The 60,948-nt window shown below is 40.0% G+C and overlaps 3 protein-coding genes across 5 annotated transcripts; 1 reads left to right on the forward strand and 2 right to left on the reverse strand.

Annotated features, from left to right (window-relative positions):
- Positions 1–13,069: 13,069 nt before the first annotated feature.
- On the reverse strand, positions 13,070–35,072 carry impg2b (interphotoreceptor matrix proteoglycan 2b). Its single transcript, XM_053229271.1, has 18 exons — positions 34,831–35,072; positions 33,457–33,705; positions 31,792–31,958; positions 31,623–31,648; positions 30,899–30,954; positions 27,716–30,234; positions 27,480–27,641; positions 26,784–26,842; positions 26,640–26,660; positions 24,867–25,126; positions 24,046–24,104; positions 21,872–22,148; positions 19,673–21,456; positions 19,220–19,439; positions 17,121–17,331; positions 16,737–16,925; positions 15,683–15,839; positions 13,070–14,823 (listed from the first exon to the last, which is right to left on the reverse strand). Exons 1-18 carry the CDS (start codon positions 34,907–34,909, stop codon positions 14,740–14,742), a joined length of 6,579 nt encoding a protein of 2,192 aa, XP_053085246.1. The 5' UTR covers positions 34,910–35,072; the 3' UTR covers positions 13,070–14,739.
- A 3,854-nt stretch (positions 35,073–38,926) lies between these two features.
- Positions 38,927–55,142, reverse strand: senp7b (SUMO specific peptidase 7b). The gene is made up of 21 exons (XM_026948059.3): positions 54,647–55,142; positions 54,349–54,453; positions 53,199–53,299; positions 52,507–52,586; positions 51,543–51,667; positions 50,402–50,630; positions 48,886–48,962; positions 48,502–48,615; positions 47,754–47,787; positions 47,143–47,355; positions 46,841–47,055; positions 46,550–46,647; positions 45,286–45,402; positions 45,073–45,192; positions 44,802–44,894; positions 44,339–44,418; positions 43,284–43,345; positions 42,606–42,649; positions 41,953–42,021; positions 39,663–39,813; positions 38,927–39,457 (listed from the first exon to the last, which is right to left on the reverse strand). The coding sequence occupies exons 2-21, from the start codon at positions 54,451–54,453 to the stop codon at positions 39,293–39,295; spliced, it is 2,292 nt and encodes a 763-aa protein (XP_026803860.3). The 5' UTR covers positions 54,647–55,142; the 3' UTR covers positions 38,927–39,292.
- A 1,059-nt stretch (positions 55,143–56,201) lies between these two features.
- LOC113547571 (myelin-oligodendrocyte glycoprotein) lies at positions 56,202–60,523 on the forward strand. 3 transcript variants are annotated; one of them, XM_026947971.3, is made up of 5 exons: positions 56,202–56,371; positions 57,303–57,489; positions 58,715–58,755; positions 59,668–59,991; positions 60,210–60,523. In XM_026947971.3, exons 2-5 carry the CDS (start codon positions 57,479–57,481, stop codon positions 60,452–60,454), a joined length of 621 nt encoding a protein of 206 aa, XP_026803772.1. In that variant the 5' UTR covers positions 56,202–56,371; positions 57,303–57,478; the 3' UTR covers positions 60,455–60,523. The 3 variants fall into 3 exon arrangements, with proteins under 3 accessions (XP_026803772.1, XP_053085567.1, XP_034155566.1); XM_053229592.1 differs by having other exon boundaries at positions 57,338–57,489; XM_034299675.2 differs by having other exon boundaries at positions 56,202–57,489.
- The last annotated feature ends 425 nt before the right edge of the window (positions 60,524–60,948 follow it).

Below are 60,948 nucleotides of genomic sequence, written 5' to 3' on the forward strand. Positions count from 1 at the left end.
CAATAGCAGGAATAGTATGAAAGACATTGGCCAGACCCCTTTTTAGGCCTTCTGTTTGGGTGCACAGGTTTTGGTTTTGGACTTCATACTTCATACATAAGACTTTTAACATTGTGTAAGATAAATGAACAAAGTCTGGAGAACATGTGGTGAGACTCCAGTTGGAGGCACTGTGTGCCAAATGGCGAACAACCAACATCAGATTTCTCATAACACGATCATTCCGTGATCCTGTTTTGGCTTGGACAGAGCAGATATTTGGATCGTACATAAAATATACAATTGTAAAAAGAATGCCAATGATTAACGAGTTTCCTGTACCTGAAATCGTCTTTGTTATTTGATTTACATTTGCACAATCATGGCCGAGTATTTGGACAGGGCTGTAGCGATGTTGATGTGCCAACAGGGTCAATATGGTGTCATGACTGCAAATTCATAAGAACCCAAGTTGTTCAAAAGCAGAAGCAAGTTTGACAAAAAGAGGACTAGACAAAAAGAGAGCATAACATCCAATAGATTTGAGAGCTCAACATCATCATGGTATAAAACATGGAAAGAAGTAGCATCATGATTATTATAATTTTATCAGAAACATTCAGATTTGTGTGTTTTTTTTTTTTTTTAATTAACCCTGTGTATTTCACCATATTTAATTTGCAGGATTTTTTTCAAACACACAGGTCCAAACCCAAATGGATATTTATTTATTTAGATATGTTCACTCTAAAGGGTAAAATATAGTCAAATGTAATGAACTGAGGTTTTGTGTCTTTGCAAATTTTGGTGAATGAAAGCAAACTTCTTTTACAAGTACAAATGATTAAAAAAAGTTATGATGTCTATGTAACAGAGTCAATGTAGTTAGTTTGAACTTTTTTTTTTTTAACATGAGATTCAGCATGACAGCAGCCGTCATGTTCTAACTCGCAGTCCTGGGATTAGAGCCAGTGACCTTTTCAGGTTCTGTTACTGATCCTCAACTGCCTGAGCCATAATCCAAAAACTTGAGTGAAGTCCAAACCAAACACTCCTGTATTGTATCTGATTTAATCCTTAGGTTTATTCCACAGGATGGAACCTCTTCAATGATCATCCTTAAAAAGCAGCAGCAGAAGTACAGCATACATGCAAAACTAGCTCTCTCAATGACCACCAAAGACATGCCGTGGCTTGCATAAGTATTCACCCCCTTGAACCTTTGCACATTTCTGTACTGTTACAACCTGGTTGACTGGTAGTCAGAGAAGTAATCACGGGAACGGGTAAAGGTTGAATCTGAAGGGGCTCAGACAGGAGAAGCTGTTCACAGGACAACCGTAGCTAGACACTCTATAAACAAGTGGCGAGCCATACAAAATCCTGTTTAGAGATTGCCAAAAAAACAAAAGCATATTATAGGCTCAGCAAACATGTGGAAAATGGTTCTCTGAATTGAACTTTTTGGCCTTTTTAACACTAGAGTTTGGCAGAAACCCAACACTGCTGATCAACCCTGAGGACACCATCTCCACTGTGAAGCATGGTGGTGGTAGCATCATATTCAGCATTACCCTTGAAATTGTTTTCCAATATAAACTGACACTGTTCTCTAACAAACTCTGGGTTCTTCCAGGAACAGGTGTATTTATGCTGAGCTCATGTAACACTTTAATTGCACACAGGTTCTATATTGACATATCATGTTTTGATTTTTATTATATTTGGGGGGGGGGGGGGGGGGGGGGGGGTAGGGTTGCATTGGGCGTGTGAATACTTAAGCAAGCCAGCCACTGTAAAGGAGGAGAGTTAGATCAAAAACAGAAAGAACAGTCAAAAGTAAATACCTCACTTTTTTTTTTTTTTTTTTTTTTTTTTTTTTTTTTTAAGAAAAAAGACTCCTGAAGGCAAAGAATGCTGCAGGTTTGTATTGCTTTTCAGATATTTAGAAGAAAGACAAAGGAAAAGACAACCTCTTGCTTCTTTCAGGCTTCTAGTTAGACATCTGTTCTTTGACACTAATCCTGAATCCATGCTCGATGAGGTTTCCTGTCAGCGCTGGGATATCCTTCACATTACTCATCATAGATCTGCAGGGATACATCTCCTCTGGGGAAACGGCAAGAATCCATAAGCTCTTGGGAGATGATCACCCCACACGCATTCATACTGAATGTCTCCTTTAATGAACAGATGCCTCATTTCTTTCTGCGAGGAAGTTTCCAGTTAATTAAACACAAAACAGTACAGTCGTTGTTGGAGATAAGTGTATGAGCCAATATCTGCTTCAGCTATTCATCCACCTGTGGTTTTTTTTTTTTTTTTTTTTTTTGTCTTATCGTCAAGAGAGAAAAAAGTAAGGCTGACTGTTTGTTTATATAGGTGCTATAATGTAAGTGAGAACAGGAACTAAATTTTTTTTGTGGCATTTAACTATAAATGGATAAAAGTCTGATGTACCTTAATTAAAAAAAAATTGTGATCATTGGCAAAAATGTGGTGTAAGAGGAATGAAATATTTTGGAACATGCTTTTATATGAAAATAGCAGCTTTGTTTTATCATTGATTAGTTTCCTATAAGAGCAAACTGTCATGTTATTAACTTGTTTAAGTGAGCTGAATGGATTTAATCCAAACCCTCAATAACTCAAAAACAAGTGGATGTATAAATAATGTCAGTGGACCAAATGTGTTCTGTAGGAGGACAGTTCAGGACTTTTTTTAAAAAAGAAAGAAAAAACCCCTTCATTTTCAGTAGATTTTGAGAGAATTCTGAAGGACGTCACCTTTCGCAGAGATGTTGAGGTTTCAAATTGGAGAATATACAGTAGTATAGTATATATATGAGCAAAAAAGCATGTCTTTAATTGATCACATCTTAAACCTGTGCTGACACACATCAAGACTAGCCTGTTCAAGTCTTCTTAGCTTTAATGGTTAGAAATAAACCATTTCTGAATTATGCACTGAATTTTCAGTGCATTTTTAAGACACAGTTTATGGCTTTTGATTGGTGCTATTGGTGTTTCCCGTTCTATAGAAGTGGTTTGTAAGGTTTACGCAAGGTAAACCAGTACGATATTAACACGACCCCATGGCAACACAGCTAGCCGCAAGCCGCTAACCGCCATCATAAAATGCGAACGCCAACAAAAACACCTTGCTCTTGAGGCAATGACGCAGTGTCCAAAGGAGGAATTTAGTATTTTCTCAGCTGTTGTTCTCTGAACCTGTGAGATTTTTGGTTTTCTCTTAAGTGTTATTAGAAGGTGATTTATCTTTGTTACTACATTACCTGTGCAATTGAGCTGAAACCAGTTCGTAAAAATGCATTGAGCATGAGCATGTGTCTTTTTGTCTTTTAATGGGTTCCAGATACAGTATTTAGGCATGCTCTGCTGCCATGTGACATCTTGGATTCATCAGAAAAACACTGCAGGTTTGTTAATTGGGACGCCTTTTTTTCCCCTTAATTCTGGGTTTTTAGCTTTATAACAATTGTTAAACTTTGTGCTCTGTTCACTACTTACTAATGGTATGAATTTCTTGCTCTATATATATATATGTATGTATGTAATATGGGGTAAGGCCAAAAATATGAGGCAATCATTTAAAATTTGTTATGAATTACAATTTTAACATTTTAAATAATAATAAATAATATGGACTCTTTAATGACTGGGCTTTCCCAAACATTACTCAACGTCTCTTCCCTTTGCTTCCTCTTCCATTTCTGCCCTTTAATAAATAAAGTAGTACATTGGTTAACATTTATGGAAGAAGTCTCCAGTGTCAGCGCTTTTCGTAACAGTCAGGGGTAAAGTTGTAACTTTCATTTCTCTGACATCTTCAGGATGGTTGTTCTTATGCTGTCTGTTTTCTTAGTATCATGACGAGCTGCATTTTTTTCCCCCTGCTATTAACTTTGAGAGAAAAACAGAGGCTGGTGAGGGAAAGACTGTTTACAGCTGTTATAATGTACTGTAAGTGAGAACTTGGACGCACATCACACTCTCATTGATTTTCCTATGACAGCAAGTGTCGTTGTATTTTATTCCTTACGTGTTATTCTTAGGTCAAAAACTCAACATATCTCTGTAACAGAAATTTTTTTTTTTTAAAGAAATGTTATCCATGATCAGTGAAATAGGGAAAGAAGAAACATCAGTCCACTCTGTATTTATGGAAGTCTGATCTATACACATCTGTCTCCAAAGTGGATACACAAACAGTCTAGTATTTGGCAGCAATCGGTATACTCCGCTGCGCATAATGAACCTAGCAGAAAATCTCAACACCATCATCCATCTCTCTTTCTCTCTGCCTTTTCCTCTCTCTTTCCTTCTTTCTCACTCATCTTTCATTCCTCCCTGACAGTCCAGGGTGCAGGCAGTGCAGGCCAGTTTTTACAACCGGTTGAGCCTGTGCCGTTTATAGAGCCGTCTGTAGGAACCATTACGGGCACAATGGCGCTTTTCGCTCCTTTATACAAAAATATGGATTTTTTTTCTTGGTCCTACTGTTCAATTTCTTACAACCTTAATTACTGCACATTAAAGATCCTGCTTCCAAAGTTACATAAAGGGACACTTGAGCCCTGGAAGAAAAACAAAAAAAGAAAACACAGAGACCTTGACAGCCGTCACTGGAGCTGCTTGGGCCTACAGTGAGATCACAGCTGAGGCATGCAGGGACACCGCAAAGAATCCCAGCCGTCCACACACACACACACGGAGTTTCACATATGATCCCATTCCTGCTGTCCCACCGGGGAAAAAGAGTGAGAGTGAGAGCGAAAGCGAGAGAGAGACAGTGAGCAAAGAGCTTTATTCACTTTGGTTCCACCATGAGGTTTACATTGAATCAGAGCCCGATAATAATCCAGCGCGTTAACTCTGAACAGCCGCAGGAAGAAAAAAAAAACGCACAAGGTCTTCGTTTCAATGGTAACGCTTCTCCAAACAATAGTGTCTCATTTCATCCCTGCTGGAAAAGACAGGGAGGACATTTCATGATCCACTTATCACTCAGCTGGTCTCACTGTTCTACATATTCTCTAAGAGATGTATATGTTTTATACCGGGAGGACAGAAGAGTCCAGTTGTCTGTCACTCGCTTTCTGATTGACTGCAGGGCCATGGGGCGGCACGATCAGAAAGATTGATCCCAGGTGCATTTTTCCAAGCAAAGAAATCCAGAAATATATATTGTCTCTCTCTATTACATGTTTTAGATTTTCTAGAAGAGAACCAGATTCAAGATTAGCAGCTTGAAAAAGACGTCATCGTCATCTGAAGAGTATGAAACGGAGAATTACGGTGGGTCAAGGAGTGGGATATATTAGACAGCAAGTGAACAGTCAGTTCTCAAAGTTGATGCGTTGGAAGCAGGAAAAATGGGCAAGTGTAAGGATCTGAGCGACTTTGACAAGGGCCAGATGGTGATGACTAGACGACTGAGTCAGAGCATCTCCAAAACAGCAGGTCTTGTGGGGTTTTCCCGGTGTGCAGTGGTTAAAACCTACCAAAAGTGGTCCAAGGAAGGACAACCGGTGAACCGGCGGCAGGATGCACAATAGGAAGAAGGCAAGCCGGCAGAGGCAGTGTGATGCTCTGGGCAATGTTCTGCTGGGAAACCTTGGGTCCTGGCATTCATGTTATTTTGACACGTATCATCTACCTAAACATTGTTGCAGACCAAGTACACTCCTTCATGGCAACAGTATTCCCTAATAGAGAGCGAGAGCGAGAGAGATACACATTAGAAAGTTGCACTTGGCATGTTATAGCTGACACTATAGGGGTGCCATTTCTTTTGAACACATGCCTTTTTCTCCAGGTTTTGGTAGGGTGAATGCAAAGATACTGTATCTTTTCACCTCGATGCTAATGCTGCATATATAACGGCATTTCTGATTAATGCCACAACATTTGTTTCACGCTGGCACATCACATATGATTTGTAACTTGTTTTTAGAGAGATACAGGACCAGGATTTTCCTTTTATTATGAGTTCATGATGTGTGGGTTTCATTACAGGCTACAGAGCTGCGGAAACTGCTCAAGGGTGGAGATGAAGCAATGGAGATATTGGGTGGGAAAAAGAGAATGCGTGTGTGTATTTGTGTGTCTGTGTGCCATGTCCAAGTTTCCCAGTTTTTTCCCCAGCAGAAGCTTCATAGCGATAGCTGGCAAAACTCTAAGTTGGAAAATATGATTGTTGAAATGATGAGGTGGGAAGTAACGATGTACAATGATGTTACTGTACATGAGTCAGGTTTTTATCTATCTGTACTTGTACCTGAGTGTACACTTTCTCTCACCAGATGTGTCATGTGAGCAAAACTGTCATGAAGAGGAAGAAGCTTACAGTCTTAAATACTGAGCCTATTTTGTCAGGACAATTCTGTCAGCTGTAATTACAAAACCAGCTAATAATGTGACCTAGGACAGTGGGAGAGTGAATAACTGGTGCATTTGTGATTATTTTGTTTTCCGTGTTGGTGTAAAATGACGTATGAATGTATTATAGCGTACAAACACTTTGCTGTACAGCTACAGGTTGCACAATGCTGACGTCTTTAGAGATTGTGATTTGAAAGAAAGTACACAGAGTATCGAAAATGTGGTTCTGAAATTTCATTGTGTTTCTGTTGAGTTTCTGCTTCAGTTACAAAAAAACAAGTAAAAACAATAGACGTGAAATGTGAACCAAATGCAGTACGGTGCTAAACTCTAGTTTGACGCAACCAGCATGAACTTGAAACTCATTAAAATGGAAATGAATGCGGTCTTGATGCGGCATGTGACGTGGAACTACACTATGCTTGACGCTGTGCAGTGTGAATTGGTCTTAAGTGGTAACGAATGTTTTTCCGTGTTCCTTCGTTGCTTGATAAATGTTGCATTAATTTAACATCTGGACCTAAAATCATTGTGATTTTGAAATTGCATCATTTTCTTTCCTGAATTCTGAATCTTTCTTGGGTAAATTAAAGAGTTTTTACTTTTCTGCTTTGACTTGAGTGAAGAATTCAATGCTGTACTTAAACCTTTACCAGAGGATTTATTTGGAGTAGAGAATTTGGGAAACTTTTTGCATCTCTGTTTGAGACAAACTGATTTTAGATTGAACAGGGTAATTGTGAGTCTGGTTTAGAGCTTTCAAACGTCTATTACACATGGATGTGTTTGCTTCTCCAAACTTGGCAGCACAGCGTGCAGTTATGGTCCTGATCCCAGAAACTCCGTTTGTTAACACAAACACTGTTCCAATAATCTCTCTGTCATTATTTGCATTCACAGGAGGCCAAGAATGAATGATCTTTCAGCGAATCAACAAGAGCAGCCAAAAATGGAAGTTGCAGTCGATGAGTGAGAGAAAAGTGTTAATCTTGTGTTCAGGCTGGAAGATTTCAACGACACCCCGGCCACTGCTGGAAAGTGGAGCAGAAATAGACTAACGGACTAAAATCACCGGACTCATGCCGGAAAACTAACATGCATTGCTGGATGAAGTTTTTTCACACATTTTGAAACAAACCAGCCAAGCAGCGAAAGGTCCAAAAACTTTCCACCAGCGCACGGAAATGTAACTGCCGTGGAAATAAACATTAGCTCCGTGCAGCAGAAATGGTGGCCAAGCTGCTGCCATGTAACAAGATTGGCACTGCCAGCTGCCTGGAGCCTCCATCCGTCCACTTGAAATGTGCTTCTGATTAGCTCTGTGTTTATGTACAGGCAGGCCTAGTGTCACGAGCAAAGTGCAGTGGGATGGAGGTTTAGATTTCAAATGTCAAACACTGATGATGGCCCTCTCGAGAGCTCAGCAGAGCAAAATCCCACCTGCAAGGGAGAACCACACATGGAGATAAAGCACTAGGGCCTCCAATACTCCAACAGGATCTTATGATTAGATTGCAAAGATTAGCAAGAACAGCTCTGCTAGGAAGGCCAAAGATTTATGAGGAAACTATTGAAATAATAATACAATTTTAAAAACCTTACGAAATACTTACTTTCAGATCCTAACACAAATTGAATGGAAATGTATTATATATAGTCTATGTAAGTCCTTATTGTCCTCCAGTGAGGGATGGTGGTGGGTTAAAAAACATTTTTCTCTGAATTATTTTTATTCACTGCATCTCACTAATGAACTTCTTGCAGAATTTCAAAACAAAGCAGCCTTTACACTTGTTTCACAAAGAAGAAGCTGAGAAACCTGACTTTTCCATGCTCAATTTCTCGGTCTTTCTTTCCTCAGCACTTTCTTTCTCAGTTCCACTCGAAGCCTCAGGCGCAGGTTAATTTATGCTTTCTTTCGACAGTAACTCTCTCTCGCCTTCCTTTCCTAGGCTGGTTTGTCTTCCTCAGGTCGTCACCCTAGCAACTTCATTTTCCCATAATTCAGCTCAGGCCTGCAGAGGAAAATTCCAGCCGTCACAATCGCTTCATGTCACATCCACCTGCTCAACATTTGGTTTTGAGAAGTGTGTGAATATTCTCAAGATGGAGCAAAATTCACGTTGAAGGGTTAATATGAGTGGACACGGTATCATGCTAGCTGCCCTTGCTACCTATCTGATGCAGAATTTGTAGATGTTTTAATTGGATTTCATACAAAGCTTCAGTGTGTGGCTCAGTCCCGTGGCCTACCATTGATGGTCATTTTCTAGGATTTCATATGAATGGCCGGTAACCCCATTTCCTTGACACAAAAACCAGTAACCATTTGTAAAACTTTTATCAAACAGCTACAGATTCTCAGAATTTTGCATTTGTGAGGCCTTGTTAACTGTCCTGCCTCTATATTGTATTTAAAATATGAGGGAAGACACCAAAAAACCTGCTTTCATTGAGCACTTGTCAGAGATATGTGCCATATTTAGGAAAAGTGGTGCTCGAATTTGTCCCCTGGTCTGCTGTCTCCTCTGTGTACTAGTGTTTGTGTGCACTATATCAACACTCCCTCTGAAATGCTTGAGGCCCATACATGCTTCCTTCGAGATTTTAACTGATGGGAACCAGAGAGAGAGCAAAGCTTCCTGTTTGGATGCCAGTTGCTGTCACTGTCCTTTTTTCATCTTTAATTCCAGCTCATTTTTCCTGGATCCAAGTTTCATAATGTCCACAAATGTATGTTAAAAATGATAGTGACTACACACCAGGCCTACAAATAGCGATTGTTTTAGTTTTAGAATAGTGTGCCTGAATATCGGAATTAGTGATGGTAGGACTTGAGTCTGGTTTCAATACGTTTTCGGTACTGACTTGTCCTGGTTTTGGGTATTGGTCTTGGTCTCGAATGCGGGTTTGTTAAAATAATGCTTGTGTTGTCATTTCTTTTCACATGCAAAAAGTTTGACAAGAAGTATTTCCTTCTTCTAGTAAACAGCCTAATCATTGGCACGGTGCACAAATGAAAACAACTAGTTGAAGCAAAGCCTTGGCCTTGATAAGGATTTGATGGTTTTTGGTCTTGATCTTGACACTCACTTTCATTTGGACTCAATCTTGGCTTGGCCTCGACCCCATTCAGACTTGGTCCTGACTCGATCTAGGCTAGTCCTGGTCTTGGACTTGACAATGGCAGTCTTGACAACAGCCATAATTTCAATATTCTATAAGAATAAGAGAAGTTCAAGAAGCTGGAATAGAGTGTAGCTATACTTCCATGTTCTCATTGTCCCAGAACATACAGTAGGTGCTACTTGGGGTTCACCTTCCTGGTGCAGGCATACCAGTTCAAATTTTGATCTCTAGACTCTATGGGTGTTTTTTGAGTTGCATGCAAGCTGTCTTGTCACCTCTGATGGCCAGAGATGTGAAGGTCCTCCTGTATGTGGACACCAGTGTGCCTCCACCAGACAGCAAGTCATTCAGGACAATCTCCTCATGCATCATCTCAGGGGGAACTCACAGAAGAACTCCCAAACACCAACACAAATTCTGTGAGCTTGAGAGACATCAAAAACACTCGCCAACAAGATGTGAGCGGACCTACTGAGGATGCTGGAATTGTTGACTGCAGTTATGTGTTCTAATCTCACAAAAGGGGCATGGACCCTCACCCAATGTAGACTTGAAGCCTTTCTCATGAAAGTGGTGCAGTTCCTTATCAGAGAGAGACTGTGACCATGGACATCTCCCTCACCAGATGGAGTGCAGAGGCACAGGAGGCATTTGGAAATCAGAACACCTACTAGAATTTTTCCTATATTTCTACCTATGTGTCCTTATATCCTGATCCACCAAGAAGCATCTTTGTAAGCTTGGAATGTCCTCAAGTGGGCTCACTGATGACTAGCCTCACTGAGAGCAACTGAGAGCATTGGAGGGAATGGTGGCTTAGTGGTTGAGGTTTTGGGCTACTGATTGGTTGTGAGTTCAAATCCTGTCACTGCCAAGCTAACAATGTTAGGTCCTTGAGTAAGACCATCAAAAGCATTTTTGAAGGGAGATATTCACCTCCATCCACCAAGCTCCCCCAAGTTGGAGTCCCTTAATTCCTCGCTGTACAAATCCATACAGGATGCTAATCTGAAATAGGTATCATTTAAGACAGCTTTTTTTTTTTTTGCTGGCAATCACCTCAGCAAGAATAGTGGGACAAGTCCATGCCTTTGGCAATAAGCTCACCCTGCATGAGTCCAGAGTGGCCTTGTGGCCACAGTTACATGCATAACTAGCAATTTCCAGTGAACACACCCACACACTTTTTTGCTAGGGTCTCCATAAATCACCAGCATTCAAGTGAGACCAGTGCCCCTTATCAAAAAACACAACACACCGGCCTCAGAGTTTTGCACAGCTCTGTAATAACTGCAGAGCATGGATCCTGTGTGAACATGTGTTTTTGTTTTTTAAGGTCTTTTCTCTGAGTGGGTCTTGTTTGGCATGCAAAACTCCCAAAGGGTTTTGGGAGATCAGAGTCTGTATTTCTGAAAGATACTTTCAAAATTTTTACAGCTTCCCTCAGCTGGAGGCAACCGAGGAAGTCCATCTACACATGGCCTCTTGTGCAATCTCCTCAAAGATACATGCCTCTTTCTCTGTCTCGCTCTCTCTATCTCTCTCTTGCTCTCTCTCACATGATGGAGTAAACTGCTAGTGAAGCCCTGTTAACAGATAAAGAGATGCTCAGTCAGCGATACAGAAAGAAAGAAGACTTCGACCACATCATACGTTTGCACAAATCCACACCCAAACACACACACACTGACTTAATAACCTCATACAGCTTAAACTTAATGCAGATGTAAATTCTTCCAAAACAAGATATAAACATACTTCAATGCTTTATACGCACACATGCACGCACACACACACGCACAGGCCACACCAGGTGTTGTAGGTTGAGTTGGAGTTATTTAGCTCATTGTGTCTCTTCTTCAGAGGCATGTGAGAAGAAATAGAACCCAGTCAAGTGTTACACTCTCTCTATCTATCTCCTTCAAGTCATTATGACAGAACGCTCCACACTCCCTTTACTTCAGGGTACTGGAACCTTCTGGAACCATCCTGAAAAAGAACTACACAGCTGTTGCAGAGTTTCAGAACCTTTTAAGGAACTTAACTGCTCCAGAACTATTCCGGAGAAGAATTGCACAGTTCCTGGACACATTCAAAACCTTTTGAGGAAAAAAAAAAACATTCTGGAAAGATCTCGAACAAGAATTGCACAGCTCTGGTACAGTTTCAGATCCTGTTAAAGAACTAACGAGTTCCAGAACTATCCGGAACAAGAATTACACAGAACTTTTTGAGGAACTAAACCATTCTGAAACTATAGTGAACAAGCTTTATACAGTAACTGTACTCTTTAAGAAGCTAAGGGTTTCTGAAAATATCACGAACAAGATATTTCTATCCTATAGAAACCACTAAGAAACTAATGAGTTCTGTAAGTATCCCGAACAAGAATTACACATTTTTTGGGTAGTTTCAGAACCTTCTGAGGAACCTAACCATTGAGGAACTATCCTAAACAAGAATTATACAGTTCCTGGACAGTTTCAGAAACTTTTGAGAAACTGATGAGTTCCAGAATGATCAAGAACAAAAATCGCACAGTTGCTATACAGTTTCAGAACCTTCTAAATAACAAGAGTTCCAGAACTATTCTGAACAAGAATTACACAGTTCCTGGACAGTTTCAGAAACTTTTAAGAAAATTAACCATTATGGAACTATCCTGAACAAGAAACCCCTATCCTATCCTGAAGTATCCTGGAAGCATCTCGTCAGCACTCGCTAAGGTAAACCAGGGAAGATAGAAGAAGGCAGTGATAAGGATCCAGCTGACCTCCAGATAACCTGATCTGGCAATATCCTTACAATTACTGCCAGTTGCTCCAATCACAGCATTGCTGCCTCACAGCTCCAGGATCTGGAGTTTGACACTGAGCTCGGGTTACTCTACGTGTGGTTCCCTCCAGGTTCTAACCACTATCTATATTGTGTAAGCTTGGCTGAGGGGCCTGAGGGAATTATTGTCCACTGCTGCCAGCAGCTGGAAAGGGACAAAGCCATGTGCTAGAACTACTGTAGAGTGACTGAAATTGAAAAAAATATATATATTTTTTCCAGCTAAAAGATCGTTTTCTACTGCCCGAGGAGGAGAATTAGTCATTCGTAATCTGCTTTTGTCATTTGCTTCCTTGTGGTCAGAAGTATGTTCCTGGACACGTTAGTGTGTGTGTGTGTGTGTGTGGGCAGCCTAATGCCTGAAAAAGTTATATATTTTCTTTAATAATTGGAATGAGTATGAATTACATAAAGCATCATTTTTTTTTTAGTGATTGCCAGATGAACTCACTAACTTGTTACTGTACAATGCAGTTTCCTGATCCTGGTCCTTAATACAAGTCGCATAAGCTAGAAAACTTATATTTACTAGTCACCTCTGTGCAATGTTGACTAGTCCAGGTGGTGCAAAAAACATCAAGGCAGAAGGTAAAGAAAGCAGATTTATTTGTAGTTTGTTAGTCTGAAAAGATTTCAGACTAGGTGAAGCCAAGTCTACAGTCAAATGTGCAAGACTACGCTGGGAAAATGTGTTTTTTTTGTTGTTGTTGTTGTTGGTTGTTTGTTTGTTTGTAACTGTAAGGTGTACGTGAGACACGGCACGATTCATCTATCTACTTGTATTCTCTGTTCACTCTGTGTAATCACCTGACATGACTGTCACTAAAAGGCTGCGTGAATCTACAGTCTGGGCTAGAAAGAAATCAGCCTCAGACTGGCATCTCGTTCCTTCACACCATTCTGTGCGTTTTTCTTAATGACTGTTGGGCGGCGATGTTGCGCTCGCTTGCAAAATCGTCCAAAATAATACAGATGTAGAAATCCATGGAGCGCAACGTTCCTAAAAAAAATTGGTCTCACCCAAAAGGTGCATACGATCCAGAGAACAGGTTACCATTAATGCTGTTAGGCAGTGTGTTTCCTAATAGAAACAAGTGTGTGGTTTTATACCAGGCACTCGAGCATGACCCAACCAAACCAGCATGGAAAATATTTGACCTGAGAGGAATTGCATGTTTTAAAGCAGTGTCAAAACCAGTAAACAACAACATAACCAAACAGCACAGAAATCACGGCAAAAATACAGATGCTATTAAACCTGGCTTTATTAGACCATAAAACCTGCATGTTACCACATTACACTGCGATCTACACTTAAATAAGGAATAAATCAAGCCTGATACTTGACAGATAAACATCTTTAGTTGTTAAATGAAAACACATCACAGGCCAGAAGTGTGGAAGCGAGCAGCCATTTTTATAGTTTCAAAAATATTTCACAATTTGCCAACGACCAACCCAACACACTTTTACTGACATGTGGTTTAAGTGTTTTTCCCCCAGAAATATTCCTTTGGTTTGCAGTTATGTACTTTTCATTTTCAATTTCAAAGATTGTTTTGCTTCCAAACCTTTGGCTTACATTGTGTATGTTCTTATATATCTGTTCAAAAGCACATTCTACAGTAAACTCTAACCAAACTCAACAACAAAATCTAAATTAGTTTTATGCATTACAGTAAATATGAGCTACAATAAAAAGTATTTCTTTCTCATGTACATGCATCAGATCAAACACAAACCTTGCTCAAATCTTGCTCGTTCATTGTTACACCACTTCACAAAAGCAGCCTTTTAGCTAAAGTCCTGTATGAAAAATGTGCGATCCAGATCCATAATTGTTTCCATAACCTAGTCTAAATTTGTCTACACATGTCACTGTTCAGTATCTCATACTACGATGATAACAAACAATGACAAAAAAAGGAAGGCACCAACAACCCCAAAAAAAAAAAAAAACAGTCTACCTGGCCCTGAAAAAGTGTCTATAATAATAAATAAATACAGAATTAAACAAGCAAACAGCCAAATAAATAAGTAGAACCAAATGAGGTACACCAGTGTAGCATTCGCCGTACACTTCCCTGTGATCGAGCCGTTACTATAGAAACAATAACATATTAGAATGGGCGCATTAATATAAACCTGCCCTATTGTCAGAGCTGCTCTTATAGAAATGTAATCAACATCTTCTGACCAATCAGAATCCACATTTCAGTAGCGCTGTGGTTTAAATTCATTTAAACGCAAAATGTAAACCCAGGATGTCGGATAATGTGTGATTACAGTCTGGATTTTGACTCTCCTGGTGTCTACAGAGGAAATGAACGATAATCATGGTCTGGAAATAAATATTGCTAGAAAAGAAAACTCCAGTAATCCTGGGAAATCTCAAACTCGAAGCTGCTGTGCAAAATCAGCAAACTGGTGGTCTTTGGCGGAGAGCTCGAGGATCAGAACACGATCCGGGATTTCCTGCAGGAAGAGAAAGTGGGCGAGAGAGAAAGGGGAAAAGGTGAGGACGTTCTATAACCTCAGGCCTGTTTTTAGCCTTGAGTCGATTTTCTCTGTCTCTAAATAAAGCTCAAACAAGGCTTACATTGGAGCACACACACTGCATATGGGACTGTGAATTATTGTACAGCTAAAAGGCAGTGGCATTGCGGCTGTGGCGGCAGGTAAGACGGAGCGCCACCATATATATCTATCGTTCAACAAACATTGATCTTCGTAACTCTTTGAAACTCCCTACATTTTAAATTACATCAAAATACTAATCACGCCTTTCTATATGTTGCACAATCAAAATGGGAACTGCAACAAACACTAATAGAGGCTATTTATTTCAATAATTGAGCTAGTTTAAAAATACTCTGCAAAGAATTTTATAGCAAACGATCAGAATTAAATATAATAGATTTCCACAAACAAAGGCAAAGTCTAAGTTAGCCAGTGTGTCTATGATGTACAGAACCATTTCTGTTGTAGAACATATTGCAAAGATCGGGAGAGGGAAAGGAGGTTAATGGAGTGGATAATGTCCTTATATTAGAAATGCGTGCGCACCATGGTGACCTTGTTTCCCGTGCAAAAAGCTGAGAAAATGATTAAAATTGTGTCTTCCTTTCTACAATGCCCAAATGTTTAGGGATAGTTTCAGGTCTTTTGTTTGATTTTTGAGATGTAGTCACTTTTTAAAGACGTTTACACGTTTAATTTTCAAATTTTTAAAAGTGTTTTTCAACCTAAGTCTTTCTCCTTTTCAAATCAGACTGTGTCATGGTTTCTGACCATAAATGCTAGCTTCACACACCCCTATACACACACTGCACACCTCTGGAGTGAGCTGAGTGTTCTCGTAGACGTGCCGCATCTCATCGCCGGTGTCGAAATACGTCTGCCGATATTGGCCACAGCGTGAGGTTGCATCACTCTTAAACATGGTGTTGAACCTGTTTCCTCTTTCCAAAGATGGAACGGCTTCTTCATGGCTAAGAAAGAGAACGATTAGTGAGAAATAAAACATCGGGACATGATGGTATAGGAAAATAATCAACCGGTTACTGATATCACTAAAAAGTTCATTGTTTAATTCCTCTTACACCACAGCAATGGTTAAATATGTTTTGAATTATTTATTAAAGAACAACACATTGTACTTTTCAACTATTTATAGTAAAAAAAAAAAAAAAAAAGCACTGAGACTAAAAGTCTGAGAAACCTGGCACAGTAACAAACTCTCTCAAAGTGGAAAGTAGCGTAATTAAAACCAGTCAAGCAGAACGGGTAAATAAGCAAGCTCAGCGAGAAACAATTTATGCAAAAAAAAAATAGAAATGCTGTAGACTGAGGTTACAAATGAGTTTCTTATTGATGGTATAACCCCAAAACCTCGCCAACATCACCAGGGCTGAAATAATTAGCAAAGAAATCGATTGACTAAATGACTAGGGAAAATTATCAATAAGGTCACGCCATGTCTGAAACTTTGGACCCACAACCTCGGTCTGCTAGCTACTGTAGTTCATGCCACATGCCCTCACTAAGAAAAATCTCAGCTATTTCAAACACAATCAGGACTGTTGATCATTTCTAATAAACATCTCCATTTATTAATCAGGTGCAGCGTAGCAGCCAAGCACGTACTGGGCATTTTGGCTCTAAAAGATTGAGGAAGAAATGTGAATGCTAAACATTTCTCGATGCTCATTTACATCTCATTCGTGAGGGTTTACACCAAGGCCCTTATCCAAATAGTGGGCGTGGTGCAGGTGATAAAGTGTAAATTGCGTTTATACGTGCAAAGTATGGAAGTGGTGCTTTTACTCAATTTGTTCATACTGAAGATTTCGTCACACTGCTCCTGCACAGCGTGTTGTGTTATTTACCGCAGAGGATCCTCAGAGTCGTCTTTGTCGTACTGCTCTCGCAGCATTCTCGTCAGGAAGAAGATGACTCCCGAGGCAACGAGCAGGAAGACAGCGACGGAGCTGATGGCGATGCCGACCACGAGAGGCTCGGAGACGTATTCCTCACAGTGTTCACCACGATACCACCAATTCTCCCCAACACGACACCTGCACACAAACACACACACACACACACACACACACACACACACATGGGTAAAGCAAAACACCCACACACTTCTACACCACCATCAGTGTGGGAGGAAAAGCTTTACAACAAATACACACTCACAATTACGCACACATTATCAAACACACAATGTTCACCTAGCAGTCAAACACACACATTCTGCACATTCTCACCTGCATATGGCACCTTTGCCAGGTATGATGTCACACTTGCCGTCATTGAGGCAGAAGTCTTCCTGTATGTCGCAGATGCTCCGACACGGCAGGCCGTCCATGCTGAAGTAGCCGGCGTGGCACACACACTCCGCCTCGCCTGTCCACTGGTTCACCGTACACTTCGAGAACTCGTTACACGCCTGGAACTTACACGGGTCTGCCCTGTCACCTAGGAGACAGGAGTCTCAGTGTCACTGCTCATCATCTTTCCAGAATTTATTTAAAACATTTAAATTACATAAAGGGGATAAATGTCCCCAGTCTCAATTATTGCATTTTCATTTCACAAACTTGCTTTATGTTCAGGTTTATAACTAAAACATACACATTTGTTATATTTAGGTTACAAGTTTAGCAAGAAAAATGGAGCTTCCTCATGGAAGACATCACCATATTAACGAGTACACACGTTCTTTAATCCGTTTCTGAGGAGCGTCCGCCAAGTCCCTGTGAATGAGCTGTTGCTATAGAAACGACATGTTAAAATGAGTGCATTAATATACACCTTCAACACCTTCTGACCAATCAGAATCGAGAATTCAAAAGCTCTGTGGTATGCTGTTGAAATCGCCAAAAATAGCTAGTAAACGTTTCAGCGGTGACACAATAGGTCTTAAAGGGTTCAAATATACTGCATCATTCATTCTTTCATGCTCAGTAAGCTCTTTATCCAGAGTTTAATACAGGAACGCTGGGCATGAGTCGAATACACGCTCGATAGGCTTTAAGGCCACTGTAATTAAAATGTATACAGATACTGATTGATGTATATCGGTTTACTCAAAGATCTATACTGTAGAAAGTTTTGAGCACTATAAGCAAAGTGCTCAGAATAAAGAGTCATTATTCCGCTAAAGGGAAATGACTCATTGTTTGGTCATTCAGGTGAAGTGTGTGTTAAGCACAAAGGGCTCAGACAGATTATACATGGTCCTAGCTCAGCAAGAACACACAAACAACACACACACTCAGACAGCGATCAGTGCTGCACGTCTAAGCTGAGAGGATGGTGTCTAAGGCGGCATTCACAACTGCCAAACAATTCCTTGCTTACAGATCAGTTATTGCTGCGTACATATAAACAGCTCAGGTCTGATTTATTTTTAACATATCCGATATATGGGCAATTGACTCAAATCTAAACGCTCGTGTCGGATTTGTTAGTTGTTCCGGTTATTTGGCGATTTTGTTTGTAGCACAATTCATTATTTGGCACTCAAACAACACATGAAATGTTGAGAGTGGTCAGTGGCATCCAGATTAAATAAACAGTCTTATCAATCTGTCAGGGGAAGCAATCATTCAAAGGATACAGTCAGTCCAGGCTCCAGTGCCAGCATACAATTAAAGGACTTAAGGCAAAATACAAACAGCCTAAATTGCAAGGGAAACAACAAAATTACTTTCTACAACCACCATGATGCTATTGGTAATGTTGCTGTTTTCAGCCGAGTGCATTTTGGTCAGGGAATGATGTAAACATGGGAATCGGATATATATATATAGACAGGAGGGACCAAAAATCAGATCTGTGTCAAAATATCTGAATCGTGAATGGTTTGTATCATATAATCACTCAGTCCAAGCCTATTTCCCTCAACCATCTAATTTACAATACCAAATTAGACATCTACTTATTATACTAAACAGAAATGCTAGTGTTTTAATATTAAGGCTCAGTCTGATAACAAATGCATCTGCTACCAATTACATTGTGACTGCTGCAGAGCGTAAAAACAACTCAGCCTTGCCATGATTTATGTTGAGCAATTACACTACACAAGATTTTCCAGAATACTCCTTTTACACTCACCGGTGGGTGCAAATTGGGACAAATGTGTTGTTTTCTTTAAGAGATGATCATTTATACCCAGTGGGATGACCTCCCAGTCAGTCATGGAGACTCTGTAGCACTTGAGCAGGACCAATCATAACAGCAGGTGCCTAAAGACATTTTTTACCTTGTCTAACTTGTGAAAATGTGTCTGCTTGAAAAATGCTTTCCTAATTCTCCTCATACTTGCTTTGCTTTTTAAAATGCTCCTGTTGCAACTCACCTGATTCAACATCTAGAGAGTACTTGTCTATAGCGAGGTTCATCGTCTGGTAAGCTGTGTTGCAGAAATTCTCTAGAATAAGGTAGACCGCAGAGGTCACTTCATGGGGAACCGGCTTCGCAAATTTCATCCTGCTGTTCACTACAATGCTACCATTCCTGAAGTTTAGGATCTCCAGGCGCTGGAAGTTGCTAAGATTGGACTGTAGATATGGGACCAGCTGGAGGGACGAACAAACATGACAGAGATTACTCATTCAAAATTTGCACCAACTTATGCCAAATGTCTCTCAATTGCTCTTGCCAAAAAACGTACCAATGTACAGATCGATCAAGTGTATACACATTATAGCACTGATATTTCATAATTATTGTAGTTATTAGGAGAGCCTAGATGGTGAAAAAAACACATACATAATGGAAATCATTTACCAGATCCTTGGTGATATCTTACCAAGTCCAAAAATTGTCGTTCCAGAATTTTGTATTCAGAGGAGCTCTTGTTGAACAGATCCTGTGAAAACATCATGTTGGTGACTCGAAGACTGAAAAATACCATCAGGGCCCGACCAGGACTTACCGGCATGGCGATACTAGCCATGTCATTACCGTGAATGAATCCGCTGCCATTCTCATCATCATACTGGATAATGTCAAAGGACACATCAAGTTCGGTTATACTGGGGTTTTCTGGAATGTGAGACTGTGCTGTGCTGCTATCATTGTCTTTGTTTTCGTGGAAGAAAATGAGATCAGAAACGCTAGGGGTTGATATAAGTTCGTTTTTGGTTAGATGATCATCGCTGGAGACTCCAGTATCGATTATCCTGTCAGTAGGTCGGAAGGTCGGTTGAAAGATTGGGAGTACGGTTGTAGATGGGAGGTCTCTCTCAGAGATATCTGTGCCATTGGGAGTGTCTGAAGTTGTGGGAGGGTAAGATGCTGTGGATAGTCTGACATTATTGGTGCTGGTTTCTTTTGGTCCAGTAGCATCATTTTGAGTGACTGTGTCTACAGTTGAGTGACTTGGAACCTGTGAAGTCATCTCTTCAGGAATAATTGGGTCAGATGTATGACTGGGTAAAGGCTTCACAGTTGAGCTTAATAGAGATGCGTCCTTTGCCAGGGTATAGTCAAATAAAGGTATTCTGGTGAATGGAGACTCCTTCTCGGTTGAGCGTTTAGTTGACACGTCTACATTTGGTGCTTCAGTGACCAATCCTGCAGGTTCTGTGCTGACCACAATGATTTCATCTTTGGCGAGATCTTCGTCTGAGAATTCCAAAACCGTAGCTTGAGTCACGTTGAATGTAATGTCCTCGATAATCTCTACCCCAGCATTTGATGTCTCAAACTCAAAGATTGCTGGCAATCGTGTGACATCTTCAACTAAATGTTTCTCATTAGAACCAGGGACAATGTCAGATTCTTCTACAGTATCAATCTTAATATCGACAACAGCAGGAGGTTCTGTGGCCTGTTGTAGTGTTTCTGTTGTAGTGTCCTCTGATTTAACGTTGGTAGATGTGGTAGATGCTTTTGTTACCAACATAGCTGTTGGTGTAGTGGGACTAGTGGTACCCAGGGAATTTTCATTTTTAGGATTAATTTCTGGGCTCTGGACTGTTGAGCCTTCTATGGCAGGACTCTTGGTAGTAGGATAGACCTGCCCTGGCAGTTCAGTTACAGCAGCAACGGAAGTGGAGAGTTCACCTGGGTAGTTATCAGAAATCCCAGGAGCTTCTTTGGTCTGCATTGAAAGCTCTACCATAGGGGTCTTCATAGTAAAGAACACTGGGGCCTGTTCTGTGGTTGTGTCTTGAGGGTGAATGTGAATGTCTTGAGTCATAAGGACATTGTCTAACAATGGCACTTCAGATGTTGTTTGCTGGACAGGAATATCTGATTTGACCTCTTCTGCTTTATCCTTTTCATGGTCTTCCCGGTCTCCTTCAGCTTTCGAAACATCCTTCTCTAAGCTTACTGAAGGCTGTTCTGTTATCCATGGCCATGTCTCAGGGATTTGGTCATTGCTGGAGAAGCCAGATCCAGATCCAATGTCTGTATGCTCATCTTCTACTGACTCTTCTACTCCTGGAGGTTCCACAGGAGGTATTTGTGCTGCAGTGCTCTTAGCCTCAAACTGGGTAGGATGGGCCTCCTCAACCACAGTAACAGGAATAGGGTTAGCAGGAGTTGTGGTTTCTAGGAAGCCCTCTTTTTCAATGGTAATATCATCTAAAATGGAGGAAAATAATATTAAGAACAGGAATAAACATGTGCAGCAGTAATCAGTGCTGTCAGTAAACAGTGACAAACCAGGGTAGTCTGGAGTATGAAAGTAAACCAGGGTAGTCTGGAGTATGAACCCTATTTGCATTTTGCTAAACTTTATAACTTACAAACAGTGGGCCATATTTAGAGTTGCATTAAGTGCACATAGTGAGGATTTCAGAAATTGCACTCAAGTAAAGTCTGCCAACCTTGTAGGCACGAACTATGTGCAGGTGATTTAAATAATCTGAATGGGGAGCCCATTAACTCAACTTAAGCACCTGCATAAACCAACTCTGAATACGCAAAACTTTTCCTGCATATCTATTGATGTAATATTTGAACACAATATAGTGAAAAAACTATGAAAAAAGCTTACTCTCTGTGATGAGTGTGGGATCTCTGCTGGTCTCTCCAGTTGTGGAGATAATTTCGATGTCCATTGTCTTAAGTGGGATCTCCGTAAGTGGTGTAGCTGGATTGTCCTCAAGAATGATGATGTCATTTTCACTAGCCACCTCAGTCTGAGTGCCAGTCCAGGGGTGATATGGGTGCATGGTGTCAAACAGAAAATCCTCGTTTTTGATGAAGACATCATTACTGCTGAATTCCAGGCCAGGAATATCGGGTGGCTTTTCTGCAGCAAGCACGTTGTCCTAAAGTGAGGAGGCAAAAATGATAGAGCTTTTGCAATCATTCTGGTGTAAATTCAAACCAAAAATTCTGATCTTCATGGTTTATGTAAACATGTAAACTACAGTTATTCATTTGGACATGGGTTTATGCAAAATTACAAAAAAAAATTGTTAGAAGTAATTATGTAGTGTTATGTCTAAGTGAGACAAATAACACCTTTAAGGCATGGCCCATGTTTCTGCTTACTGTCTTTCGATTAACACAGGCACTTGCCGACATATAATCAGCAGAAAATGTGACAAATACTTCATTGAAGGTTCTGAATATATCTTTGCACATAATCACAGGTCACAAATCCCAGCACGCACAGAGGAAAAACAGTGCTCTTAAGGTCTAAGTGGAAGAAATTTTCCTTAATCTCCTTAGTGAACTGTGGTGGAAAGATATCTTTCCTGGAGCAACTGTGGAAAATACACATTTAACCATAAAGGATTTCAAATCCGCAGCCAACAAGAAACCTGAATCGCCATTAACTATATCAACAGCAATTCCTCTCGGCCAGAGATGCCAAACAGGACATAAGTTAAATCATACTGTAATGCTTTACTTCTTCCATTACTCAACATACTGTCAAGTGTGTTAGAAAGGTGTCGGGCCACCATGAGCTGCCAGAACAGCTTCAGTGCTCATTGAAATTCATTCTGCATCTCTGTGGAACTGTACTGGGGTGCTGAACACCATTCCTCTGAAAGATTTTCCCCTCAGCTGGTGTTCTGTTGATGATGATGATGATGGTGGTGATGGAGTGATGGAAAGCACTCTCGATTAAATCCAAAAAAAATCTCCCCATAGATGTTCGACTGAGTTGAGATGTGCTGAGAGTGAAGGCCATAGCACATGATTTAGATTAACCATTGGGATGGGGGGTGGGGTCATCCTGGAAGAGATTACACCCATCATAGGATAAATGTGATCAGTGTGATTGACTTGCAGAGGCAGACAAGTGAATCTAAACCATGCTAGCAAAAATAAATAAATAAATGTCCCCTACAGCACAACAGAGCCACATTTTTTTTCCCCTTTAATTTGTCACCCATCTGTAGTTCTTCTGGCAACCACAGGATGTTTGAATTTATTTATGAGCTGCAAGAACAACGAGGCAATAAATGGAGTGTCACTGCAGCAAGTGGGCTACGGGTGACACAGAGCAGCCGTTAAAAAGCAAGAAAAATATCTTTACTGTCTGTGAGCCAGCATTCCTTGATTCCTTGTTTCAAGAGTTCTCCATCCTGTATCTCAACAGATAATTAACAACATGCCCAAAGGAAAATGCAATGAAACTACTTAATGTTTTACCAGCGTGTGACCATATGTCCATATAAGCAAGCATATATGTAAGAAAGAGAGAAGCCGAGACCGAAATGCATTTTCCGACTTTCGACTGTAAATCCGTTTAATGTGTGTTGTGGAAAAAAAATGCCACTTTTTACAAAGAAGAGAGGAAAAACAGACTGAGTCAGATCTGTCATCTCTGCTGTTTGGTTCTCAGATGTGACTTTCCAATTAAACTGGGCTCAATGTCATAGTGAGAGTAAAAACACACACAAACAATTTTCACAATATGGCAGATGGAAAATACGGAAACGAGACTTTCTGTAATGAGTGTTAGAGTGGGGTAATCGCTTAATGTGCACCACTAAAATGATTCGTGCTAATGATTGCCATTACAGGGTATCATTTGGCATTTAACACAGTTTCCAAGCTGCCAAAAAAAAAATTTTTTTTTTCCTTGGGAACTATTTGCACATGAAAATGTGGCCAGGAATACGGCAGAACAGAGAAAGCAGAGGAGATCTAGAGAGAGAGAGGCATGGTTTTCTAATATCTAGGTGGTCTTACCAATGACCCCGAACTCACCATCATGTTATTGGAGTCGAGCGGTCTGCTGGTCGGTTTGGAAAGCGGCAATGTCTCCACTGAGAAAGTAAAAACAGAGACAAATAAGATCGGATTATGTACCGGGAAAGCAGAGTGTAATTTATAATGACCATGGCATCATTTTGAGTCTGGGGACTTTGAGATTCTCCAGCTGGAGATAAGAAACTCTGCAGATGCAACAAGGGTGGAAAATAATAAAGTATCTTTGAGTTTCAACTTGTTAAACTATACAGTTTAACAATTATGACAGACAAAACCACCCAAGACAAACATCTGCACTGTGTACCGCAATGCCACTATCTGTATCTGTTCCAAATATTGAGATCTCAATTTGTATTCACAATTAAATGTATTCTGAGGTGGGTGTGGCCAGAAGAAATTGTTGTTGGTTTTTTTATTTTTTTAAATCAGTTCAAATGTATTCCTATTCAGTTGCATCTCTAAGAAGTACAAATCAACATTACTCAAGTTTATAATTAGTCTATATCTCTAAATCCTTAGTCTGCCCTTTCTGGCAAGCTTTCTTAACAGTGCACCACATACTCTGTTTAGACCAATTTATCTGTTCAATCTGAATAATGTATTCATATTTGGTTACATCCCTAGTGCATTGAAATAATTATAAGAAAGATTAGAAGTCGGAAATGGCTTGGTTTATATTTCTGGGTCTATTTCAAATCAAGATGGAGTGTCCTTGTGTGTATAATGGGCATAACGCTCTCAGCTATCATCAGACCCATAATTCCTTGGCTCACAGCCATAGACATGAGTACTGGAACACTTTTTGGAGTGCTTCATACCATTTTCCAGCTGCAGAGAGTCAGGGTCCACATCCAAACTGGTGTTTCCATTGTTCCCAAGGCTCTCTTTGTGCAGTGCCTGAGTGATGTAATGGCGTAAGTCTGTGACAGTGTAGACCACGGTGGGCAGTTCCTCCAGATCCGTGTAGGATTTCTCCACCTGGTTGGACTGGAGGGTGATGTCGGTCATGGTCTCGTTGTTAATGCCTGCTACATCTCCTTCCAGCACAATGGCGTAATGTACCACCACTGCAAGACCGCTGCAGAACAGAAGGAAAAAAGTCCTGTAGTTCCAGCTAACAATTTTAGGCTAGAAGATTTTCCAAGATCTTTCCAAGAATGTTTAATCTGTCAAGTTCTCGGGATGTTCTAAAAAGTTTTGACTTATAAAAGTCCCTTGCATGTTTTTAGAACACTGCAAGAATGTTCATTTTTCAAATATGTTCAAATAACATTCTCTGTTTGTTGAAGTACAAGGTCAGTCCTGTTTCTAGTATTTGCTCTTGTTTCCTCCACCTATCTACTCAATGTATGATTATGTATTTGACTACAGTTGTGCTACCTGAGGTTGTGTTTAAGCATTCTGCTTTGAACCTTGAGTAAGGTTCTGAGAAAAGCCTAAATAAAGAGAGATTTTGCAAGTATGTCCAAAAGTTTTATCGGATTATTGAACAAATCATAGCTAGTATTGAGTCAGTTTTATTGAACATGAAATAATCGTTACAACCTGAGTTTATGGTACCTTTATGTGCAAAAATTGTTAGCCGCCTTGTTTAAATGTCTGCGCACATAGCAAGCAGTAAATGTTAATTACCAAAACAGAATTCCAGCCTCTGGCACATCTAGCATTGAGATTTCACATCCAGTTAATCCAACCAAAAAAAAAAAAAGAAAATTATTTGCAGGATAATCAGTGACATCGATCTTTCTTTACTTTTTATCTTAATTTTTCTTTTATTTTTGCTTCTCATTTTTCTATAACTGTGAGGAACCCTAGTGGGTTTATGGATAGATCCATTTTCTCTCCCCGGACATCTATAATCTCCTTTAGATCTTATATTGTTGTCCCTGCAAGCAAAGAGGCAAAGCCAGAATGCTAATACGCTTCAACACCCTCCTGTGCAAATGTCCAGTATTTAGGTGCTTTAATAGTCTCAAGGAGCTCACAACATGCAGTTTTTACAACAACCGAAAAATCCAACAATTGGTGACAACTAATTTAATTGAGCTACTCATAAATGCTGTGTTGGTGGGCAAACTTTTTTCTATTTAGGAAGAAATAATGGGAGAGAAATTAGAACTAATTTGAAATGTCAGGTTGGGTTTTGCTACAGAAAAAAGCAAGCCTGTAAAAGGTAAGCCTAACCCATAAACACTGTGAGACTAGAGATCAGAGATGGAGACCGTAAAAACAATACAGAGGGTAAAAGAATAATGCCACAGGTTCCAACATCCTGCAGCGCCAAATGCACGCACATGAAATTTCCATTAGCTATTTGGGAGGAGTCAAGAGTTCTCAATTCCTGCAGCTGCTTGTGCGATATGGCAGCAGAGGGAAACACTTTGCTGCCAGGTTATAGATTTATCAGTCTCTTGGGTAATTTTGTACAGGTATTATAATGTGATGACTCAACAGTCTCATGATTAGCATCAGAAAATCTGGTTTGTGTTCATCACATGTGAACCGTGAGCCATAAATGCCCATATTAAAAATAGAGATATATAGCTGTTAGGTCAGAGTACACATTCAAATGGAAAACAGGAACTACTCACCCTTGGATGTCTTTTTGTGGCCTGGTTTTATTGTCAAGAAGAAAAGAAGGGAACAAAGTTCTTAACATCATCTCAAATGATACCCTTCTAGTCATTTTTGGAGCCACTGAGACAGAGTATTGCTTTATACTAGTCAAGCCTTACCTGAATTCACGAATAAAAACCCTCTGGAAGCCTGGAAGTTTTTTATAGGCATCTTCAATCTTTAGACAGAAAGAAAGAGAGGGGTGATATGAAATGGGATATTAGGGATTTTCCAGAAGACAGGACTATGCTATGCTATATGATGAAATCCCAATAAATGAGAATGCATCTGGGAATGAACATGATTTTTCCTAGCAGGACCTGACAAATTTCCAAAGGTATCACTTCACTAAACACAGGGATGTAAATTATGCTGCACATTTCCTATAAGGGAAATTCTGTTTATAGCATGGTGTACATACTTTATATACTATACATTTGTGGAAAATTCTAAAAGTTAGCATAGAAAAAACCCACAGTTTTAATTTCAGCCAATGTGCTAATACACCAATGGAAAAAAAAAAAGTTTGAGAAATGGAGAAGAGAAGCATGCAACAGAGAATGTGTTTGTGGTCAGAAGTTCAGCCTGGGATCTCCAGAATATTATGATGCTGTTTTTTTGGGGTTTTTTTGGCTATAGATCAATCACATGGCCTTAAAATAAGGAAACAGGGCCAGAGTACTGAGTACAACACAGTTCTCAGACCCTGTATCTGTTTGCAGAGAAGTCATTTTGATATAATACAGGCCTGTTTACTTAAATTCAACATTTCCATAAGTCAATGTCATTTACCCTGCAGGAAGCCTGGGACGCACCTTTTCAATGAACTGTTCAGACAAATGCTGGTAGTGAAAGCTTGATGGATCTCTGAGAGCGTCATCATACGTCTCTCCTCTGAGTTTAATGCTCAGCTCCACCACTTGATCCATTATCGGTCGCACAGGACGTGGCAAAATATCGTCAATTTCATTGCCAATCTGGACAACAGAGTAATTGGTTAAGATTTCTGGAAGAAATTCTATAGATAATCTCTGAGACAGTGGCTACACACCATGTTCCCGTTGTCTAAGATGTTATTGGAGATCTGTGTGGACGCTTGTACCATGGATGAGATGGTGTTTTGCTGGATGTTGGTTGTCAGTTCATTTAGGCCGACTGTAGATTTCTCAACTTCAACTGATGGTGCAGGTGTTTTGTCCTCTTTTAGTGTCCCTGTTGCTCTGTCTACAGCTTTAGGTAACTCTGAAGTTGTAACATCAGGAACCACAGCACGTGGTGCAGTTTCAGGTACAGCTAATGTGTCCTCAAGGACCTCTGTATCTATCGACATGTTAGTATCTACATCTTCCAGCACTGTCACGGTAGTCACGGTAGTGACCTCAAGAACCTCAGGCATCTTCTCTTCAACCATAGGTTCAAGGAAATTCTCTTCAGGGGTTTCTTCTTTGATGTCAATTTCCATGCTATGGGTTCCAGATGTGTAATCTTCAGTAGAAGCTGTAACCTCGGGCATGAAATCTTCAATATCCAGAATGATGACACTAGGGTCAAGCGTGAAGGCAAGTGTGACGTCTTTACCATTAGTGTCAGGTATAACCTCAGGTGGCTCCACTTCACTGGCTGAGTCAGGTTTGTCAGTTTCAACAGCTATAATATCAGCCATAGCGCTGGGTGGCACCTCATGGACTCCAGTCTCTACAGTTGTTTCTGATTGTGCTTCACCTGTATTCTCAACAGAAGGTACTGCTTCAGTTGCATCTTCTGTTATATCCACAGGCATCTCATCAAATGAAATGTCAAGCTTATCCCTTGCAGCATCTTTAGGTAAATCTTTGGGGTTATCCTCTACTGTAGAATCAAATGAAATTTCTGAACTGGCAGAGGCATGTACATCTTCAGCTACAGTTGTATTCTGTTCTAAGGACAGCTCATTTGTAGGGGCTTCAAGTAAAACTTCAGCCTCCGCAAGGGTTTCCTTCTCTTCAGAAACACTGTATTCGGTGACCTTACCGTCCATCTCCAATCTGATACCTTCAACATCATTACTAACCTGCACGGCACTTACACGGGTATCATCTTCTGTCCTCTCTGATGATTCCTTATCACTGGTAATTTCAGAGGGGTCCTCAGCACTCTCAGATACCTCTTCCACAATAACAGACCCAGATGTGATTTCATCGCTTTCATGTGTATCTTCACTACCAGAAAGTGGTGGTTCATCTTGAGATGTGTCTAGAGAGTCATCTGGTAGGGTGCTTTCAAGTGTCTCCATTTCTGGTTGCTCATCTTCACTAGGTTCAAGTGTGGTGCCTAGAGTAGGGCTGGGTGAGGACCGTAGTGCTGCTCCACCACCACCATTATCATCTAACTGTACAGGTTCTTCAGGTGATGCCTCCTCTGTGTCTACTTTGGTTTCCCCTAAACCAGAATTGACAGAATCTTCAACAGTAAGGTCATCCTCATCACCCTCAAAGGCGACTACAGTTGTACTCAAAGGCATTTCAGGGGTATTATGATTCACCTCCGGTTCAGTCCCTGGGCTTATCTCCTCAGTTTCCTGACCGGTGACTTCTGTCAAAGAATCAGGATTTACACCCTGTGAATCCCCAGTGGTTAAATTGAAAGTAGGTTTAACACTGACCTCTGCAGTAACCTCTAGCTCTGTGGCCATAATGGAGACTGGGATTAAATGTGCTGTAGTCTGTGCTGTTGAGACTATAGCTTTATTTGGAGTAACTGTAGACTGTTTAGAAGATGCTATCGCTTCTATCGCAATACCAGTAGACTGGTCTGTCTCTACTATCGCTTGTGTTGGAGTATTCCTAGATTCCTCTATGGTTACCATAGTTATGTCTGGACTAACCATAAACTGTTGTGTGGTTACTATCGCTTGTGTTGAAGTATCCGTAAACTTTTCTGTGGTTGTTGTAGCTTCTGTTGGAGTAACCGTAGACTGTACTGCATTTGCTACTGCTTCTTTTACAAGATCCATAGACTGTTCAGTGGTTACTATCTCTTCTGTTGGAGTAATCATAGACTCTTCTGTGGTTACCATAGCTATGTTTGGAGTAACCATAGACTGTTGTGTGGTTACTGTTGTTTCTTTTGGAGTATCCATAGAGCGTTCTATTGCTTCTGCGTGAGTATCCCCAGACTGTTCTGTGGTTACTAATGTTATTGTTGGAGTATATGTAGACTCCCCTATGGTTATCCTAGCTATGTTTGGAGTAACCATAGATGGTTGTATGGTTACTATTGCTTCTTTTGGAGTATCCGTAGACCGTTCTATTGCTTCTGTTGGAATATCTGTAGACTGTTCTGCAGTTGCTATCACTTTTGTTGCAATATTAATAGACTGTTTTGTGGATACTATTTCTTCTGTTGGAGTATGTGAAGACTCTCCTGTGGTTTCCATAGCTACATTTGTAGTAACCACAGACTGTTGTGTGGTTACTATCACTTCTGTCAGAGTAACCCCAGGCTCTTCTGTTGGAGTAAGTGTAGTATTTGCTGTTGTGTCTGTTAATTCTGTTGGATTAACTTCTGCTAGTAGAGAAGTTACACTGGCAACTGTAAAACATGGACATTTTAAAAGGTAGACATTAGATACACATGTGAACACTGATCTCGAAGTACAAAAAAATAATGTCTTATATCTTCAATGTAAACCATTAAATTGAATGTGACACTGTACTTTTGGATGCCAAGCCCTTTAGTTGCATTAGACAAATGACAATTGAATTGCAGAGTATTTTAGTGTCTATGGCTTTAATCTGTCACTTAAATCATATGTCATATTTAGTCATATTCGGTTAAAGCAGTTTAAATGACCAGCCACAGTACACTAACACTGCTACTGCCCTTTTGTCAGATGCCTCTGAGTAAATAAGAGGGATTAGTGGCTATTCTGAGTGCAGCGCATGTCCTGCACTGCTGCGATGCCTTGTGCCTGTAACTGCTTTAGTGAATCTGATCAACAGGACAACTACCAACGTACTATTTAAAATGTCAGTTTTCCCAAAAAATCAGTTGTCCCAAAAAATAATAACATGACTCTAATAAACACTCATTTGTTACTTGAATCGTAATTTAATTCAAGTATTTTATATTCACTTTTCCAATTTTATCATATTTCTGGGAAAATCCCAGACTAGTATACAATGGTACACTGTGGATTTCCTATTAGTTAGATCAAATGTATTAGTAATCTCTGGTGACGGTTAAGTAAACAGACCTCCATCAGTGGCGGAGATGATATCTGCTTTTGTAGGATCAGCTGTAGTCTGTTGGCTGTGAATGAAAAGATAATCAATAAAACAGAACGTTTAACTAAGGAAAATGAGAAGATAAAAAATACAATGCTGAAATCAACATGTTGTTTTTCTCCGTACTTTCAAACAAAAAATGAAGCCAGAGGTTTACTGGAATACAGTCAATGACAAATTTAATTTAAAAAACTCTCTGTGACTCTTTAATTCTTTGGGGCCATGCATTTATTTTTGCTTGCATGGTTTGGATCCACCTGTCCCATTAGAGATTCCTATAATGAAACTATCCTGAAACATTTCCATCCTGAGGGCCATGGTCTCTTCAGGGATGACTCCACCCCCATTCACATGGCAGGATGGCTTGCTGAATGGTTTGATGTATATTATAGACTATGTTCTTCACACGCACCAAATTTCAACCCAATTGAACACCAGAGTGATGTGTTAGACGGTGCTCTCCATGACAATCATTATCAAACTACCAACTGAGGGAATATCTTTTGGAAGAATGTTGTTCATCGTGCCAGTATAACATGTACCAAATCTGTTCTGGGGGTTTGTGGTGGCCCACCACCTTACTAAGTCACTTTAGGTTGTTTTTCCCTTTATTTTGTCACCTATCTATAGATGCATGTTTGTTTTTCTGGAGAAAAAAAATTGTATTGTGGCTTTGAAAAGCTGACAACTCACCCCATCGCTGAAGCCATTTGCACCCTCTGAAATGAGAACAAAAGACAAATATTGTCATGTTTGGGGGAAAAAAGTATTAGCCTTACACGAACAAGGGTTAATGCTAATCATAGCATTTATTCTTGAGGTATTTTTAAAAATACAGGGTGAAGATACGGGAATTGCTTACACTGGTGATGATGGCGAGATGCTCAGGTGACTGACTGAAGCTCCTGCCAATATCAAAGACGTTAATACTGCCATTCTGGCACCTGTTAATCCACAGCTGGTACTCGTCTCTTTTGGGAAGCCTGTCCCAGAAGATCTTAAAAGCCTCCCAGACAGTCTCCTGACACACTGAATAGTGCACAGATAGAAGTCTTGTCAGAAGAATTGGACGGAAACTAAAAGCTGAGTGGGAAATATAAGTCATGGTTTGGATTTATACATCATTTTCTCAGGGATTTCAAAAGTTGGTAAATTTCACCGTATCCGTTGACACATCGTAATTCCCGGCATTAAATCACATGGGTTAGCTCGCTTTTAGGCAAAACACATCCTGTGATGGACATAATTGAGTCATTATTCATGCTGTGTAACCACACCAACCTGTATGATAAATTGCTATTTCAGGGAGGAAAAAGACTAACAATGAAAGCAAAGCACAGCATAATGGAAACAGTTCTGTTGATCCGTCAGTCATTCCGCACCCTTTCACTAACCAGTTGTGAAAACTGCTCATTATTTAGAAATCAAAAGTAAAAGAGAAATGCCTAAGAAAACATGACACCTGCTTGTTTTCTCGATGTTCTCCGTGTTAGAAAAATAAACAGGCCTAGCAGTGGAAATTTCATCCTGGATAACGTTTTTGGAACATTCTTCAAACATTTGCCCACTGAACTGGATTCTGCTAGGGAAAACACACATTTTCCTGGCAGGCTGAAAGGACTGATTATTGTACGCAATGTCATGGTGGTAATGGCAAAGAGAAAAAGAAAGACTGCACGATGGAGACACTTCTAGTTTAGTTCTCTTGTACACATACACAAGCTAGCATGACAAAATCCACTAAATAAAACTTCATTGGTTTACATCTAAAGAGATCATGCAAGCACACAAAAGTGGTCACACCATATTCACCAACCTAAAATCAAGATTAGGAAATATTTCAAACCTGATACTTAAACTTTACTGTTGTAATACGCACACACGTTCCACAACATTAAGCCAATAAAAAGTATGATGTGTTGTTCTTTAATAAATAAATAAATATAATAATTAGCAATTTTATGTGGTGGAACTTCAGTAAAACAAGTTAGTTCTTGTTCTCACTTAGGTTATAGTAGCTATAAAGAGTCATTCCCTCACCAGCCTCTTGTTTTCGCTCTCTCTTGAGGTTAACTAGACTAAAAAAAAATGCAGCTTGTCATGTTACTGAGAAAACTCGAAGTGTAAACTCTAAACTGTCCTGAAGATGCTGGAAAACAAAGTTACAGCTTTTCCTCTGTCCATTCCTCTGACAAAGAACTGACACTGGAGACTCCTTCCATAAATGTTAAATAAACATCTCTGACGAAAATGTCAATATAACAAAAATTAGTTATGTGGAGCGTCTGCCAAATGAGAACCTGTGAACGAGAAAGTATTAGGACGAGTACATTAATATAAACCTCTGGTTTGCAGCTGCTCTTATAGAAAATCAGAATCTAGAATTCAACAGCACTGTGGTATAAATATAAATACTGTATAAACAATTCACACACTGTTGAAACAACGTCTTAATGACAGACATGTGCTTTTAGATTTAGACGGATAAAGTTTTTTAAGATTTTTTTAAGAAAGCTCCATATCTCACCTCTCAGGTGAAAGTAGTCCAGGTGGTTCTGGAGCGCTTGCTTCACCGTCTCCTGAGGGCACAGTTTGACTCCGCTCGGAAAGAGGATGCCTCGTTTAATTCTGGACAGGGCACCCGTCACCTCTCCAGATCTGGAAGCCAACACCAAGCTGTCCGTCATCTGATTTTCTGGAGTGCTAGAATTTCCAGCATTGTCCAAATGCCAGGCTTCCAGCTCAGAGCCATCACCGGGAACCCAGCCAGTTCCATCTAAAGATGGGCAATCGGAAAATAATGACTTAAGAGTATAACATAATGCTGAACATGATATGTAGGGTCTAAAAGCCAAGATTTGCAAAACAGGATAAACTAGTACAAGTCCAAAAAAGGTATATTGTTAACTGAAAGAAGTAGAGTTGAGAACGCATAGAGGATGGTGTTAATTGTGTCAAAATTAGGTGTTAGTTGTGTTAACAAGATGTGTTAGGAGTAAACATCTGTTACTGTTTCAAAAGTGCCAACATTGCTAATAAGAAAATCCTTACAGCCAGAGAACAAAAGCTGAGTTCTACCACAAAACCCCCAGCATATGTCGACAGCTCAATGCTAATAGCATAAATAAAAAACAGCATATTCTACCCGGCTCTTTTACAAACCATGGACCACAGCCCCACCCTCTTGTTTTCTATTGGTTCACAAAACCGAGGTTTGTAAATTCAAGTGTCAAAGTATGCCTAGATTGAAGTTGGCACAAAACGAACATAAACACTACCAGAAACAAACTTTTCTTTCACATCTTGCGTCCTTTCCCCTTCAGTGAATTGGCTTTTTTTCTGCAGGGTGAATTTTATTTGCGTTGGGTCTAATCGCTGCTTTAGCTAAAGTTTATAAACAGTTTTTTAAGTCAAAATAAGTTAGCAGCACAATATCTTGAAATAATGAGTTCAGTTGAAATGATGAGTTAAGTTGAAATAAAGACACCTTGAAATAACAATTTATTTAGCTGCAATAACAAGATAATTCAAAACAATGAGGTGAATTCAGAATGTTACTTTAAGTTGAAACGATGTTATTAAGTCAAAATAACAAGATGCTAAGTCATAATAACGAGATACAAAAGCAAAATAATGAGATACTAAGTCAAAACAATGATACTAAGATGAAATAATGAGTTATTAAGAGAAATTGATGCATTAAGTCCAAATAAAGAGTTATTATGTCGAAAATAAAGACATACCAAGTTGAAAGTTTTTTAGTAAAAATAAGCACATAGCACTTCAACTTCCATAACGTGCAGTTCAAGGCTTCCATACTTTTCTGAATCAAATTTTTTTTTTCTTTTATTAAAAAAATACAAATTGAAGTACACATATTTTACAATAATGGAATACACACCTGCATTCATGTAGACGTGTCCGGTCAAAAGTAAGACCATCAGCATCCACCAAACGTATTTCCACTGCATGTCCACCATTGTAGCTTCCAAACTTAATTCCAATCTCTTTTACAAATCGTTTTCTCAGTGAATATTAATTCAGTACGAGCTTAAACAAATGATAATCTGCATACCAGCATGCATGGCTTAAAAAAGCGTCGAACTTGTGTTAGCGTGTTAATGAAACTGCATGGTTACAGGTTCCTCTGATGCACCGGCTCTGCTCAGCAGACGAGTGTTTACAGAGGTTTTTCAGTGTTAATCCTATTTGTTAAGTCCTCTGAGGTAAGCAGGTGAAGGAGTCACAGATGCTGCTGGACAGCTCACCTGAGAGACTCAACACGATGAAGACACAGAGCTGATCATCTACATTCTGAACCACTTCTGCAGGCCACAGAACCACTCAGACCCAAATTCAATCATTAATAAGGGAAGGATATTCAGCAGTAACTTGTTCTGGTTGTGTTTCTATTCAAACCAAAGGGAAAAAACAAAGAACCATTAAGTGTTCTAAGTAGAACCAGCAATAACATTGGGTTCCTCTGTGGTTCTTCGGTTTGTTAACGATCTTTCTAAAAAAGAGTCTACTTGGAACTATTTGTTAGAGAATTGTCAGCAAAGCTAAGCAATCTTATAGTGCTACATGGAACCTTCACTAAAAATAGGTTCCTCTGTGATAGTTTGGATGGTTTAAGATTCTAGCTTTCTAAAAGGGTTCAACTTGGAACCTGTTTTTGAAAGGGCATAAACATCTGATGGAGAGCTCTGTATAAAGGCTTTAATAGTTCCCACGAAAGGAACAAATCCAAGAAAGTTTTAGGATGCTACATAGAACCTATATTAAGACTGGATTCCTCTGTTGTTCTTTGAATGGTTAAGGACTCTACGCTAACACAGCGTTAACTGACTGTTCTCTGGATAGTTAATGATTCTATTTACAACCTTTTTGAAATGGAAAGCATTAGTAGAAGTGTTTTGAGAGTTCCCCCATGGGCTGTATCACTAAAACTAAGACTGGGTTCCTCTGCAGTTCTTTGGATGATTAACCAGCACTGAACGTGAAAAAAAAACATCTAACATAGAGCCTTTAAGAGTTCCCACCAATGAAACAAGCCAAAGAACCCTTCAAGGTTTTTAGGATGGCTAACAGTTTTAGCTCTTCAAAGGTGTTCTACTTGGAACCAATGGGGAAAAAAAACTAAAGAACATTTTATGGTGCTTTATAGAACCTGCATTAGGACTATGTTCTTTGGTGGTTCTTTGGATGGCCAACAATTCTATCTTTCTATGGAGAACCCTCTGCTTGGGACCTTTTATGTAAGGGAAAACAATTGTGTTGGAGAGTTCTGTATAGATCCTTTAAGAGTTCATACCAGAGGAACACTGAAGAACCCTTTAAGGTGCTACATGAAACTTTTTCTTTCTAAAAGTGTAGTGGAAGAAAAAAGAAAAACAATAGGTTTTTAGATGGCTAAGTTCTCACTCTTTGAAGGGGTTGTCTGAAAGAGAACCCCTCTGGTGTAGGGTTATACACAGAACCTTTAAGGTAAAAATCCTGAGGTTTGAAGGGACTGAAGATTGAGAAGTGACCACAGTGCTCAAAGTTGATGTGTTGGAAGCAGGAAAAATGGGCAAGTGTAAGAATCTGAGTAACTTTGACAAGGGCCAAATTGTGATGGCTAGAAGACTGGGTCAGAACATTTCCAAAACTGCAGGTCTTGTGGGGCGTTCCCGGTATGCAGTGGTTAGTACCTACCAAAAGTGGTCCAAGGAAGGACAACCAGTGAACCGGTGACAGGGTCATGCACCGCCCAAGGCTCATTGATGCGCATGAGGAGCAAAGGTTAGTCCGTCTCATCCGATCCCACAGAATAAAAAAGTTCACGCTGGCTATGATAGAAAGGAGTCAGAACACACAGTGCATCACAGCTTGCTGTGTATGGGGCTGCGAGTGGCCATGCTGACCCCAGTCCACCGCCGAAAGCTCCTACAATGGACAGGTTAGCATCAGAACTGGACCATGGAGCAATGGGAGAAGGTGGCCTTGTCTTTTCTTTTACATCATGTGGATGGCCGGGTGCGTGTACATCGCTTACCTGGAGAAGAGATGGCACCAGAATGCACTATGGAAGAAGGCAAGCTGGCAGAGGTAGTGTGATGCTCTGGGCAATGTTGTGCTGGGAAACTGTGGGTCCTGGCATTTATGTGGATGTTACTTTGCCACAACCCACCTACCTAAACATTGTTACAGACCAAGTACACTCCTTCATGGCAATGGTATTCCCTAATGGCAGTGACCTCTTTCAGCAGGATCTCAATCTGATTGAGCGTCTGTGGGAAGTGCTGGACAAACAAGTCCGATCCACGGAGGCCCCACCTCCCAACTTACAGGACTTAAAGGATCTGCTGCTAACGTCTTGGTGCCAGATACCACAGCACACCTTCAGAGGTCTTGTGGAGTCCAAGCCTCGACAGGTCAGAGCTGTTTTGGTGGCACAAGGGGGACCTACACAATATTACAATATTAAGCAGGTGGTTTTAATATTATGGCTGATCAGTACATATATAGTATGCTCTACTGAATACTTGACAGAAAATGTGATTTTCTGGAAAAAAATTCATTTCTTTTGTTATTTTTTAAAAATAATTTTTTATGCATTTCACTCTAGTGATAGTGCAGTTTCTGTTATCTCAAGAGAGGAAAAATCTAATATTTTTCATGCGGATTAACTGAGTATTTAACCTTTGAGACTTTACCGAATGGGACCTGTCCATAGCCTTAGTACCGGGAAACTCTGAGAACCATCATCGAAGCCTTCTTGCGGTAATTCTGGATTAGGGCAGAGACACGAGGGAGGGTCGAGATCCCATCTGTGTCAGAGGACCTAATTTGGCCCTAATCTCACAGTCTAGCCCTGATTAGCAAATCCACGGCGGCAGAACTATGTGACCTCAGTCACCTGTGGTCAGGAGAGCGGCTCTGAGCGCAGACTACAGCAACGTCACGTCTAATTATAGAGGAGACGCTTCAATCCCATTTCAATCCCTCTACTACAGGAGTTGTAGGAATACACAAACACATGTCTAGGATGAGGTGCTGCGTTAGTTGGAGAGCACTGATCCAAGAATTTTTTTTGTAAACAAAGTGCAGCAGGGTTCCAGGGTTCAGGGTTTGAGCCTGAGTTCTCATATATACCATTTCTGTCTCCATGTCCACATGGGTCTCCCTAAAATCAAACCAGTATGTTTTCTATGTACTGGCATCCCACCCTACCATCCAGGGTGTATTCCCGGGATAGCCTCTGCATCCACCATGACCAGGATGAAGCACTTACTGGAGCTAAATGAATGGCTGTAACCTTTGGCTTTGTCTTGTAATTAAAGCTGTTTCTTACATATTCTATGAAAGAGCTTTATAGTCATGACTCAAAGGCAGTTTTGAGGGAACACACTGCTTGTCACGCAGCTTCATTTGATTATCTGTAATTAGCACAAGAAGCGACATTCATCATGGATGTAACCGGCTACATTTCCCAGAAAATGTAACCACAATGTAGCAATTAGCATCCAATTAACCTCAAAATGCTTAAGAACTTTAACCTGCTTGTTACTTCTGAGCACTTACATGTGGCTAACGCCCCTAACATTGGCACATACATGAAAAGTGGAGTGCGGCATGTGAACATGCCTCTGGTGGAGCATGTGTGGGGTCTCATTTTAAGCAGGAAGGGCTCGCTCACGCTCACACACACACACACACACACACACACACACACACACACGTTGCACAAGCCTTCAGGGATTCATTTAAACAACCACCCCAAACACACGCTTCTGTGAAGGACAAAAAGCAGAAAGACCTTAACCTGGACCAAACACTGGCTGTTATTGTGTGCAGCTGTGCAAGTAATCAGAAACAAAGCCAAACTATTTTGAACATTGTATTAGGTTTATGATGCCTGGAAGGTTTTGGAAGTATGTTGCCACACACACACACACACAATAACAATACTTGTACTTGATAACAACAATAATAAATAAAGTCACACACACATTTAGAAGCATTACATTTCTTGCTTTATTTTTGCCTTCATATATTAAAACACAAACTATACAAATATAATAAATTAACAGGAAATACAAATATTCTTCGCATCTTGGTAAAATGATGTTTCTCACTCTTACTGCTTTAGTTCCCTTTGCACAATATAGTGTTTACACACACTAACACACACATTTTAAAATCTTTACTAAGGTGATTCCAGCGCGCAGTGGAATTAAAGGAACGTGATCATGAATCACGTCTTGCGCACTTTAACATACTGAAGTGTTTCATAATGAGTCACAGGTGTTAGTGCAGCAATAAAGTCGCAGGACTGTGGGAAACCCCGGTAACAAAACATCGTCCCGAGGCCATGATCATCAGTCCAACCCTTCATCCAATCTGCTGCTCCGCACGGCTCCGCCCACTTGCTTCTGGTACAGCTGAAGCACCAGCTCACGGAGCTCCGCTCTCTTCCTGTGGACCTGCTGCCGTGGAAACCAGCGCTCGAGCCGAAGCGGGAGATCAAAGTGTACGACTGGATTCTGAAAAGAAAAGAAATAATTCAAAACATGGCCAAGGAGATTTAAATGTGTCTCAGATGAAGGACAAACTGTGCACACAAACAAGTCAGGACAGTGTGTGATGCCTGCTCTGTTTCGCAGACACCAGGATGTTCTTTAATGGCAGTACAAGCTGTCTAGGCTGATTAATGTGTGTGTGTGTGTGTGTGTGTGTGTGTGTGTGTACCTGCAGAAAACTCTCGACATACTGCAGCAGGTAAAGGCCACAGTCGCTGCTGTTGTCCTGCAGTGGCACTTTGCAGTGGCTCCCTTTAATGCTGTCGTTATTAAACACTCGAGGAGTTCCTCTCCGCACCTCCCACTCCACCTGTAGGTACCTAAGTGGGCGGAGCATAGGGGCAGGTAAATTCGGGTGTGTTCCCTTTATTTACAAATCTGTATCAGTGAGCAGCACAATCACACTCCACCTGAGGTATAGTTTACAGCAATGGATAAATATAGGATCATTCCATAGCCGCTATGGAGTAGATCATATATACATTCTTCTAAATACGTATTAATTTTTACTTAACTCGTAAAATAAATAAGCATTTATATTCCTTTACACACGCTCAGAAAAGCACACGCATTCGACAAACCCCCCGAGTGTGTCGCTGAAGACCTTATCTCCTGCCAGATCTCCTGTTTTTACAGCGGTTTGTTTTTGATTTGGCGTTTTATATCGGACGGATCTGAACTGCACAGCTACGCATATCAGCGTGTTTCATCTCTAACCCACGTGTGGGATAAAAGCAGAGATGACGTCAAGAACACTCCGAAGGCGAGTCAAAAAAAAAATCATTTGTTTTTTTTAGTCTGAAGGCATTTTTATTGTAGCAGACAACTTGTGCTGTTCTGGCTTTTACTGTCGCAGGAACAGTTCTCTATAAATTCTACTAAAGTGCTACAGAAAAAGACAGACAATGGTGCATAGAGTGAGTCCAAAGCTAATAAATACAATTCTGAATCAAACTTCAGAATTTGTCAGACTTTGAATATTAAGAGATTTAAAAAATTCACAAAAAAAAGAACAACAGATTTCAATATGTAGTCCTTTTTTTCAAAAAAGTTAAGAACATTTAGAAACCAGGTAATTAGCAGCCAGGTGTTATTAATGAATTGTACAAGATTAGTTAATCTTCAAGAAGTGTGACTGCCTCTCTAAAAGCAGAACTTCTGGCAGTTTGTTGTTCTGGAGCACCCAAGTGTGTGTCTACATCATGCCAAGAAGAAAGGACATCAGCCTTGACCTCAGAGAAGCAACTATTGCTGCCCCTCAATCTGGGAAGGGTTATAAGGCCATCTCCGAACAATTTGAAATTCACCATTCTACAGTGAGAAGGACTGTTTACAAATGGAGAGCCTTCGAGACAGCTGCCAATATTCCTAGGAGTGGGCAAATTCTGTTCAAGGTCAGACCATTTAATGCTCAGAGATATAAATAAAACCTGGGAAACTTGCAGTCATTGAGACAATGATGAACTCCAATTTATATCAGAACAATCTGTCCAGCAGCTTAAGCTGGGCTGAAATTGGGTTATGCAACAGGACAATGACCCCAAGCACACCAGCAGATCGACAACTGAATGGCTAAAGAAGACAAACATCAAGATGTTAGAATGGCTGAGTCGAAGTCCAGACCTCAATCCCACTGAGATGCTGTGGCGGGATCTTTAGAGAGCTGTGCATAAATGAATGCCCTCAAACATCAATGAACTGAACTTGAATGTCGTAAAGAAGAGTGGGCCAAAAAGTGCCCTCCACCTAGCTCTCCTTCATTTGGAATGGCAGTTATGTAAGAATTCTGCCACATCTACTTCACTTTAGCCTTAAAAACAAAATCATTTCCCCTTAAGCTAGCTAAGCTGAAGGCTTACTGTACACCACCTTCCGCAGTTAGAAACTAGATTTCAGTAAAAACCCACTCTCAGTGAGTGATGAGTTGGAAAACTCTTGCAAGACTTATGTAAGATGCTATTTCCTGACTGCCACTAGCTCAGCTTAGTGCTCCAGGACTTAAAACCTCTGTCTGGAATTAAAAACCTCAAGCTGCTTGCACATACAGAGTGTTTAGTGTGTTTGAATGGAACCCTGGCGTGATCTCCCTCTTAGAAGAACAGCAAACAAACCAATTTTGCTACGACTCGGCCTTGATAAATGCACTAAAAGGTGTGAAAGCGCCCTTAGAGTCAATCAGGATTAGCAAATATGTCACCGCTTAATCTATTAAATCCTGGCGTTCTTCAGGGTTACGTGCTAAGTCCAGTGTTGTTCACTGCGTTTAATTATAACTACACCCACGTTCTCACTCTCGCCCCCAAGTTTGTCTGTGTTGTTGGTTTGCGGCCACGTTGTACAGGTTGTTGAGATCATAAGGACAAATCGATACTCAAAATATTCAGGCTACTGTAATAATTTATACATAATTATCTGTGTTATACGGTGTGACTTCCAGAGAAGGCGTACGGCAAACTCACTCTTGTAACAGCGTGTAGATGCGATAGTGGTAGGACAGCTTCAGAGAGTCCATGATCAGAATGCAAGGCCTAGAGAGAGAGCGAGAGAGACAGACAGAGAAAGAGAGAGAGAGAGAGAGAGAATAATCAGATCATCACTCACCCTACATGCCTCTCTCTGTTGTTAAAGAGCTAGATTTGCTGAAGCTATGTGTGTAGAACTCCAGCATGTGCTCAAGTGCACGTAGTAACGTACAGGCTAGGCCTGTGCCTGGTGACGGCTTACCTAGTTACCATGGTAACGACCCCCAGTGACAGCCAGCACTGTTTTTTTTTTTTTTTTTATTTATTGATTTATTTCTTGCAAACCACAGCAAGACACCAGCATTCTCACACGTGAACATAATGTTTAAACACGTTTGGAGATGCAATATCTCACATCAATACCACATTTATTTTTATTTATTTCTAGAAACGTGGTTGTTCTGGTGGAAAGCGGTAGAGGGAGCCTTCAGAGACAGTTCAGTTTCATATGAGGATTTCTCACACAGCAAAGACGTTGTTGTAAACAATTCATTCTTGGATATAAAGGAACAATTTAACTGAAGAGTTCAATAAAAATTGTTTTTAATAAACTGATATGAAATAGAGACAGTTCTTTTAAGTTCTCCCACCTCCTGGTGACCATGTTCCTCTGGCAGGTGAGCACTGTGCAGTCCTGAAACACACACACACACACACACACACCAGGTTTAAAGTCACACTCGCTATCAGTGTGTCAAAAATACAAGATATTACACCACCACAGTGTCCAGTGACATTTGCTCTGATTATAAGCTTTATATATACTATATATTTTGCATAGGAAAGAGAGGTATAAGTAAGAGGCTTATACTGAGATTTTTTTACAATGGTAAATTGTGAGTAGGGAAAAATCAACATCTTTTTATTTCTATAGCATTCCAATGTATGATCCCTGATTAGGAACATCTAAAAGAAGGCATGTTGAGTCTTTAGCCAACAAGGCCATTTGGAAAATTCCCAAAACTTTATAAATATGTTTGGAGACACCAGCCATTTTCTTCGGCTTAACGTTGACATCCTCCTGTAAATACTGCTTATTAAGTGCTCGAGTCCAAAAAAAAAAAGAAAAAAAAAAAGAAGCAGCAATCAAATAAACTTACTTTGCCTTTATGTGTCTGATTATAGTATCAATATTTATTGCTTGTATTTGATTTGTGCTTTTCTATAAAGAACAGATTTCCAGACGTTTGGGAATGATCCAAGGATTTCAGAGGCATTCCTTAAAAACACAATGTGTGTGTGTGTGTGTGTTTTGGTGTTTGTGTTACCGGAAGATCGCTGGATTTAAGCGCGCTGTCCTTTGATTTGCCCTTTGGATCAACTGAACTTCCTGCAAACACAAACACACACAGACACACACAAAAACGGTGTATATGGTTATGTTTACGGTCATGAGTCATTGAGTGAATTATTAACTCGAGACCGTTGATGGTTGTGTCTTGACAAGTCACGGTTAGCATGCGCTTTGAAATATTTATATTTCCTGGATAATAAGTCACTCCGGAAAAAAAAAAAAAAAAAAAAACATGCTGAGAACAGAGGTTTCAGTTCAACTCCTAATAACAATCTTTATTAGGAAAATGCTTTTAGTTGAGTCCAAAATCCCAGAGTGTGTGTTACATGTAAAACCATTTGATCAAAGTAAAAATACAGTATATTAATGAATCTACACTCGCTAATGAACTGACTATAAATCTATAAGAATTATTGGAGCATGATAAACGATCTCTGAAGCAAGAATAAGCGAAGTTAAACACCTAAAGGGCTATAGGCGTTCCTATTGAACACTACTCCAACTTTTAGAGGTGAAAAAATGTGTATAGAAAAATTCAATTACTATAAAAACACTAATTGTGACTTCTGAAAAATGGGTATCTGATAAAAAGCACAAAAAATGTCTTACAGTCCACATTAAAGGCATTACAGAAAATACTAATTGCTTTATTTATTTAATTTCTATTTTATTATAAATATTTGTTCTGTTGGTGATAGCTAGCACCATACACTCGTGTTCTTTTTTGTTCTTGTTTCTGACTCTTCACACACTTTCCTGTTTGTCCGTGCTGTAAAAGGTGTCATGTGAACGAATGTGAGAATGAGAAACTGCAGTGCAGGGTGATGGAGACGGATTTTTGGAATAAATGGAATAAATGAGTGTTTGAGGAAGCATGTGTTCCAGTCTCTCCGTGACTGTATGTGTTTACGTCACCTTGTCATTTCAGACCGAAACGAGATGTTCTTACACCTTCGGGAGACATCCAAACCACATGTGGGGAACAAGACTGCTGAAAGTAATTAGATTAGACGTGTGTGTGTAGAGCACCTGTTTGGCTTTTCTTCCATGGCACGCACTCAGGCTGCAGCAGACCAGGGAAACAGATCACCACCAGGTACCAGTGGGCTCTGGAAAGAGAGAGAGAGAGAGACAGTAAGAAAGATAGACATGTCTCTCTCTCACACACAGACACATAATGTCTGGACTCTAATCTCAAAAAGCACAGTGCATTCTTACAGGACTCACAGTCCAAAGTGAAGTATAATCAGTAGCTAAAACATCTGGACACAGTGTACATGCTTGTGTTTTAATGTTTTTGTTTTTTTTTAAAATAAGAACACACTGCACAACTTCCACCACAGTCATTTATCTCATTTCATCGTTTATTCTCATATCATCATGTCTCTAAGCAACAAGATGACTTCATCAAAAAGCGCCAATCAAACACACTTTTTCATGTTCTCTTTACCTACTGAGAAAGAAAGTGTGTCCAAAAAAGAAAAAACCTCACTCCTGATTAACAGGTATGAAGAGGTAGTCCTTGCTGAAGATGTCGACGTTTCTGGTCCACGTTCTCACTCTCCCATGGCGTCTGTACTGCGCTCTGTGTGACACAGAACACACACACGCCGTGTGTTTACATTCAGCCTGGAACGCTTTATATGCATTATATATCATCATGCATGTATGTTTATGCAGTTTATATTTATGTGCGTATGCGTTAACATGTAGTTTACATGTATTATATACAGTATGCGTGTTAAAGTGTGTGTGCTGCTCACGTGCCGCCGGCCTCCTCCTCGCTGCTATTGGCTTTGCGAGTGAGCTGCTTGTAGAAGAAGCTGCTGAAGATGTGCGACCTGTCGGCCACGTCCCGATCCGCTCTCTCTAACTGCAGGTACCTAGGGAGAAAACATGAATTTGAATTCACTTAATGAAATAATAAAAATATTAAACATCACCACGGAATTCAATCATGGCATGTTGTAACTCACTTGAGGTAGAAGTCGATGATGACGTCATTGAGGAATTCGCCGTCCCTAAGGCACTCCAGGTCTTCGGTTGTCACGGTGATGCCGCCTTTCGAGGGTGGAGGGGGGTACTGAATTAACCTGATACAATGTTGTAAAAAAAAAACAAACAAACAAAACAAAAACACACACACACCCGCACAGTTAAAATAAGAATGTTAAGGCATCACAAAACACCAACTTGTCATATTCTGGGCAACTTTTTTGGAAACTGAAATTCCTCTCTAAAACTCATGCGTGGCAGTTTTGGTTTACTAATCAAAGCCCAACTTCAAACGCTTTAGTGGAAACTTCATGGAAAGACCTATAGCAGTGACACGAAGAAGTTTCCAATAGAGCCCAGATATTCGGCGCCAGGCAAAGCACAAAGCGCTGAATCAGCTTAATCGCTATTATCAACCAGTACAGGAGCTGGAGGAGGGGGTTTAATTTCTGTTCCAGTAATCATCATTAAAGTCTACAGTACAACTCCTATCACAGCAACACGAGAAGACATCATGGGCAGAGCAGGATCAAGATCAAACAGACAAAACCAGGAACGGCAGAGAACAAGGGAACAAAGCACCAAAAGAAATTAGGGGGATCAGGGGAACCAAGGGAGCAAGGAAAAGAAAGGCACCAAAGGAAAGGAGGGAACCAAAGGATCAAAGGTACCAAGGGGAACAAGCAACCCAGGAAAATGACAGAAACAACGCAAAAACCAAGCAAAGCAAGGCAAACCAGGACTTTGGGGAAACAACACAACCTAGGAACCGAGTGAAATAAGAGAACCCAGGAACCTGGGGAAACAGGCAGCCAAAGAACTGAGGAAAACAAGAGAACCAAGGGACCTGGAGAAATGAGGAAGCCAAAGAAGCAAGGGAAACAAGACCCAACAAACCAAGCAAAGCAAGGGAAACCAGAGAATCAAGGACTCTGGGGAAACAAGACAACCAAGGAACTGAGAGAAACAAGAGAACCCCAGGAACCCAGGAACCTGGGGAAACAAGGCAGCCAATGAATCAAATGTAACAAGACAACCAAGGAACGGCGGAACCAAAGTACTTGAGGAAAGAAAAAACCCAAAGACAAGCACTCATTTATTTACTAAGGTGTCACAAAATAGACAAGAGAACAAACAAGAACAAAAATAATCTGAATCAGTAAGATAAAAATTTTTATTTATTTTTTTTTAAATTGGTGATGAAGAGCTTTGTGTAAAATGAATACAGGGTTTATCCTAGAGCACCTTCTGGGCATGCTTGGCTGTCTTGTATGGCTGCGTAGTGTGTGTCTGGTACTCGTAACTTCAGGAGCTTTGCTGCTTCTGGTCCCATTGTGACTCCCCTGTAAACAAGCAGAGACGAATCAGAACTCAGGATGTGAAGATGCATCAGTATGGCAGTATATCACAATAAGGAATTCTGGAAAAAAGGTCATAAAAACAGCAAAAAATGTTCTACAGGAGTTTCGACACAATCGTGCTGCACCTGAATCTAAAGGCGAGGTGTAGGAGGTGGGGAAAAGGGAAAGTGATTACCTGATTGGTTACTTTGCTCCCCAGCACGGTGAGGAAGTGGGCACCGTAAGGGTGGCACAGTACGCGTTTCAGCCCCTCCTCCCGGGACAGCGGTGTTCCCAGGGACAGATGTCCGCTCCTCAGAGCCATCATCTCCATCAGAGATGCTAAGGTGGCTTCCTGCAGCTCGTCCAATCGACCAATCAGGTGCACCAACACAAACGGGCAGGGCGGGGCTAAAGAAGGACACAACGTGTATGTGTAATGTGTGTATCTCTCAGCTGAGGTGTATTTTTACATCAGTAATTTTATTATATTATCACCTGCGGTTTGTTTGTGTAGCGCTGAGAGCTCGGTGTGCAGCAGTCGGGCCTGAGCATCGCTCAGAGTGAAGAAGAGGAGGGAGGATGAAGAGTCGCGCAGCTCCGTCAACCCGCTGCCAGCGGCGTCCCACACGCCGTACGCTCGCAGCTCCGAGGGAACCACACACACCGACACACACTCGCCAGCACCTCCGTCAGCCTCCGCTCCTGACCCTGACAGACAGGAAAGAGAGATTCAAACCGAGCTTTCTTAATCTGCTATTCACACTAAGAAGACACAGCTCAGTGATGTCACTTCCTGTTTGTCTCTAGCTTTTAAATTCACACCATTGACTATTTTCCTATAACATGGAAACGGACTGGTTTATTCCTTACACGAATTTGATATAACTCTGTATATATTTATTTTGAAACTTGAGTTTTGTTTTTTTTTTAACCATAACAGTGTTTTATTCCTTATTAATTTTAACAATAAAGAATGTACCCTGAATTTTGGTGTCGGTTCTGTCTAAGAACTTTTTTTTCAGTACATCACTAAGACACTACATGCCATCAGATTGGATTTTGCGCCTTCACGTTCTTCTGTTTGTGTTTGTGTGTCAGTGCTTTACCTTTCAGTCGGATCGAGATGCACTCTTCTGTGATCTACGAAAGAAGAGCAAGAGACAGAGACAGAGAGAGAGACAGAGAGAGCGAGATGACATGATGATGTCAGAGCACATAACGAGGTGACAATGGAAGACAGTGTAACGCTATAACACGATCTCACTTCACACACTGCCTCTTACGCTTGTTTATTTGTCTGGTATTGGTTTGAGGTTCAGTTTGTACTCCAGACAGAAAGACAGAAAGAACGTCCAGCGTGTGTGATGTCCTGCGCCAGGTCGTAACTATTTATCACAGTCAATAAAAGTTAGAAAATAAAACACACACACACTCAGTTTGTGTGTCAGGCATTACTGTACGCTTCAGACTTACAAGACGCACTTTTCGACCTTCGTGATGCGCCATCGTGAGCGAGTTCCTGTACACGAACCTGAGAAATGTCACTCTGATGGACACTACGCCATAGCTGGATTTATAACAGATGTGTGGATTATACATATTTCACTCTGATCTGGGAACATCAAGCTTGTTTTTGTCGTCTCTGAACACTCGTTCTTTCTTTCTGTCCATCACGACGCCTGTTTCATTTCATTTCATTTCCTGACTTGCATCAATTAAAATTCCGGAAAAAAAAAAAACAGATTGGAATGTCCTTTAGTGGAACGGGCAGAAACAGCTAGACTAGAGGAACGCAAAAATAAAGAACACGCACGTCTGTGTGAAACACACACACACACACACACACACACACACCATGATGGGTCCCTTGGCATGACTCTGTGTTGTACCAAAGTACAGAGTGGAGAAGGCGAGTTCCATCATGGCAGGAGATGAACCAGGAGCTCCTGAAATGGTATTTTGGCTCTTCTGTATGAGAGAGAGAGAGAGAGAGAGAGAGAGAGATGGAGATACAAAAACAAAGAGAGACAGACAGAGACAGACAAATATAGAGAACAAGAGAAACAGAGACAAAGAGAGACAGAGACAGTGTGAGCCACAGAGAGAGACAGACAGCAAGAGAGAGAGACAGAGAGAGAGACAGACAAAGGTTAGTGTTGTCTTTAACACGATGTCTGTTTAAGTTCTTTAGCTGCATTTAAAACACTAAAGCTGCTGAATACTGACTTTAACACTCACCTGTAGATCTGGATTTAGTCGAGCATCACTGCGTGCTTCATCCTCTCCCTCATCTTCATCACCACTGGACAGTACAACTGCAGCACACACAATTACTTCACAATTAAATTATTAAACAGATGAATATACAAATAAAGCAACAAGAAAAGAAAATAATTGAGTCAAAAAAGTAAGTTTAATAAATGAATAGCACCACTTCACTTCTGTTGTATGTAGCTTGTTCTTGAGAAATGAATAAAGAACATTTGGCTATGATCCACTGATTCACGGATGTTGTAGCTTCTCTCATTCGGTTAGAAACAGGGTCGAAGGAAAAGCGAAGCGACTACGTGTTCGTAAACATTTGTGAAGGTTCCCTGAGAGCGACGTGGTGGAGAAATGAGACAAGTGCTGGTAAATAACGGCCGGATCGTGTTGCACAAAACCCAAACAAAACCAGAAGCCAAACCAAAATGGTTTATTGCTGTAAAAAAAAAAAAATGGTTTGGGGATTATTGCTAGCCACAGATATGATTTTTCATCACGCTGAGCTCGGAGGTACATCTCTGCCACGAGTATTAAGAGATTATTAAATGTGCTTTTAATTGTCCAATTATATTGGGATAATAACATAACAGAAGCTCGTAAAGAGTGAGGGAAAATATGCGAAAGCTAATATCAGGGAAGAAAATTGTAGCTTTAGTGGAAAATTGAAAATTGAGGCTTAGTGATAGGAATGAAGAAAACACGCTCAGATCAAATCAGGTCTAGTGTAGCGTCAGATTCCTGTTCTCGGCTGTTATTGATACGGAAATTTATGAGATGTGTTGCGAACTCGGATGAAGAAAAGAGGTTTTCAGGATTTTGTTCTGGATCGTTTCGCTTCCTCACCCTAGCCCAGTGTGTTTGCCGAACCTCTGCCCTCACACCTACTCCTATTGCTGTGTGCCGTAATGACTTCGAATGGAAAAAGCACTTTGAAAAAACAAGATTTAGTCTCAAAATGAGGCTGAACACTTTTTCCAGTCACACTTCCAGGAAACACACTCGGAGTCCTCTACGGAGCGAGCGTATTAAAGTGATTCCGCAGGACCGATCTCTGGACCTGTGAGCTTGAAGAGAACCGAGGGTACTACAAACATCTTTACTTGATTAAAAAAAAAAAAAAAAGAGTAAAAATTTTATTAATGTGATTAACGTATACGATCTTTCTCTTAATGTAGCTAACACGTAACGGAGGTTGATGCGTACCGGTTTAACGCTGTCGAAACTGCAGTTCGCCTCATTTCTCACAATAACTACCGGATTAAATGTAATCAATAGATTAAACGTAATCACTTTTAATGCTAAGCTTCAAACTTTAGGCCACACCTCCTTCCAGAGACTGATGCTAGAGTGGAGTGTTCCAGAAAGCTAACCGTGATCGCGATCAATTAGACACGCAGACTGAATGACATTGCTAAACAACAAAAGGAAACAAATATAGAATAAAGAAGTTTTTTATTTATTTTTTTTAAAAAGGAATTCATGTACGCACTCGGTTCTGTGCAGCTTGCTTTGGCTCTCTGGTACGTTTTGAATGAAAGTCTCAGCCGGAGCTTCCTCCTGGTGTAAGGACAATCACTGGCAGCTTTTTGGACCGAACCGGTGTGGACGTGTGTGTCCTTTGGTGTCCTCGCTAGCTTCGCCTGCACGCCGTCCCCAGTGTGTGTGTGAGAAGACGAGTGTGTGCTCCATCCGTTCTGCTTGTCCGCTACAACCGTGTTCTTTAGCACAGAGAAATAAAGAGTTCATTCAATTCTGGCACTTTTATTTAAAACTAAATTTTTTTAAATACACCCAATATATATCATTGTTATGTCCTGCTTCTAATGTGTGTGTGTGTGTGTGTGTGTGTGTGTGAGATGTCTTGTTCAAAAATAAACAAGTATTTTTATACTGAGACTTAAGAGTGCACAAATTTGCAAACTTAATAAAACCAAAAATCTAATCTTTTGATGAAATGAGATTTATTTTTAGTTTTATTTCACTGTTAATATACTCTCAAGTGAAAGACTTTTACAGAAAGTTGTTGGAAAATTGTTTAAATTATTATACACGTATATAAAATATATTTTTATTGCCATTTTTTAATAAAACATTTAACATACTGTCAATCCAACAATAATCACCATTGAGAAGGAAGAGAAATGACCTTGTACAAGCTCATGAATGAAGGATGTCTAGAAACTGGGAATTTGTTTCGTGGTTTATAAGCGTTATAAAAGAAACTGAAGTAAATGTATAAACTGACATAAATGTCAGGAAGCAAGCTTTTCGGGGATATGTGACATGACGTGACGTGATTGTGCTCAGTGGGCGGAGCTTAAATCCTATTGTGTTTTGATATTTTTATTACTAAACATGATATGGGTGCAATTTATCCAAAAATGTAAAATCTGACTGATGTGAACAAAATCGTCGTTTTCATCTGTAACGTCTCACCTAACAGTCAGAATTTTTATTCTAACTTCTTTCATTCTTTTTTAGTATCTTTGGGAAGTTTTTTAAACTCATGTTTCATCATATTTTCAAAAATTTGTTTCATTATTGCTCTACTTTTTTCTTCTAATGTTAAAATGAATTATACCTGGTACGTTAATGCATTGAAGAAGAAACTTTAAAGATTAAAATCTCACCACAGACTCCAGGGTGTTTGCGCTCTTTGCTCCTCTGACTGGAGAATCATTCTTCTTCTCGCTCTCTTCCTCCTCGTCCTCATCCTCAGGCTGTGAAGACGTGCATTTCTCACCGAGACCAGGTCCTAAGAAACAGGAAAAGGAAAGATTTATATTCGTGTCATAATTACACACCGGAGATAAAGCAGCAAAATGACATACGTTTTAATATGTTCCTTATTCTGGAAAAATCTGAAGACATGTCATGTTTTTTTTTTTTTGAGCTCAGTCGAATTTTGAGAACTTTCTAGAGACCTCTGATTCGAAGCACAACTGTTATCTCTGAGAGAGCGAAAGAAGAGAAAGATCAGAAACGATGAGGAAGAAAACAGCAGGACGTTCTTTTAAAGCTCTATAAAGTTAAACAAGATTCTTTATCAGTGATATGAGGCCAGGAAAATGCTGCAGTCTTCCAGCAAAATATAGGGCATGGAGAGAAAAGGGAGGAAATGAGGACACAGAAAGAGAGAGAAGGAGAGAAAAAAAAAGAACGAGGGCGAATTTTCAACTTTAAGAGCTCATTAAAGCGCACATAAGCAAGTTTCCCTCGTTAGTGTCGCAGTAATTCGCGCCAGATACGAAGGCCGAGCTTCTTCGTGCGTCAAAAGAAGTCGGCGTCGCTGCTAAATGAATTACGGAGCGTGCAAACTATGCTTTGAGAAAATGTGGGGGAAAAATTGTATGCGTTTTAATGTGCAGTAATAAAATGTATACAGCACGCGAATGGAAATGAATAAATAGACAAACAAATCTATAAATGTGGGTCGGCCATTTTGAAACACGTGACACTTGTCAGTAAAGTGTGCTTCCACAGAACCGTGTGTGAGTGTGTAATTCATTTTTAACGTCTGGGACGAAACCTGAACTACATCCTGTTTGGAACCTTGAACTTTGACCTCTGGTGTGTGTTTCGTTTCGTCCTCACCCCATTGCTTCTTAGCTGCAGGTGCGTGTTTGTCGTCGTCACGCTGGAACAGCTTATCTGACGCTCTCTTGGGTCTCCATCTGAAACACACACACACACATTATGTATAGTTGTGTATTGATGGTGTTCACATTTGATTTATTCATTTTATCCTCACATTTATTCCTGTAGTGAAAAAAAAAAAGACACAATGATTTATTTATTTGAATGACGACTGGTTAAGGAACACACACACACACACACACACACAATGCATGGAAAGCACATCATGTGTCATTATGTCTCGCTTCTAACGGAAAGCCCAATATTGTCCAATACAAACTCATTTTTAATTACGTCATATTTACACAAACGTATGCGAACACCGCCATCTGGTGGCTGGTTTTATATTCGGCTTAACAAACAAAAGTCCATTTTAATGTAAAGAATACAGCATGTAGCTGTAGTGCCGGGTCACAGTTCAGTCCAACACTGCCCTCTGGTGGCATCCCACAGAAGTTCAGCTATAACTCTACCACTGGTACAGGACCCCTTTATCTTCACACTGCTTTGCTTAGAGATCAAATCAACACACTTTGACAGCTGACCAAAAAAAATCCACCTATCCTACAACTGCACGCTGTATAAAATGCAGTGGTTTGGATACAATCTTATATTTATTTCTTTTTCATCGTTCAAGTTCAGTGTCTCACCGGTCTGCTAGAGTAGATCCAGGCTTCGTTTCTCTTCTGCCATTGACACAGCCGCTTCCGTTCGACTTTTGCCCGTTAAAAGGGTCTCGATTCCAGGGTGACTGTGAGACAGGGAATATCCAGACGTTAAGGGTGGCTCCGAATCAGGTGTCAGATATAAACATAGTGCTGTTCTTACTGCAAAGCGAAACAGCATCATGAAGATGAAGGAGATATCAAAACGATCTAGGACAAAATTCTGGAAAAGTATGAGTCACAGTTTGAACATCCTGCAGAACGACATTGTATCTGTTTTAAAAATACAACTGCGAGCGAGTGAGGGGGCAAAGCGGGGATTAGTCAAAGAAGCAACCGAGAAGCCAAGAGTAAATCTGATGGAGCTGGTGAAGCTTTTCACAGGACCACAACAGCCTGGACACTCCACAAAGCTTTATGGAAGAGTGGTGTGTATGAAATCCTGTTCAGCAAAAAAGGAATGGGGGAGACCAGGATGTTGAAAAAGTTCCTCCAGTCTGATAAGCCCAAAACTGAACCTTTTGTGCTTGGTACACACTGATACATTAGACAAAACCTAAATGTCTAAGGACACCATCCTCACTGTGAAGCATGGGGGTGGTAGCATCGTGTTCAGAGTCACCAAGTTTGGGACTATTTTGTAATCAAACTCTGCTTGATACTTTTCCAGAACTTTGTCTCAGACTTCTTTTGACAGCTCCTTGGTCTTCATGACACTAATTGTTGAACGGGTGAATTTATATTGAGATCATGTGACAATTTAACTGCACACAGCTCGACTCCATTCAACTAATGATGTCACTTCTGATGGAAACTGATTGCACAAGAACTCGTTTAGGGGTTCATCAGTAAAGCATGGATGTGTTCCAAAGAGCTAAACACTATTCACTATATACTGTAGGCAATAAACCATATACAGTGCATTATGGGTATTCTGTACATCATTTAACCCTTTAATCGTGGTGCATGATGGGAGTTTTATAAGTGCACTTCATTTTCCACTATGCGTTTGGCCATGACTACAAAATGACTCCCAGTGTAGGGCAGTATGTAGTACGCAGGACGCATTTTTCAGACAAAAACCAGCTAAATGCTAATGCTATGAAACCATATACCGACACCATAGGCGTCATACTTTTGCTGTGACGTCATCCTGAAGCCGGGTGAGCGGTGACGTCATGCGAATGACGGAGGAATCCGACGGTTGTTTCTTCTTCGGGATCTTAAACGGAGTTCCCATCTTAATAAGTGGTAATAAAACAAACAGAAATTATGAAATGTGATGTTATTGTGTTTATTTGGTTGTTCATTTATTAACACAGATTAAAACCTAGGCTAATATGTGTGAAGTTAATCTCTTGATTGAACATAAACAATCCAAACTTCAGTGTTTTTCAGTGCGAAATCATTGTAAGTAGATGACGAGCTGATACCTTTCTCCTGGTCTCCGGAATTAAACACTTTCTCCTCCTTCACTTTCAGTCATTTATCCAGAAATTTAATCCGCACTGCTCAGATTAAACCACTCCATCACTTAGCTAGCTGGCTAACTTTCACTGCGCAGGTGCATATAGCTACAGTGCTAGCCTTATAACTTGTTATATCTACGTGGCTAGCTAACCCAAGCTAATCAATAATGTCATTACAACGCATTATTCAATGGTACTATTTAGATACCTCGTTAACAAACAAATACAACTAGCCAAAACAGAAAACACTGGGATTTTAAACTGCTAAGCTAATGAAAAGCTAAATGTTGTCCTTCTTCTTCTTCGTCGTCGTCTTCTTCCGTGTGGAGCATGTGAGTTACCGCCACCTACTGGACTGGACGTCTGACACGTCTGTGAGTTCCTTTCTTCGAAAAAGTTATTCTTTAAACAATAAAGGTAAACGATAACACTAACGAGTGGTGTATAGAGAAAAACCATCCATCCATCCATCCATCCATCCCTCCATCCCTCCATCTATCTTCTGTACCGCTTATCCTACACAGGGTTGTGGAGATCCTGGAGCCTGTCCCAGGGGACACAAGGCGGGGGGACGCCCTGGACGGGGTGCCAACTCATCACGGGGCACAATCACACACACATTCACACACCTCGGACAAATCGGAAATGCCAGTCTGCCTACAGTGCACGTCTTTGTGCTGAGGGAGGAAACCGGAGAACCCGGAGGAAACCCCGGAGGTACTGGGAGAACATGCAGGCTCCATGCACACAGGGCAGGGGCAGGAGTCGGGCCTTCTACCCCAGACAATAGTGCTAACCACTACACCACCGTGCAGAGAAAACCCAATGCCCTTATAAAACACTTCTACAGTAGGATGCATTTATATAGTGGGGGGCACGGTGGCTTAGTGGCTAGCACGTTCGACTCGCACCTCCAGGGATGGGGGTCTGATTCTCCTCCCTGTATGCAGAGTTTGCATGTTCTCCCCATTCTTCGGGGGTTTCCTCAGGGTCCTCCGGTTTCCTCCCCCAGTCCAAAGACATGCATTGTAGTTTGATTGGGATTTCCAAATTGTCTGTGATGTGCGTGATTGCGCCCTGTGATGGATTGACGCCCCGTCCAGGGTGTCCCCCGGCTCGTGCCCTCTGGGACAGACTCCCCCTCCCCGCGACCCTGCGTAGGACAAGCGGTACAGAAAAAGGATGGATATATAGTGTATCTTTTTTAAACCTATTTTAATATGTATTTATATTTACCCTAGCCCTAGTCCATCTATCTCAGTCTATCTTACGTCATAAGCAAGCCTCACGTGGTCTTATTGATTTTCCTTGAGACAGTTTTAATGCAAGTTTCTTACATTATTTATTGATATGACCTTTTTTTTTTTTTTTTTTTTACCCAGAATGCTCTGGTTTCTTTGCTAGTTCCGTATTTACGAAATGTCTTTATATCACTCACACCTGTACCTTTATTTGAAAGATAAAGCGTTTCTGCGTTTTTTTTTTAAAATCAATTTTCAAATGATGCTTTGTACGTCACTGATCACGTGTTTATGCCAGATCCAATCAGGCACCGCTAGCGTCTTTCAAAGCGTACTGTTTTTTGCCACACGCCATGTTTCACTGTGGGAATAATAAACAGAAGAAAGAACAAAAGAGAAAGCGTAGATCCTGCAGGATGAAAGTGACCATTATAATGAACTTCAACCGGTAATATTCGCATATAAACACAATATCTTGATTGTAGATTTCTGTATGTGATCATATCACCGTGTGTGTGTGAAGCAAACATGGAACGCGGTCCAGTTTTATAGAGGAGACATTTTTTAATTAAAAAAAAAACACCAGTCTGAGAAACTAACAGGGTAAATATGTCTGAAATGTGTGCCAAAATGCGATAAGGGAGACTTTTATTGTGGACTCTGGAACAGCTGTTTTTTACTAAGCGGAAGTACTCCGGTCGATGGCAAATGATGTCAAACGTAATGCGACGCCGCAAGCTTTAGCAGAATACCAAGAGTCAACGAAAATAAATTTCTTCATTTTACTGTTTGTCAGTGTTAACTTTTATGCCCAACATGAGCTTTTGTGATTCTGAGCAAATTTGAGCCATCAAATACGCCTGTAGCCCCGCCCCTCTTCCGCTACGTCAGCAAGTTACCGTTGAGTGCATGCGCTGGAAGCTGATATCACGTACTGTACGATCCATGACCCTCTTCAGAATGAAAACTGATTAAAGTTAAACTGATTAAACTTCTCTTTCATCGCTTAGCTGAGAATTGAACCCTGGTTGCTTTTGTTTGGGTCCAACGCGTTACCACTGCACTATTTATGTTAATATGATGGGAATTGTTCACACTCACTTTACATAATTCAACCTAGTCATTAAAAACGTAATTTAAATTAAGTTTACTATAAGCAATGAAATCACGTTTTGATGAGAAACTAAATATTTTTATGTAAAGTATAATAAATTCTCTTAAATCTGACCGAGTACATATTACTTTTTTCAGTGTAGGATGTGGGATGAGACAAAATAATAATAATAATAATAATAATAATAATAATAATAATAATAATAATAATAACTGATAGAATCTAAAGTGAAAGAGACGACTTTAGGCTAAACTGCTCTTAACAGGTGTGAAAAAAAAAGACCTGTTCTCCCTACCTGAGGCTACGTAGACAACAAGCATGCTTTTTTTAAAAAATGCCACGACCAACAGCCGGAGGAGGAAGGAGGAGGAGGAAGGAGGAGATATAAGCAACTGCTCAAGACATGAAATTGTCTCAGTTTCTGCCTGAACCCCAACCGCCATGAGTTACAGGTAAGTAGAGGAGGGGAGGGGAAAAGTGAAAATATATAAATGTATGCATAGCATAGATATAATATAAACAGGAAACCTACCTATTCAGTATGTATCACATTATGCGTAGTGTAGAAAAGGGTACACAGAACAATCACTCATTTAAACATCATTTACTGTAACTGATAGATGATGCGGAGCTCATAAAGACTTTCCTTTTTTTTCTATCATAATTATGACTACTGTGGTACTGTATAATGATTCCTGCAGTGCCTCAAGAAAGTATTCAGCTCATGATTATTGATTAATGATTATTTCTCTCCTTAATCAAATTTAAGCTATTGAAGTGACTCTCTACAGAAATCAAATTAAATAAAGTAGGTACAGCAGATGTCCTTACAATTATTTCAAAGGAAAAAAAAAATCTGAAAACTGCTTCATGCACTCTCTTTCTTTTAACAGTCTAAATTCAGATGAATATGTCATTTTTGAGAGTTCACACTTAATATTTTTAAATTCAGTTTTCCAGAAATATCTCCATCAATAGTGGATGAGCTTCAGTTTTTTGTTTGTTTGATTGTTTGTTTTGTTTTTCCAGACCATTCTGTTATAGAATTATGACTTTATTCTCAAAATACTGTGACTTTTTTTTTTTCTAATTTTTTCTCAAAATATGACAACTTTTATTCTTGAAATCTTGTATTTTTAATTTTTAAACAGTGGCCCTAAAATGCTCTTGTCGAATTCAGATAAATTGAGACTCATTGAGAGTTTTTGAATTTCCAGGTTGTCTAAGCTTTAATGCCATTAATAAAACCCAATGAGAGATAACAGATCGATCAAAAAAGAAATTCCGAAGAGTTGTCATATATTCTCAAGATGGTGCACAATAGTTTCTTGTTGCATAGTAATATAGTCGACCATTCAGAATATATTGAAACATTTTCAAAATAATTGCAAACATTCAGAAAGAATTGTCCAAATTAAGATAATCTAGAGAAGGTAGATAATATTGTCCAACTTGTTTTGGAGCAATATTGTCAGCCTCACAGAAAATACTGACTTAATTTGTGATCAGTTCATCTTGAGTAGTGGAAGTTTAGAGATTAGAGTGCTTTTCGTATCAAAGCTCCTACATAGCAAACTGAAAACTATATGCAAAAAAAAAAAAAAAATCCATGCAAATCATCTGTCGCCAGGGACTTCGATTTACATGAACGTGTGCGTCTCATTTCTTTCCCCACAGATGCTGTGTCTGTTCACTATTTGTGTTTCTCATAAATGTAGGTAAGTACCATCAGACTGAAATTTGCATGTAGATAAGGGATTTTTTTTTTTTTTAACCTATGACATGCTTTCTGATGTAGTGGGAGGCAGAAGTTTATTTATTTCATTAAACTTTACCAGCTAAATTGTTTGTCAACATGTATTTTAGGGGAAAATAAATGAAATACAATTACCCCTGTCGATGATGGAGAGGAAAACCAGAATGGGTCACTGTTAGTTTTTTTTTTTTTTGTTTTAAATATATGGCACAGATTTCTTGCAGTGTTTAATAATATGGCACATATTATTCACGGATAGACATACCACTATGTTTTTTTTTAATCCATCATATTTTTCAATCCATCATATCATCCATCACATGGCTGCACAGTTTGTAAGACATAAATAAATGAAACATGAGAAGGTCTGAGTGACTGACGTGATAGGCAAATGAGTGATATACTCACAGCTGATCGATAATGACGGTGATAGTGATGATGATGATGATAATCAGTAGGAGCTCATTAGCAGTAAACATGATTCAGCGGTATATATTTGTCTGTATGTCTTCCTACACACAATTTTTCCAACCATCGCTTGCTCTCAGAGTGTTTTATTCTTTACTTGTGAACTATGCACATACAGTAAATGGAAACATGGTTGTGAGTTTGACTCCCAAACATGCCACAAATGGCTGTAAGTCATCCTGGCATTCTCTCTTCAGAGACACTAGCCAATCGTGGATGTGTGTGAGCTCGTGTATAGTATGTGTTACGCTGCCCTCTGAAGCAGCAGTCTGATGAGATGTGGTTGGTAGCTGTAGTGTGATAGGGGAGAGCTGGCTGGGGGGTCGGGAACTAGCAGGTGACCAAAGTGGAGAGAAAAATGGGAGGAAATCCAAAAAATAATGGAACCATGTTTGTTGTTTTTCAGTGTCAGTGCAGAGTGTCCATGTGGTTGAAGCTATTCTAGGAGAAACCGTCATCTTACCATGTACAAAACAGACTAATCAGACCACACAGACCGTGTATTGGCGATACAGTGACAGCACGACGGTGTTCGATATCATCAGCGGCGAAGTGAAGTTTGACGAGCAGGACCCAGTGTACAAGGGCAGAGTTGTATGTTTTCCACTAGAGTTTGCAAAAGGAAACTTCTCAATCAAACTGAGTAATGTGAAACAGTTCCATGAAGGAATTTACACCTGCAACTTCCCTAGCACCCTTACTCCACAGACTATACAACTGAACATTAAAGGTGTGTATGGATATTGATATTTATACCATATATAGTGAGTTTATATTGGAGCATATATACATATATATATATATATATATATATATATATATATATATATATATATATATATACACACACACACAAATTAGCTACAGTCACTGATTCATATGTCTGTGCGTTGTATGAGTAAGCACCCCGGTTGCATTACATGTAAATGAAACCCTTTCTCTCCACAGAGAGTCATCCAAGAAAGCATGAAATAGTTCTCGAAAATGGAGACACAAGGGGACAGCCCCACATTTTTTTGCTTTTCTCTGCAGCTCTGTTGGGACTTTATGCTTCATGTGACTTTCTGCCATTTTTCACTGCTCTCCAGCCTGCACTTAATATTGGACAAATAATTTACAAACTAAATCTTCATTTGGACATCTTGAAGAAGCACTGTAGATCATTCCACACAGGATTCCTAGCTCAGGCTTGAACCAAAGACTCTGACAACACTACACACTGTAATACAATGCTGTATATAAATTATATTTTAAAATAAATAAATATACATTACAAAAAAATTCTGATGTTCCTCTGTAGTGCCATACATATATTAAATGAAATAACACCACATGATCTATACATATGTACAGTGGATATAAAAAGTCTACACACCCCTGTTAAAATGGCAGGTTTTTTGAGATGCAAAAAAAAAAAAAAAGTCATGTCAGATCTGTTTCAACCTTTAATGTGATATTGCAACAAACATAATTTAAGTGAAAAACAAATATAAATTTGAAATATGGAAATATAATTCATAATAGTTCAGAATTTCTATAATAATTCTATAATTCAGAAATATAATTCAATTCTTACAATAACTACAGTAACAGGGTTTAGAAAATATTTAATAATTTACAAATTCATAACCGATCTTTGCTGAAACTTCGGTATGAACAGATTCAGTAAATAATACCACTATATATC

This window comes from Pangasianodon hypophthalmus, chromosome 25 (assembly GCF_027358585.1).
Source record: "Pangasianodon hypophthalmus isolate fPanHyp1 chromosome 25, fPanHyp1.pri, whole genome shotgun sequence".
Classification (NCBI taxonomy): domain Eukaryota; kingdom Metazoa; phylum Chordata; class Actinopteri; order Siluriformes; family Pangasiidae; genus Pangasianodon; species Pangasianodon hypophthalmus.

Bases quoted from the DNA above. Each gene is read 5' to 3' on its own strand.
- impg2b (XM_053229271.1), bottom strand. From the start codon at position 34,909: ATGGTGGACATGCAGTGGAAATACGTTTGGTGGATGCTGATGGTCTTA. The intron at 24,105-24,866 runs GTATGAAGCACT...TTACTTTCTCAG, and splicing joins CTCTCTGCAGCTGGAAAATG to TGGAGACATTGCCGCTTTCC. The intron at 15,840-16,736 runs GTAAATAACACA...TCTCTTTCTTAG, and splicing joins GACTCTGAGGATCCTCTGCG to CCATGAAGAAGCCGTTCCAT.
- senp7b (XM_026948059.3), bottom strand. From the start codon at position 54,453: ATGGGAACTCCGTTTAAGATCCCGAAGAAGAAACAACCGTCGGATTCC. The intron at 50,631-51,542 runs GTGAGATTTTAA...TCTGTGCTAAAG, and splicing joins CAAACACCCTGGAGTCTGTG to AACACGGTTGTAGCGGACAA. The intron at 43,346-44,338 runs GTGCTCTACACA...TTGTGTTTGCAG, and splicing joins ATGGAAGAAAAGCCAAACAG to GAAGTTCAGTTGATCCAAAG.
- LOC113547571 (XM_034299675.2), top strand. The intron at 58,756-59,667 runs GTAAGTACCATC...GTTGTTTTTCAG, and splicing joins TGTGTTTCTCATAAATGTAG to TGTCAGTGCAGAGTGTCCAT. The intron at 59,992-60,209 runs GTGTGTATGGAT...TTCTCTCCACAG, and splicing joins TATACAACTGAACATTAAAG to AGAGTCATCCAAGAAAGCAT.